Consider the following 60,948-nt stretch of genomic DNA (forward strand, 5'->3'; position numbering starts at 1 on the left):
TGGCACTAGGTCTTGAGAACCTGAGGACAAGTTAAGTGACACGGGAACCAAGGCAGGGTAAGTAGGAAACATCCAGGGACATGCAAGAGGGGCTATCAGGGTTCTGTAGGATATGTACAAAATCAGGTTAGGGTGGGCGGCAATCAGGAAAAAATTCCATCCCTGAAATTTGATGGTGGAGGGAACATAACATTCTGACCCTGATGTTCAGGTGGCTGAAGGACAATCTAACTGAGGCACTTGGAAAGCACAAGAGAATTACAAACCTCAGTCATGCAAACATGAAGGAATGTTCACCTGACACTCAACCTTTTTTCCCTCAATCACCGGGCAAAAAATTATAAATATGCTTGAAAGTTTTGGCGCATCTAGCATAAACATCTTTTTGACAGTGGTTTAAAAGGTTATCATCTGCCCTTTGTTCTACCAGGATGATGTAATCCAGAGGAAAGGAGAAAATAACAAAATTTTTAAAAACATAATATTTGCATTGCAGAGTATCTAATGTTCCATTGCTATTGTTAATAAGTAGGAAACTCTAGAAGAATTTAAGAAGGAATCCAATGAGAGCAACAAACCGAGATTGCTGCTTTCAGCTGCAGTGGCATCTGGCATAAGAAACATTCAAGCTGGCTACGAAATAGAGAAGATTTCCGAGTATGTACAAACTACTGATGTTGCATTACTTTGTTCCCTGATGATTTTAACTATATTCCTAACAGTAATAACTGAGATATCGAATAACACTTCACTGCAGTAACAAACGCAATGTTTCAAACATTAAGGATAGGAGACAAGTGTCAGTAAAAACTTCTGCATCCAGGGGGAAATGCAGTATATTAAATTAATCAACAATGTCATTTAAGCAGGAGCATAATTCAGCATAAGGGACAATTGGATTAATTTTTAGAGAAGGAAGGCATTGAAAGATATAGCCAGAAGTCTAGGTTAGATTTCTGGTAAAAGTCCCGCTATGATGGATATACTGATCCTTTCTTAGTCCTTAAAATTTTCATCATTATATAAATTATAAAGGTTGGCAAATACGTTCTGGAGCAGGAAAGAAGATAACTTTTGCTATTCCTCAGTGTTCACATGCACTTAGGTCATTGTAGTAGATATTTCCTTCCATACAATCCTGAACACCTTATTTTCGCTTTCTACAGGCACTTGGACTTTATCGGCGTGATGACTTATGAATTCCATGGTCCATGGGATCCCAAAACTGGACCAAATAGCCCTCTGTACAAAAGTTCCACAGACTATAATGATGACAAATATTTTAATGTAGTATGTATTAAAAAATTATTTTTTTTCAACTTTCCATGTGAATTTTTCCTCGATGTCTCTTGAATTACTAATGCAAATTTATAAAATGAATTCAAATAAAATGTCTTCCTTGTAGGAGTTTGCTACACAGTACTGGAAAGAAAACGGTGTCCCTGCAGAAAAGCTGTTGGTTGGATTTCCAACTTATGGCCGTACATTTACACTCTGTTCGTCCGATAACAAACCTGGTGCTGCAGCATGTGGTCCCGCACCACCAGGAAATTGTACCAAAGCAGCTGGAATTTTAGCATACTACGAGGTATGGTTTAATACTTCACGCAATTCACTACAGCAACACCTTGCATTACTGCAGTTATGAAAAGGAACTGCAGCACATATCAATATTACACATTACAGTAACCCTCACTATTTACCAGTCGAAGGAGACGACTTATACCAGAGCCTCTTCAAACCAAGAGAGTTCTTGTGCCCCAACTCCTCAAGAGCTTGCAGATGAAGAATCGGCCTTTTCAGCCAGCAAAGGTCATGCCAACTACCACAATGTCAAGCCTTCCAATGATCTTTGCTGGATATGAATCTGCCAACATCAATTACCCATCAATCCCTAACACAAATGTTAAATATATAATTGCATCTACGTTCTTTTCTTTCATGAAAAAAGGTAACCCACATTCTATTAGAAACCATAAATCACACTAATGCCTAGACTTAAATACTTAATCTGCGTAGGAACCCACATTCCTATCCCCATTCCCAAACCGATTACATTACTAATTATACAACATTCCTGATTTGAAAGCAAGTTGTTCAAACAAGATCCCTGTGTACATAAACAAAGGATTTACTCCTCCAGTCTCTCCTCTATTCCTCTTGCCTGCCCAAGGTACTCTCTGAACCTCCATTATTCCAAAGCAGAATGCAGATGTTCCTTCTCCATCAGACTCCACAGTGAGACAAATCAACAGAGCTTTACCTTGAAGCAAATTTGTCCCATCATCTACAATCATCCAAGAGAAACAATTAACTGCACTAAATCTGTAATCAGTTACTGAAAATGACCATTTGTACTCTAATTAGTAGGCTGTGACTCATGGAGTTCCATAGGGACTTTTGTTGAAACCTTAGCTATCTAGCATATTTATTAATGACTTAGATGATGTGAAAGAAAACCACGTTTCTAAATTGCCGGTGATACAAAGATAGGCAGCGTTGTAAGCTATTTAGATGGAGGTGTAACATTACAGAGAGATTTTGATAGGTGAATGAGAATTTTTTAAATTTTAAATTTCCTATTTGAATTTTTCCTCGATGTCTCTTGAATTACTAATGCAAATTTATAAAATGAATTCAAATAAAATGTCTTTCTTGTAGGAGTTTGCTACACAGTACTGGAAATTTTAATTTTTTTTTAAAATGAGAGGTGACCTGATAGAAGTGCATAAGATGTTGAGAGGTATAGATCGGGTGGATTCTCAGATGCTTTTTCCAAGGGCTGGGATGGTTGCTACAAGAGGACACAAGTTTAAGGTGCTGGGGCATAGGTACAGAGGAGATCTCAGGGATAAGTTTTTCACTCAGAGGTGGGTGAGTGGAATCAGCTGCCGTTGGTGGTGGTGGAGGCAAATTCGATAGGGCCTTTCAAGAGACTTCTGAATGAGTACATGGAACGTAATAGAATTGAGGGTTATAGGTAAGCCTAGTAGGTATGGATATCATCAGTGCAACTTGTAGGCCGAAGGGCCTGTTTGTGCTGTAGTTTTTCTATGTTCTATGAATGGACAAAACTATGGCTTTCAATATTGGCAAATGTGAGGTCATTCAATTTATACACAAAAGAGACAGAACAGAGCTGGGTATTTCTCATGGTGAAAAGCTACAAAGAGTGGAGGGCCAAAGAGACTTGGCGATCCAAGTCATGAAACTTTTTGAATCCTCATAACATTTTGGACATCTTGGTCAATCACAATCTTCCATATTCAAGTGAATATAACATTCCACAACTACAGGAAGTGGAGGGATGGGTAAGTAAGTTTGCTGATGACACGAAGGTCAGTGGTGTTGTGGATGGTCTGGAAGGATGTCAAAAGTTGCAGCAGGACATAAATAGGATGCAGGACTGGGCGGAGAAGTGGCAGATGGACTTCAACACAAATAAATGTGTAGTCGTCCATTTTGGCAGAACCAATGGGATGAACGAGTACACTATCAAGGGCAGGAGTCTTAGTAGTGTTGAAGAGCAGAAGGATCTTGGGGTCCGGGTCCACAGGACTCTTAAATCGGCCTCGCAGGTGGAGGATGTGGTCAAGAAGGCGTATGGTGTACTGGCCTTCATTAATCGAGGGATTGAGTTTAGGAATCGGGAGGTAATGCTGCAACTTTATAAGACCCTTGTCAGGCCTCATTTGGAGTACTGTGCGCAGTTCTGATCACCTCACTATAGGAAGGATGTAGAAGCTATTGAAAGGGTACAGAGGAGATTTACAAGGATGTTGCCTGGACTGGGAGGCATGCCTTATGAAGTTAGGTTGAGGGAGCTGGGACTCTTTTCCCTGGAGAGACGAAGGTTGAGAGGCGACCTGATAGAAGTTTATAAAATGTTGAGTGGAATGGATAGGGTGGATTCTCGGAGGCTATTTCCCCGGGTTGAAATGGTCGCTACGAGAGGACACAGATTGAAGGTGCGGGGAGGCAAGTACAGAAGTGATGTCAGGGGTAAGTTTTTCACTCAGAGGGTGGTGAGTGAATGGAATCGGCTGCCATCAGTGGTGGTGGAGGCGAACTCGCTGGGGTCTTTTAAAAGACTTCTGGATGAGTATATGGAATTTAATGGGATTGGGGGTTATAGATAGGTCTATTGATTGGTAGGTGTTGATGTGATCGGCGCAACTCGTGGGCCGAAGGGCCTGTTTGTGCTATAGTGTTCTATGTTCTACAGGATGGCATCAAGTTCTTTACAGCCAACAAAATCTGCAGCTTTATTTGGATAGCATTTTGTTGGATTCCAAAGGTATTTATGACCAGAATTCCTTTTTAACACGTAATAAAGTACTAAAATGTGCACATTTTTATGAACAGATATGTGACTTTTTGAAAGATGCCAAGAAAGAGTGGATGGAGGAGCAGGAGGTTCCATACGCATACAAAGATGATGAGTGGGTTACTTATGACAATTTGAAAAGTTACGAGAAGAAAGTATGTATTTTGTTATCTTCAGTGTTACATAACTTATCATTCATACCACATCCACCTTAACTCTACAGTGTATAAGGTTGGCTTAGATATAGCTTTTATTAAATAGCTAGGATGACAACAAATCCATTTTTATTAGTTTCAAAAGGCTTATATGACAAGATTCCCCTTTTAGTTATATTTACATTTTCTGTAAAATTGGCCTGAAAGCCTTTGTCTGCAATGATAGTAAACAATTTGCTTTTTGGAAACTCTGACCAAGTGACTGTACATTATGAGTAAGTCATGACAGCAGGTACTGAAGCAGTCTGTGCCAAAATTCAGCAAGACCTGCTCAACATACAGGCTTGAGTTGAAGTGCCAGACAATGAGCATTCTAACAAGAGAGAATCTAACTATCTCCTTTGACATTCAAATCGCTGAATTCCCTAGAACCAGCATCCTGGGGGTTATCATTGTTGAGAAACTAAACTGGACTAGCCATATAAATACTGTGCCAACCAGGCAGCTCAGAAGTTGGGAATGCTGAGATACTCCAAAGCCTGTCATAAAATCCCTACAGTTCAGGAGACCATTTGACCCATCGAGTCTGCACTGACCCTCTGACAGAGCATCTTATCCTACTCTCCTTGTTCCCATAATCCCATGCATTTACCCTGGAGGGAACCCAGGCAGACATGGGGAGAATGTACAAACTCCAAACAGGCAAACTCCACACATTCACCCCAGGCTGGAATCGAACCTGGGTCCCTGGTACTGAGCCAGCAGTGTTAAACAATCTGCTGTCCACCATCTGCCACTTCTGCTTTGTCCACAATCGACAAGGTGGAAATCAGGAGTGAGGGAATGCTGCTCTCATTGCCTGGATGAGTGCAATCCAACATCACTCAAGATTTCTGGCACCATTCAGGACAAAGCAAAACACTTCACTTACCTCATTCCACCACCTTTAACAATTACTCCCTGCAGAACCAATGCACAGTGGCAGCGGTATGTAACATTTACAATACGCACTGCAGAAACTCATCAATGCTCTTTCAACATCAGTTTCCAAACCCACAACCTCTGCCACATAGAAGGACAGCTCCTTCATCAAGTGAGTGAAGAACTGGGTTCACAAAAAGGGCATATATAGGCACAGACTCAATTTACAAGATAATGGTTGGATCAGTATCTTGTCTGCTTTCTTGCATCTTTGTAGAAACTTGATGTCTGTGTGGATATACATGATCTTCTTGGAGATCCTCTCCACTTTGAGCCGGCAGTTTGCAGTGTCAGTGATAGCCATGATGTGGAGATGTTGGCATTGGACTGGAGTAGGCACAGTAAAAAGTCTCATAACATCAGGTTAAAATTCAACTGGTTTATTTGGTAGCACAAGCTTTCAGAGTGCTGCTCCTTCATCAGGTGAGTGAAGAGTTGGGTTCACAAAAGGGCATATATAGGCACAGACTCCAAAAGCTAGCACAAGCTTTCGGAGCGCAGCTCCTTCATCAGGTGAGTGAAAAAATGGATTCACAAACAGGGCATATTTAGGCACAACTCTGAAAGCTTGTGCTACGTAGTCAGGAACAATAAACATGCATCACCAAACTGCTGCCTGGTTGGATGCTTGAACCATTTTGGTTTATATGGCTTGGCTCCTTGATAGGGAATGCATTTATTCACTGTGGGATCATAGCAGCAACTCACTATATATTTTTAATCACAATGTAGCTAAAATGAAGGCTAGCAGTTTAATTATGTACAAAGGTAGTGTGCAGCAAAAATAGCCTACCGGTCCATAATTCAGATGACCATCAAGGATAAAAGAATGTTTCAAATTATTTTCATGTAGGTAGAATGGTTGAAAAATAATAGCTTTGGTGGTGCAATGGTTTGGACAATCGACATGGATGACTCCAAAGGTACTTTCTGTAACCAAGGAAAAACACCCCTTATTCAGAAGCTGAAGAAAATGCTTTCTTCAAATTCTAAAGCGGAAGACGATTCATCAGGTAATCACATTTAAAACAACTATTCACAAATAGATAAATATTTATTAATTTGGAATATAAAAAAGTGGGGGCCAATTCCTTCCTTTATTCAATGATCATGATTATTTTCATGATCTCCACTATGGGCAGATTTTAAAAATACTGCATTTTTCATTAAAAGTATTTACATGGGCTGATCATATCCTAGAGGAAAATCAACAGCAGAACAAATCTGAAGTATACAAATTCTGAACAGCCACCATTACTTATAAATACAAACTAGGTTCACAATGTAAATACCTCGAATACTTTTGTTTCTTCCCCTACACGACTCCCCCACCCAGGCACCAACACTTGCAATTAGGAACCATTTTATCTATAGATTGTCCTTTTTGCTGAACTTTTTATTTTTAATTGAATCTATGCTGCACTTTGCTAGTAATTAATAAAGTTAATGTTCCTTTGTCTTTCAAGGCCATCACTAGTATTCCACAGACTACTTTCAAGCTATTTTGGTTTTATTTGGACAGATTTTCCTTGTTTTACTTGATCCTACTTCTCTACTTGCTTTGTTTGTCCTGATCTTTCTTTTCCACATTTAGCTTAAACATACCATTTTAAACACCCACATTCTAACCTGCCTAGAATTACTTATTTCTATTTTAGTTATGATCTCTTAAACTAATTATTACAATAAAGTCTTATGTAGAGGAATGTGCAAATATATAAATCATAATTTATTTATTAGTGTCACAAATAGGCTTCTTAATCATTATCATTCTTAACACTGCAATGAAGTTACTGTGAAAATCCCCTAGTTGCCATACTCCAGCACCTGTTCAGGTACACAGAGGGAGAATTCAGCATGGACAATGCACCTAACCAGCACATCTTTCAGACTGTGGGAGGAAACCCACACAGACACAGGGAGAACATACTGAATCCACACACACAGAAGCTGGAAATTGAACCCGGTTCCCTGGCATTGTGAGGCAGCAGTGCTAACCGCTGTGTCATCTGTACTAAATCTCTTGGGATCACCATCATAACTAGAATGCTCGTTTACAAATTATTGCAAAAAAATTAAACATTTCAGCCTAGAGTTTGCTCTGTCCACAAATATTTGATAATAACCAATTTGGCCGTACAAATGTATATATAATCACAAAAGGCTAGTATTCAAGTACAGCAGTTAATAGGAAAGCTAATAGAATGTTATCATTAATTAATAGAGAAATTGATTACCAAAGTGGGAAGATTATGCTTCAGTTATACAGGGCATTTCTGAGAACACATCTGAAGTATTGTGTACAGTATTGGTCTCCTTATTTGAGGAAAGATGTAAATATGTTAACAGTTCAGAATAGGTGCACTAGACCAGTATCAGGAATGGGCTGGTTAATCTATAAGGAAAAATTGGAGTGGTTAGCTTTGCATCCACTACAGTTTAAAAGAGCGAGAGGCAACTTGATCAAAACCTTTAAATCCTAAGTGGTATTAACAGAGCGGATATGGAGAGGATATTGTCTCACGTGAGAATCTAGAACTCGGGATCAAAAAAGGCTGTTCATTTCAGACAAAGATGAGAAATTTTTTTCCTCTCAGAGGGTGGTGATGAATCTTTGGAACGCTCTTCCTCAAAAGGCAGTGGAAGCAGAATCTCTGACTAATTTTAAGGCAGAGCTAGGTAGATTCTTGATAAGCAAGGGGGTGAAAGGTTATTAGGGGAGGGGGAGGGGGTGTAGGTCATTGAAGTTACAATCAGATTAGCCATCAAGTTATTGAATAGTGAAGCAGGTACAAGGGGCCAAGTGGCCTACTCCTCTTTCTATGATTAAGAAGAGGGGGTGAAAGATTATCCGGAGTAGGTAGGTTGAAGTTACAATCAGATCAGCCATGATCTTACTGAATAGCGATACAGGCTCGAGGGGCTGAGTCGCCTACTCCTGTTGCTAAATTTGCATGTATATACATATAATGTTAACAGGTGAGTAGTGAAGAAAGGACTTGCATTAAACAGCGCTTTAACAGACACCCCAAAGCATTAACCAACCAATGGATTAGTTTTGAAGTGGGGTCACTGTTCTTACATATGAAAACTAAAAATGCCAAGCAAACAGTAGCACTGGGCTGTATTTCTAGACTGAGCCCTTGAACATGTCCCATTAATACACCTTTTGGCCTTGCAACATGAAACCTTTGCCACTTTTTTTTTCCTTCCCTTCCTTTTATACATCTTTCAGCCCTCCTTTCATTTGTTCAAAACCTAGTCAGTTTTAACTCCCCCTGATTCTGAAGAAAGGCCGTAGACCTGAAACATTAATCATGTTTCTCTCTTTGCGGCTGTTGCTTGATTGGTTAGATATTTCCCACATTTTTTGTTTGTATTTCAGATTTCCAACATTTGCGGCATTTACTTTTGGGTTGTTATTGAAATGCAAAGGCCCAGATTAATTCTTTAGAAACTACAGTGCTGACAAAAGACTAGAAATTAAGATGGAGCCCAGACTGACCAGGTCTGCTGAAACTCCTAAATGAAATGATTGTGGAGAATCTCAATCCAGCTTCTAGCAGATGTGGGATCACAGCACAAAACTGCTTCTAATCTGGTACTGATTTGGTAACTATACTTGCAGGCCAATGAGAATAGAAAAATGTTACACAGATAAAGTAAAATGCTTCTGAGTTTAAGGTGAAGCAGAATGGTTTGAGAAAATATGTAAGCACATAGAAATAAAGAAACAAGACTCTCTCGAGTCACCCCTTAACACTGCCCTCAGAACTTTTGGCTGAATCTTGTTATGCAACTCAGTTCACTCTCCTATGAAGCTTTTTGGGATGCTTTACTATTGAAAAGGACGCTCAATAATTTAAGCTGCTGTTATTCACAGCAAAACGCACGGAATCAATACAACACAGTGTTAACATAGAAACACAGGAGATAGGAGCAGCAGGAGGCCATTTGGCCCTTATATACCACCCCATCATTCATTATGATCATGGCTCCAAATCAATAGTCCAATCCTGCTTTTCCCCATAACTTTGGTCCCATTCGCCCCAAGTGCTATTTCCAGCAGCCTCTTGAATACATTCAATGTTTTGGCATCAACTACTTCCTGTGGTAATGAATTCCACCGGCTCACCACACTTTGGGTGAAGAAGTGTCTCATCTCTGTCCTAAATGGTCGACCCTGAACCGTCAGACTGTGACCCCTGTTTCTGAATTCCCTCACCATCGGGAATATCCTCCCCGTATCTACCCTGTCTAGTCCTGTTAGGATTTTATAAGTCTATGAGATCCCCCTTCATTCATATGAATTCCAGCAGAAACAATCCTTACCTAGTCAATCTCTCCTCATGCATCCAACACGCCATCCCCGGAATCAGTCTGATAAACCTTCACTGCATTCCCTCAAGAGCAAGAACATCCTCCCTCAGAAAAGGAGACAAAACTGCACACAATACGTTAGGTATGGCTTCACCAAGGTCCTGTATAATTGCAACACATCCCTGTTCCTGCATTTGAAACCTCTTGCAATGAAGGCCAACATACCATTTGCCTTCTTTACCAACTGCTGCAAATGCTTACCTTCAGCAACTGGTGCACAAGGACACGCAGGTCCTGCTGCACACTCCCCTCTCCCAATTTACAGCCATTCAGGTAATAATCTGCCTTCTTGTTTCTGCTTCCACAGTGAATAACCTCACACTTATCCAGATTATACTGCATCTGCCATTGATTTGCCCACTCACCCAACCTGTCCAGATCATCCTTCAGGATCTCTGCATCCTCACAGTTCACCCTCCCACTCATCGGCAAAGTTTGAGATATTATATTTTGTTCCCTCATCCAAATCATTAATACATATTGTGAATAGCTGGGGTCCCAGCATCAATCCCTGTGGCACGCCACTAGTTACTGCCTGCCAATTTGAAACATAAGAACATAAGAAATAGGAGCAGGAGTAGGCCAGCTAGCCCTTCGAGCCTGCCCCGCCATTCAACAAGATCATGGCTGATCTGCAGTGGATCAGTTCCAATTTCCTGCTTTCTCCCCATAACCCTTAATTGCCTTGTCTATCAGAAACCTATCTACCCGTGTCTTAAATATATTAAGCGAGGTAGCCTCCATCACTTCAATGGGCAGAGAATTCCAGAGACTCACCACCCTTTGAGTGAAGAAGTTCCTTCTCAACTCTGATCTAAACTGCACCCCCCCCCTTATTTTGAGGCTGTGCCCTCTAGTTCTGCTATCCTTTCTAAGCAGGAAGAATCTCTCTACCTCTACCCTATCTAGCCCCTTCATTATCTTATATGTCTCTATAAGATCCCCCCTCAGCCTTCTAAACTCTAATGAGTACAGACCCAGTCTACTCAATCTCTCTTCACAGGCTAACCCCCTCATCTCCGGTATCACCCTAGTGAACCCTCTCTGTACTCATCCATTAATTCTTACTCTTTGTTTCCTCTCTGCCAACCATTTTCTATCCATCTCAATACACTTCCTCTAATCCCACGTACTTTAATCTTGCATGATAATCTCGTGTGCGGGACTTTGTCAAGTGCTTTCTGAAAGTCGCAATATACCACATTGACTGGTTTCCCCTTATCGGCTCTACTAGTTACATCTTCAAAGAACTTCAACAGATTTCCCAAGCTTGATTTCTCCTTCATTAATCCATGCTGACTCAGTCTGATCCTGCCACTGCATACTCCAACATTTCTGGCATTTGATTTGTGTCCTCTTTTGTGATGACAGAACCAAAGTATGTATTCAGTGTTTACACATCATAAACAATTCCTACTTTGTCAACTTAACCAAACTGTTTCTTCTTTCAGACACAACTCCATTACCAAGCTCTACTGCAGACAGTTCATCATCAAACTCAGAATCTTCTACCACATGTCCCAGTCTGGAATTCTGCCTTGAAAAAAGTGATGGTAACTATCCAGTTCCATGTGCTGTGGACAGCTTTTATCACTGCACCAACAAAAGCACTGACATAGAAAATTGTCCCAGGGGTACTTCCTATAACATGATTAAACGCAAATGCGTCTGGCCGCCCAGATTATTTCCAGCAATCAATTTAGCAGCCAACCATTTTTGCAATGACAAACCTGATGGTAACTATGCGATTCCAGTTCCCATCTATTATAAATGCACTGCCGGCAAAACACAGATAAAGCAGTGTCCCGCAGATCTACTCTACAATGCAATCACCAGAAGCTGCAACGGTGCAAATATTTTTGCTGACTTTGATGTGAACTTTTGCAGTAATCATCTTGATGGTACCTACCCAATTCTAGGCAGACCAAACAAATTTTATCACTGCTCTAATAAGGATACTAACATAGGGCGATGCCCTAAGGGAAGTGTCTATAATAATTTATGTAAATGTTAGACACATTATGCAGAACAAGTCCACATTGAATTTCAATAAAAAGAACTTACGAACTGCAACGTTAAACTGATTTTACTGGAGATCATTTATAACACAAAGCATATTGACTATCTTCTTTGGACTATTATACCACATTATTCAAATTTACAATTTCCAAAAGTTACCCATCCCCATCTTAGCCTACCGTAAAACTGATTGTGATGTTCCTGGTGACGAACGTTCGATCTGCTACACAAAGCTGTTAAATTTAACATTCTATCTTAAAATTTATCCATGTTTCCTCTCCACCCTAACAATGATGTTTTCGTTCTGTTGGGCCCACTCAGTTCCTGATTCCATTACAGCTTTGGTTCAAAATGGACAAAAAAAGAGCTGAATTCAAGATGACATGGGAGTGATCACCCTTGACATCAGGACAAAATTTGACCGGTATGGCATCAAGGAGCCCTCACAAAATTGAAGTCAATGGGAATCAGGGTGAAACTTGCCACTGATTGCAACTACATCTAGCACAAAAGAAAATGGTTGTGGTTGTTCATGGTCAATCATCGCAGCTCCACGGCATCACTGAAGGAAATACTCAGGGTAGTGTCCTACACCCGACCATTTTCAGCCGCTTCATCCATGACCTCGCTGCTTTATAAAGTCCAAAGTCTGAATTTTTGTTTATAGTTACAGAGTTCAATACTATTAATGATTCCTGAGATACTGACACATTCTGTGCCCATATGCAGCAAAAGCTGGACAATTTTCAGTCTTGGGCTGAAAAACAGCAACAAACCAGACAAATACAAAACAATAATATTCTAACCACAAGGTAATAATCTCTTCCCTTGACACTCAGTGGTATTACCATCTCCTAGTTCCCTACAATTAAGTATCCATGGGGTTACTATTGATCAGAAACGGAACTGTTTCAGCCGAACAAATACTGTGGCTACGTGGGTTTGGAAATTTGGCAATAAGAAACTCACATCCCAACTCCCAAAGTCTACCCAGATCTATAAGACACAAGATAGGAAGGTGATGGACTACTCTTCACTTGCAAAAGCAATACTCAAGAAGTTCAAAATTACCTAGGATAAAGCAACCTGCTTGATGTATACATGATCCACCGCCATAAACATTCATTTCCTTCACAGCCAGTACAGTGAAGGCAGTGTGTACCACCTACAAGATATGCAGCAACTCACCAAGTCTCTCAAAAGCACCTTCCAAACTTAAGCCTCTACTGAGGACAACAGCAGGAGACCCATGGAACACCATGAAGGTTCCCCTGAGACCCACATACAGAAGAACATAAGATCATAAGAAGTAGGAGCAGGAGTAGGCCATCTAGCCCTTTGAGCCTGCCCCGCCATTCAATAATATCATGGCTGATCTGAAGTGGCTCAGTTCCACTTTCCCGCTTTCTCCTCATAACCCTTAATCCCCTTGCCTACCAAAAACCAATCTACCTGCGTCTTAAATATATTTAGCGAGGTAGCCTCCACCACTTCAACGGGCAGAGAATTCCAGAGATTCACCACCCTTTGAGTGAAGAAGTTCCTCCTCAACTCTGTTTTAAACCGTTCCCCCCCCCCTTATCTTGAGGCTGTGCCCTCTCGTCCTGCTGTCCTTTCTGAGCAGGAAGAACCTCTCCACCTCTACCCTATCCATCCCTTTCATCATCTTATACGTCTCAATAAGATCCCCCCTCATCCTTCTAAACTCTAACGAGTACAAGCCCAGTCTATTCAGCCTCTCTTCATAGCTCAACCCCCTTAACTCTGGTATCAACCTAGTGAACCTCCTCTGCACTCCCTCCAAGGCCAAAACATCCTTGCGCAAGTGCGGCGACCAAAACTGCACACAGTACTCCAGCTGCGGCCTCACCAGTGCCCTGTACAGTTGCAGCAAGACCTCCCTACTTTTATATTCAATCCCTCTCGCTATGAAGGCCAGCATCCCATTTGCCTTCCTGACCACCTGCTGCACCTGTAGGCTGGGTTTTTGCGACTCATGCACAAGGACCCCCAGGTCCCTCTGCACCGTACCATCTGGACTTGGAACCATATCACCATTCCTATACTGTCAGTGGGCCAAAAACCTGTAGTTCTCTTCCTATCAACACTGTGGAAGTACCTCCCTCAGATGGACAGCAGTAGGTCAAGGAAGCAGCTCATCATCTTCTTCTCAAGGGCATAGGGATGGACAACAAATGCTAGCCTTGACAGCAACACACATCCCATGAAAGATTTTTAAAAATCTTCTTTCTGCTGTCAGATCACTGACATCGACATGTCACCCCATCCCTTTACTACCTCAGTTTTACCTTCTGTAATTTTCAAAAGCCTCTCGGCCTCTGAAAGGATTTTTTCTCTCTTAAAACCAATCTTTTCTACAGTTATGGTTTTATTCTCTCTCTTTTCAATGTTCTGACATCAGTTCCTATCTAATTTCCAGCTATTACATGTTTTTTGAAACAGCAAGAGTTCTATGCAAATTGTGGAAGATTTTAATACACTGGTTAAAAAGAAAAATCATGATTAAATTCCAGTTTGCTTCTCTTTCACCTCAGGAGACTTAATTTCTATAAAATAAATAGATAATGCTCATGATTAAAAATTTAAAAGAGTAGAAGCTTGATTATAAATGACTGACACAAATAACTGTGGCAGGTAGCCAAAAATAATTAAACAAAGAAATAATTTTGAAATTCAAGTTTTTTTTAAGTTGAATATTTGCATTTGCACAAGAAATATTTTTACTATAACCATTGAAACTGTGATAACAAATAACTTACGTAGTCACATAAAATGGAAAAGTTGCAGATCAGTTCAGAAATCTAGCTCAGAAATTCTGAGAGAGTGAGGTTTAATGGGACCAATCTGCAGATCAAATCTTGTTCATTCCAAACATGGCAACAGTTTTATTACTAAACTTCTTGATAATAACAAACTACCGTACAAGTCATAATGCAATACCTAGTTTCTACAACTGGATCTGACTGTATAATAAATGTGACATCTTCAGCCTTCATGTACGGGTTGCACGTCTTGCACTGTCACAAAAAGTTTGATGCAGTTTTCTAACACACAAATAAACTTACATTTTCACATCGTCAGGACATCCAAAGCCAATGAATGACTTGAATTACAATCAGTTGTTTTGTGGGTAAACACAATAACCGATATATCGAAGTTCTACAAACATGAAACAAATGGATGGTCAGATAAGAAATTTCTGGTGATGCGGCTCAAGAGACTGCTGGTTAGAAACATTGGAAAAACACTTTGAACACTGCTATCAAAATTTTGACGTTCCCCCAATACGTAGAGAATCTTGGTTTGTCTTGTCCAAATGACAGCCCTCAAAGCAGAACTTCCTCAATAGTTAAAGTTTACTTATTAGTCACAAGCTTACATTCACACTGCAATGAAGTTCACAAGCTTACATTCACACCGCAATGAAGTTACTGTGAAAATCCCCTAGTTGCCACACTCCGGCGCCTGTTCAGGTACACCAAGGGAGAATTTAGAACGGCCAATCCACCTAAACTGCACATTTTTGGACTGTGGGAGGAAACTGGAGCACCTGGAGAATGCAGACACAGGGAGAAGGATCAGCAAAGGTCAGTCTGACAGATGCACTCATATCCTGGGACATGACCTTCTGACTCAGGATTCTGGCATCACAGAACCAATGTAAGATCACATTTTGTTTTCTTGTTCAGAACAGAAGAACTTATTTTCACAAACCACTAATTTCAGTGCAGGCACTCGCTTCCATGGAGACAGTGGTATCATAATGTTTTCAAAAGATCGTTTATGCGCTAGAATGTTATAAGAATGCTTTATATAAGCAGCCACTGGATCCAAAATTGAGTAAAAGAATTAACATGAGATCATAGATTTAAAATTAAAAAGCTTAGCTACAAAAAAAAACAAACTCTTCCATCTTCACAGTTCAAAACAATGGAAAAGTAAAACAGATTCAGAAGAAATCTGCTAAGGTTTCATTAACTTCTTTTAAAAGGGAGCTAGTCAAATGTTTGATTGGGAATGAGAGCAAATTTTCAGCTACAGCAAGCTACATATCACATATCTTGGTTAGTACTGCTGCCTAACAGCACCTGGGACCTGGATTTGATTCCCAGCTTGGGTCACTGTCTGTGCGGAATCTGCACATTCTCCCCATGTCTGTGTGGTTTTCCTCTGGGTGCTCCAGTTTCCTCCCTCATCCAAAAGACATGCTGGTTAGGTGCACTGGCCATGCTAAATTCTCCTTTAGTGCACCCAAACAGGCACCAGAGTGTGGCGACTGGGGGATTTCCACAGTAACTTCATTGCAGTGTTAATGTAAGCCTATTTATGACACTAATAAATTTTAAACTTTATCTACATGGAGATAAATTAGATATAGCACATAATACAATGGATTCTGCCCTACTGCAGGATGGAATATTGTGCTCAAAGAGCAGCCAGCCAGGATTGGAGAGAGACATGTACATGAATTTTTAGAATCTTGCTCAATATTATTTGAGGCTCAGGTAGCATTTATGCAGACTATTCCATTAGGATATCAGTGTGGAAACCAACATGGACAATATGTCAACTGTTCCTGGTGCCAGCTTGCAAAGAAAATTACCAAATATACCAAAAAGAATCAGCATAGCTTTTACCAATTACTTAAACATGTCAGTATAATTCTTAACAGCTGGCTATCTCTGTTGTTCCAATTTAAAGTAATTCCCCATAGACACATACCCTTCTTCAGAACTAATTAGCACTAAAACAATTAAGCTCGCAGGATATTAGCTTTCCAGCTGTTTTGAGAGGATATATCCTCAAGGTAGCAAAACACAGGTAAACCTAGTCTTTAGCAACTTGCAGTCTTCAGACTCAGAAAAAACAATATCTCTCCCTCTGTAGCTTCCAAAACAACAACACTCAGACTGCAGAATCTCAAACAAGGTGAAAAAAGTGGCACTGCTCTCTCTCTCAACTCCAAACAGTATCTGTAACAGCAACTAAGCCAGAATTCTCTGCAAAAGCCTAACTGTCCCCAGTCATTTGACCTGATCTGTCAATCATCCTAATCATGTTCTACTCTGCAATCCCAAGGGAACCCTAAAACAACAGAACACTGCATTAGTTCAGATTAAAGCAAGCATGGTATCAATTATAGTGCTTCAGTAACAATAGAGGATACCAGTTGTAGACAAGATGATGCCAATAAAATGCCAGGGACTGCAAGAAACATCCTGCAGAGAAACATAATTAAAATAAATTTCCTGAAGGCAGAGTATTGACACACCATTCAGCAAGAACTTCAAGGTCTTTACAAAAGGAGCACAAAGGTCTGAAGAGCCCTATGAAACTCAGCAATGTTAAGCAACATCCAACAAGAAATAAAATTTAAAACAGCAATTTAGAGAGGCACTCAGCTGCAGTTGTAACTCTTAGAAATCTTCCTAAAATTGATTTTATTTTAAAATAATTCAAGACTAATGAGACTATAATGTTTCACTTATCAAGATTTCCTTCATCGGTTATATCAGGGACAATTGGAAAATTTCGACCACAGGAGTTACTCTTAACAGTCACCTGTGGAAGAAGAGGACAACCTGTGGTAACTTAACAACCATAAGGCGGCACTGCGCATAGGTATCCTTATTAAGACTTGTAGACCCAGAGTTAACCACTCAGAAAAATAGAGTCAGGAAACTGAGTTCCGACTGCTTGTTTTGGTACTAATGTAGCCCAATTGCAACTAGCTGCGGCAACAATAAAGGTAACCAAGACCCTAATTTCATCTATTCTGTTTTGTGTTCCAGAGTTCAGGTAGGGACATGTCTCATCAGGCCATTAATCCACAGCACATCCAAGATTTAAATGATTATGGTCACATTTTTGCAAAGGCCAAATAGTTGCATCAGATTCCCCATGGACATCTATATTCAACAGGGTGCAGTTTTTGCTGCCGCTCCAGTGCTCCAACTACAGGCAGCCATTGATCGCATGCCACACCCTTAACATGCAGCTTGCAACATGTACAGAGAATTATGCAGAAACATGTCCAGTTCTCTGGCAACCAGCATGATGCACCTACACTTTAGCCGTTCACCACCTACCCGATTGCTGAATGTGAGGTTACAGGCTAATTACTAGAGGCAACGGACACCCTCCATACAAATGACTAACGCCAATTCTGCAGAACTCTGGCAGAACAGATGTAATGGTTGCAACAGACATGGCATTTAAGCAACAATTTTGATGCTTTCTGATGATGATACATTGAGTAAACTATTCAGAGTAAACTAGGGTGCTAATGCCACAAGACAAAATGCTGCACAAGCTGCAAAGTAACTCTTTCATGGTCTCAGACATGCTATGCTTCTCCAACTTGGTCGCAGACCATCCAATATCAAAACTCTTGATGCACATTAGTGCAGCTTCCTTTTGTGGTCTTGAGATCTGGTGAGCATTCCAACTTCCAACAAAAAATTTACCAGGATGTTGCCTGACACACAAAGAGAGGTTGGAGAAACTTGGTTTGTTCTCACTGGAACAACAAATGTTGAGGGGCGACCTGATAGAAATCTACAGAATTATGAGGGGCGTGGACAGAGTGAATAGTCAGAAGCCTTTTTTTCAGGCTGAAAGAGTCAATTATTAGGGGGCATGGGTTTAAAGTGTGAAGGGCAAGGCTTAAAGGAGATGGATGAGGCAAGTTTTTTTTTACACAGAGGGTGGTGGGTGCCTGGAACTCACTGCCAGGAAGGTAGTGGAAGCAGATTTGATAGTGACTTTTAAGGAGCGTCTTGACAAATATATGAATAGGATGGGAATAGAGGGATATGATCCCCGGAACAGTGGAGGGTTTTAATTCAGTCAAGCAGCATGGTTGGTGTAGGCTTGTAGGGCCAAAGGGCCTATTTCTCTGTCATAATTTCCTTTGTTCTTTGTTATATTCTCAGCAAAGCTAGAATCTGGCTACGTTTTTGAGACCTTTCGCCTGAGCTACTTTTTCCCACTGGCCCGGGATCCTTTTTACTTGAGCTCTGAGAATCAGCATGTATCACATTAAGTATCCCTGCTGCTTTCTCCATGGCAACACTTCAGCCAGAGATGATTCGTCATCCAATCACATCTTCTCTTTTACCCCTGTAGCACAAGTTGATGGATTTGGCATTCTTGCATTTGTCCTGATGAGTGAAAGACAAAGCTGCAGTAACATCTCGAGTCAGTCAATGTCTTTACCATGTCCTTGAGACAATGGTTTAGGTTTTTTTCACTCCAGGCTTGGTGTTGTGCTTAGGAACATTAGTTACCCAAGAGAATGAGGACCTGTCTGCCTATCCTCACCTATTACACTTAAACCACTTCTCCTGTGGGGCTGTACTAGAGACTCTTGCTTTTGAAATTGTGCGCCTGATGCAGGAATTAAGTGAAATTATACCTTTTTAAGTGATGAGTTCATCATTTAGATATTTCCCCCAGCAGAAATCACACCCCTCAACAACTGGGTAAGCTGCAAGTCACAGCTGCAAATAACAAGATAAAAATGAGGCCACAACTTCAAAACTCGTTGGGTCTTCCACCTCTGACTAGGCAGCTGGAGTCATCACTTCACTGACTAATCACAAATCTATCTCATTTACTTTAGCAGAGTTCCCTTGTGCTTTATTTTTAAACCATCTTATGATTAATTTATGTGTACTGAATTTAAAAGGGCACGATGTTCTGCCATTAGATGGCAATGTATCTGATATGATAGGAAGTTGGAATAAAGATGAAAAGTAAAGAATTGAATAAAAAAAAACCAAGTGATTTAGCTGCATGGAGAACTTGTGAGATGGGGATTAATCTAGTAATAGGGCAGAAGAGATTTTTTTTTTACAAGCAAAGTGGAGACAGTTGCAAAATGAGTCCTCTCAAAAAAAAACAAGACTTTTGTGCAGAAGAGAACTGTAAGTCAGACCCCAGACGTTCTGCTTTAAACGAGGAGAAAAGTTCACCAAAAGAAAGCTACAGGCCCTGTAATTATTTGCTGGATTTGGTTCATAGTTAAAACTTCTGGGTTTTTTTGGGGGAAGATGTATTTTCAGAGATAACACAAGTAGATAGATTTGGATTAATCAAGTACACTGTCTGGGCGACCATTATTGTGGTTAATTGCAAATGCTGTTCTGTACTATTGCTCTTGTGCGTTTTAAAGTTTAATAATTGTTTTATCATACGAATATCAACAAGATTTTCCTCACCCAGTTTCATTTCTTCTCACATTATCTAAATTGCAAAAATAAACAATTAAGCAACAGCATTTGAAGTTTCCTTTCTGGAGTTTGGGATGCTCTCACATTGAACATACAGTAGGGTTTATAAAAGATAACACCAATATTAAGATCCACAACCCTCCTCATGCATCACCAGCATCAACCTGATGGACAAGGAAACAAAATTAAAAGGAGGAACTGAAGCTTGCTTAATTTTTTCCAAACTTTTGTGATTACTGCCTTGAGACAGGGTAACCAAAATTATCAACTGCTAATTATGTGGGATATGATGGCTTGCAATGCTATCAGTGGCCAAATATAAACATGCATATTCCCACACCACAACTTGAAATTATAGCAAGTCAAAAAAGATTTTAATGATTGCAGCCACAGTAGCTGTGGGGAAAGGCAGGAAAACAAGTTCACTTGTTTCACTTACCCTTTAACCACCTCTTCCTCCACTGCTCCCCACACCTAGAGACAACTCAAATGAGACTTGTCCAGCAAGCCACCAAATGCTCACACCAGAAACAAGTGTCAAAACTTATGCAGAATTCAGCTAAAATTTTATAGTTAGAAAAGTTACTATCTTCATCCAATAAATATGCAGCTAAGTTCATTTTGTGGAGGATCTTGCTTGGTTCATACAAATCAACTCTAATTTTAGTTTGCCTTCAATGGTCACCAAAATGTCAGATATATCAACTTAGTTTGAGTATTTTACTAAACGCTTGACAGCAAGTAACTGACAACTGAACACCAAAGTTAAAAACAATTGTCCATAGCCATTGTATTTCTTGGTGCTTAATACTTTAAAACATTAAAATTTATACTTACTGAATCTTTTACTCAAGTTACAGACATATTTTCCATACATCATAAAGCTGATTCAGTCACTAAGATGTAATAAAAAAGTATAGCAAATAAAACAAAAAAAATTACACAAACGAGAATTCAACAATGAAGCACAGATGTTCTGCTAACAAAAATATAGCAAATTTACAGAAATAGGACTACCCAATGATGTAAATTGCATAAAGCATTGGATAGATTGTTTCATTTAATAATGTGAGAACATTACAAAGTGGAAACGATTGTGAACAGTATAGTACCAGTAGAATGCAGGTTGCAGGCAGCAGTCAAACCCCTAAAAAAGGTCAATATTTTAAACATACATCAATCCGGAGAGGAAAATTGCTACATCAGAGGTAACCTTAATAGCAAATACTATTACTGTACTAAATTATTTCTTCAAGTCTATCCAGCACTTTCCCTGAAGCCACCATGTCCTTTCAAAGTATGATTTAACTGAAATGAAGTCTTCATATTTTTCATTACCTTGTATTCTTTTCAGAGCCACATTAGAGTTCCTAGTTATTGCAATTTGTTTAAAAATCAAACCTGCTGGACATAAATGACATTGTGTAGGGACAGTTACACAATCAATGAATGATGACACATACTCCAGCAAATCACTGTTAGTAATGATTATTTACAATACAGTGACGCATGGCTTTCAATTAGAAGGATCGAGAGGCCAGCACTATCTTTTACGTATCCATCAGGTTACAACTTCCAACGTGCAATAAAACAAAATAGGCAAATTATTAATCAGGATACACAAAAATGTAGTGTCTGCAGACATTATGAGAGCCTTTAACAAAAGTGTCATATAGATTTTTTTTAGGAGAGCATGGGAAACAGAATTGAACATTGATTAGGAGGAAGAACCAGAAAAGTTATGTTCTGATACCTCACAGAGTTGAGTTCAGTGTACACTTCTGTTCACAGCGTATTCATACCAGTGATTTGGATACAGACCTATCGGGAGCGGTGTGACAATTTGAAAATAATCAAATCAATTCTTTAGAATACCAGTGAAAAGCTGCAAGGAATGCTGGCCAGATAGGGAGCCAGATACAATTTGTGCTGATATAACACACGAATTACATTCTAAATGAGTGGCTTGCTGCTGTTGAAAAACAGAGCAGATTTGGAGGGCACAAATTCAAGGACATTTAAGGCTTTCCTACAATTGATCAAGGTATGAAGAGTTAGTGACACTCTTGTATCAGGAAAGGTACAGAACATGAAAGCCAAGAAATAAGGATAAACCTATACAAAACCTGAATAAAATTTCAGTTAAATGTTGCATATTATTGTCCACACAATTGCAAGTATGATGGTGCTTTAGTGAGGATACGAAACACATTCACTAGGATGCTGTTTGGTATGAACAAATGCAACACAAGAAACACTGGGAAGTTTAAGTTTCTTCAGCAAAGAAACATAGGATTTCAGGAGCATATATACTTATGATAGGATGGAGTAGAATGGGATAGTAGAAGTATACTCGTTCTAATAGTAGGGGCCCCAAAAACAAGGAACCAAAGAACAAAATTAAATACAATATTGAGCAGTGAAAGCTTTTTAAGAGGCTCGAGGCTGCGGAATTCACTGCCAGAATAAATAGTTAGGGCGCTAACTATACCAACATTTATGACTAGAATTGATAGGTGGATTAAAGGAAGTAGGATACAGGAACAGGGCCAGCAAATGTGATCAGGACCTTTTTGCATGGGGGGTAAATGCTTAGATAGATTGGTTGAGGCAGATAGCCCATTTCTATGCTGTAACTTCCATATATTCTACCAACTAACTTTCTCCCACTATTTATTCTGAGAGCAAACAAGATGGCATTGCCATTACTTTCAGCTGTCCCAGGAATCATTTCCCATTTTTCTCTCCTTTCAAAACAACAGCAGACTGAATATTTTACAATACGAGTGGCATCATTGGACAAAACATAAACGTGGAATTTTAGTAACCATGTCATTTATTTAATGCAATCCCCATATGAACTCAGAGATACGAATTAAGTTACCATTAAGTCATCAGCCTCTTGCTGAAGAGCAGCGATGGCATACGGAGGCCCTAACAAAAAGGAGAGAAAAATTGAAAATGTGATGGCTAACAACTAATTAACAGGAGACAACCCATCTTATAAACACCAACATTATTTGTTTTGGCTACATGCCTATACAGACTATTTAAAAGTAGATTTGTTGGAATCCTGTGGGGAAGTGTTCACTTCCAACACTGCGGATTAATGTACAAGATATTCGCTGTTTTACTATATACAAGTCTGAAGTCCAAGAAAATACAACAAAATCAAAACACATACCATTAAAAATGGTACTCCCTGTCCTTTCTGTGTTTCATTCTATAATATTTTTCTTCACTGTAACTGTGTCCTTTCCCACTCTTTTCAGAATAAGTATGCCGAGGATCACTATTACTAGAGCGATACCTCCTGGATTCATAAGGTCTTTCTCGGTCAAAATTATCTCCTTTGCGGCTTCTGTCTGTATAATGATCTATCCGAGGAGAATTTTCATAATGACTTCTTTGATAACTTTGCTGCCTCCTTTGATCATAATCCATTTTTTTCTTTTGATAATAACTATCACAGGAACTTGGACTTCTAGAACGCTCTCGACTCCTGGAGCGATCCCAGCTCCTGGAGCGACCCCAACTCCTGGAGCGATCCCGGCTTCTTGAACGATCTCGCAGAGATCCGCTTCTTTCTCTAAATCTCCGATTTTTCCTTTCTCTGGAATATTCATGCTCCCTTGTTAAAGGAAATAAGAGGAAAATTCATTACTGTAAGCCATTCAATGGGTTAATAACACAAAAATGTTCTATTTTGATGTGTGTAATTACAAACAAACTGTTGTACTGCAAGCTTGTGGAAACCAAAATTCTATGCTTCGAAAACAAAAACAATCTTAATGTAGTCAATGCATTTTACCTGTTGGCTGAATTGTTAAGCAAGCTGGATATTTTTTTTAAATTACCATATTCCTGAGTGTTCAGCCTCTCCCCTGTGACTCTGATCCGGAGAACAGTTAGAATCACTGAAATTATCTTGTGCAATTGCTTTAGACTTTTTAACAAAAGAAACAAGCCGAAGTAAAGTCCCATAATCTTCTGAATCGTCATCTGAAACAGACAACAAAGTTATCCAGAAATGTGTCCTGCTTTTCTTTATTAGTTACGCAAATTTAGGTTTGCTCCTACTTTTAAAAAAGCTTAATAGTATTACTTGAAATTTATTTTTAAAACATTTTAACAACAGATGGTTTACGAAACTAGCAATTTAACACCTATTGCTAATGAGGTCAGAGTCTTAAATGATTGCAGTCGAAGTAACAAGCAAGTCCACTCTAAAGTGACTGCTGTGACAGCCAAGTAAATAAAAGCTACCAAACAAGTATCATCTTTAATGCACCTTTCTGTAATTCCTCTCCTTTCCTAAGTGCCAGCTGAGGCTCAGTTGCCTCTGAATCATTATATTCTGGGTTCAAGTCCTATTGAAAGGCTTGAGTGCAAAGGTTAAGGCTAACACCGCAGTCAGTACCAAGGAAGCACTGTACGTTTGTAGATGTCATCTTTCAGATAAGCTGATAACCATCTGCCTGCTTGAGTAGATCTAAATGGTGCTACTTTAAAAGAAAGCAGGGAACATCACAAAAAAGTTGTTTATTCAATCATTAGCACATTACTGTTTGTGCGAGTTTACTGCACATCCTTCATTGCAACAGTGACTACATTTCATAAGAACATAAGAAATAGGAGCAGGAGTAGGCCATCTAGCCCTTCGAGCCTGCCCCACCATTCAATAAGATCATGGCTGATCTGTCGTGGCTCAGTTCCACATTCCCGCCCTCTCCCCATAACCCTTAATCCCCTCGCTTATCAAAAACCCATCAACCCGCTTCTTAAAAATATTTAGCGAGGCAGCCTCCACCACTTCAACGGGCAGAGAATTCCAGAGATTCACCACCCTTTGAGTGAAGAAGTTCCTCCTCAACTCCGTTCTAAACTGCCTCCCCTTTATCTTGAGGCTGTGCCCCCTAGTCCTACTGTCCTTTCTGAGCGGGAAGAGTCTCTCCACCTCTATCCTATCCATCCCATTCATCCTTTAATACGTCTCAATGAGATCTCCCCTCATTCTTCTAAACTCTAACGAGTACAAGCCTAGTTTATTCAGCCTCTCCTCATAGCTCAACCCCCTCAACTCCGGTATCAGCCTAGTAAACCTCCTCTGCACTCCCTCCCAAGCCAAAATATCCTTGCGTAAGTACAGCAACCAAAACTGCACACAGTACCCCAGCTGCGGCCTCACCAATGCCCTATACAGCCGCAGCAAGACCTCCCTACTTTTACATTCAATCCCCCTCGCTATGAAGGCCAGCATCCCATTAGCCTTCCTGACCACCTGCTGTACCTGCAGGCTGGGTTTTTGCAATTCATGCACAAGGACCCCGAGGTCCCTCTGCACCGTCGCCTGCTGCAGTTTTTCGCCACGTAAATAATAGTCCTTCCTGCCATTATTCCTACCAAAGTGGACCACCTCGCACTTACCAACATTAAATTCCATTTGCCATTTCCTGGCCCATTCGCCCAGCCTATCTAGATCCTTCTGCAGACTCTCCACACCGTCCGCGCAATTTGCCGTTCCCCCAATCTTGGTGTCATCAGCAAATTTTGACACCATACACTCGGTTCCCTCCTCCAGATCATCTATATAAATGGTAAATAGCTGAGGCCCCAGCACCGACCCCTGGGGCACTCCACTAGTCACCAACCGCCAATCCGAATAGCACCCATTGACCCCCACTCTCTGCCTCCTATTTGACAACCAATCCTCTATCCACGCTAACACCCTACCCCCAACTCCATGTCCCCTTACCTTCTGCAATAACCTCTTGTGAGGCACCTTGTCAAACACCTTCTGAAAATCAAGAAAGACCACATCCACTGGCTCTCCTCTATCCACCGCCCTAGACACATCCTCATAGAACTCCAATAAATTTGTCAGACACGACTTCCCCTTAACGAAACCGTGCTGCGTCTGCTCTATCAAGCAATTCCCCTCAAGATGCCTCGCTATTTCCTCCTTAATGACGGATTCTAACATTTTACCTACAACAGACGTTAAACTAACCGGCCTATAATTCCCTGCCTTTTGCCTGGCACCCTTCTTAGACAACGGCGTAACATTAGCCGCTTTCCAATCTTCCTGCACTTCCCCAGAATCCAGCGACGTCTGGAAAATAACCACCAAGGCATCCACTATCACCTCCGCCATTTCTTTCAGAACCCTCGGATGCATTCCATCTGGTCCTGGGGACTTGTCCACAATCAGTCCCTCCAGTCTGTCGAGCACCGCCTCTCTAGTAACAATAATGTCATTGAGACCCTCCGGTCCTACCACCTTTCCATCGCTAACACCCGGCAAATTATTCACGTCTTCCTCCGAGAACAACGAAACAAAAAGCTTATTCAAGACCTCAGCCATTTCCCCATCCCCCACCACTAAGTCCCCCCTCTCATCCTCTAAGGGTCCAACGTTCACCCTAGCCAGCCTCTTCCTTTTTATATATTTATAAAAACTCTTGCTATCCTTTTTTACATTAAGCGCTAGCCCAGCTTCATAGTTTCTCCTACCCTTCTTTATCAACTTCTTTGTCAATCTTTGTTGACATTTAAACCTCTCCCAATCCTCTTCTCGCCCACTACTCTTAGCTACTCAAACGCCTCCGCTTTTAATTTAACACTTTCCTTCACCTCCTTCGTTATCCACGGCTTATTACCTCTCCTCCTACGGTCCTTTTTAACCATCGGAATAAATTTCTGCTGAGCACAAGAAAGATCTCCTTAAAGATCCTCCACTGCTCCTCAGCAGACCTACCTTCCAACGCGCTCCCCCAGTCAACATTCGCCAATTCTTCTCTCATCCTACCGTACTCCCCTCTGTTCAAACAAAGGACGCATGTCCGGGAACCCACTTTCTCCTCCTCCATCTGCACCAGAAACTCCACCATACAATGATCACTCTCCGCAAGAGGATCCTTCACCGCAAGGTCCCTAATTCTACCCGCCTCATTACATAACACATTTCAAAAGTACTTAACTGATTCTAAGCACATTGATGATCAGGTGGTCATGAAAATTTAAGCCCTTTTTTCATTTTGATACCTCCTCTGCTTGCCCATTAAACTAGGAGACCCGCCTCCCTCACTCTCAATCTTTTTGCCGCTGAACTGCAAACTCTATCATTTCCCCTCCTAGCCCCCGTGTTAGTTGAAATTATTTACAGGCCTCTTTCCTGGATAAAAACAAAATACTCCGGATCGGGAAATCTGAAATAACAGGAAATGCTGGATCAATTCAGTCGGTCTGGCAGTATCTGTGAAGATAGTAACAGTTTTCTGTTTTAATCTCTTTCTGGATGTCGTCTTTTAAATCTACCATTGTCATCCCCTCTTCATGCGTCTCCAAAGCCCTTGGCCCCACCAATTTAGCAAATTACCCTCCCGTCCTCTCCAAAGCTCTTGAACTTTTGTCATCTCCCAAATTTATGTCCATCTTTTCCAGAATCTGATGTTAGAATTCTTCGAGTTAGCTTTTTCATCCCTACCACAGGACTGAAATGGCCCTGACTAAAAATCACGTGACAATCCTAGGTGACTGTGACAAAGTTAAATTTTCTCTCCTTGTGCTTCTTTACCTGTTTGGCCAACCATACCATCCTTCTCCAATATCTCTCTACTATCAGGGAACCTGCAGATTTAAAATACTTGGATTTCCAAAAAAATAAGGTACTGCACAAATAGCTACTTAGTAAGATAAGTTTTAAAATAGGGAAATCTTGCTAAAACTGCACAAGGCACTGGTTATACCATACCTGAAATATGGGAACAGCCTTGGTTCCCTTATCGAAGGAAAGATACACTGGTGTTAGAGATAGTCCAGAGAAGGCTCACAGGGTTGATCCCAGGTATGGAGGTCAAGTAGCTTGGGCTTGTACTTATTGAAGTTGAGAACTGGTGACCTTATTGAGACATACAAGGTTCTCAGGGGGTTGGTAGGTTGTTTCCCTTTGTGGGAGAATGGAAACTGACCTCATATTCATGCCATTACTAAAAAAAAATGCCTATTTTCACAAAGAACAGTAGTGCACAGGAACAGGTCCTTTGGCCCACCCAGTCTGTGCTGGCACAGGTGCCTCTCTAATGTAATTTTTTTGGCTTCTACGTGGTCCATCTCCCTTTATTCCCTGTCTATTCATGTATCTATCCAGATGCCTCTTGAACGTTGCTGCAGAATCTGCTTCCACCACCTCAGCTGGCAGCGAGTTCCAGGCATTCATGATGTGTGTGTGAAAAATTTCTCTTTTAAACTCCCCCCCTCACTTTCAACCAATGCCCAAATAATTGACCCTTTGAACCTGGAAAAAAGACTCTGACTATCCATTCTATCCAAGTCTGTCATAATCATGTAAACCTCCATCGGATCCTCCCATACCCTCCAACGTGCCAATGAAAATAATCCAAGTTTGTTCAACCTTTCTTCATAATCCATATCCTCCAAACCAGGCAACATCCTGGTAAATTTCTTCTGCACCCTTTCCAAAGCCCCAACATCCTTCCGGTAGTGTGGCGACACAATACTCCAAATGCAGCCTAACCAAAGTCTTAAACAGCTGCAACATGATTTTCCAATTCCCATACTCAACTTCCTGACCAACGAAAGCCAGTATGCCATATACCTTCTTGACCACCTTGTCCACCTGAGTTGCCACCTTCAGGAAACTGTGAATCTATGCGCCTAGATCCCTCTGTATGCTAATATTTCTAAGGGCTCTACCATTTACTGTATACTTTCCTTCTGCAGCAGACCTTCCAAATCGCATCACCTCACATTTGTTTGGATTAAATTCCATCTGCCATCTTTCGGCCCAGGCTTCCAGCTGATATATATCCTGCTGTATCCTCTGACAATCCATCTCACTATCCACTGCTCCCCCAATTTTTGTATTATCTGCAAATTTACTAATCAGACAGAGGCCCCAGCACTGATCCTTGTGGAACACAGCTTGTCAAAGACCTCCAGTTAGAAAAGTACACTTCCACTTTCTGCTACTTTCTATGCCCAAGCGAGTTTTGTGTCCATATTACCAGCTCATCTTGGATCCCATATGACTTCACCTTCTGTATCAGCCTGCCACAAGGAACCTTATCAAAGGCTTTACTAAAGTCCAAATATACAACATCCACCAGCCCTCCCCAGTCAGTTTTTCTTGTCACTTCTTCAAAGAACTCAAGCAAATTTGTGAGACACAACCACTCCTTCACAAAACCATGATGCCTATCGCTAATAAGCTTATTCCCTTCTAGATGTGAGTAAATCCTGTCCCTAAGAATCTTCTCCAATAGTTTCCCCAACACTGATGTAAGGCTCACAGGCCTGTAATTTCCTGGATTGTTTCTTCTGCCCTTCTTAAACAGATGAACAATCATATTTCACCTTTGGGACAATGGCCTAACTTTACCCATCTCAGCTGAAGCCTTGTTCATGCCACTGTTTCCTCTATACTTCACTATTCAAATGCACTACCGGATAGTGGATCACTTTACTCTCCGTGAACTTGAAGTTATTAAAACTCTGCTGCCCATGACTTAAATTGCACTAAGTACTGCTCAACTATAACTCATGTGCTCATTGACCTACATGAAGCTCTCAGTCAACGTTTGATTCCAAAATTCTCATCTGGTTTTAGGCTGCAACTCTCCCTAACCCTCCAGGGTATCCACACTCCTCTAATTCTGGCCTCTTGAACATCCTCCCTACACATCTCTGCCTCTCAGTTTTACTTTGTCTCTTCAGAATTTCTTATAATCTAACTCTTATAACAACCTCACCTAACATGTCCTCCATGTGGCTATGTTATTTTGTTTTATAATGCTCCCATGAAGTGCATTGAGATCTTATATAGCACCTTTAACGTAAAAATAAATTGTAACCCAAAATCTACGATAGTCTAGGATCTCTGCTCTCAGTGTACTTAGGAGGCAATGACTTTTCTTTTTAAACTTTCACTGGCAATAACTACCACAATGTTAGTGTTGCAAACTGCGGAATGTCTAGGTTAACACATGAACATGTGGAAATCTACAGCACAGTCATAATTCACGAAATAAGAACGCCCCCACCCCCACCCCACCAAAACCGAACAATGTTCTGATTAGTAAATTTGAGCTTCAGCTGCTTTTGAAGCTGATTGCAACACTGATTAGGAACTCTGTACTTGCCATTCCTTGGGAGTCTTTCTATCTTTTTTGAATTAAACACTAAAATAAAACCAAAATACTACGAATGTTGAAAATCCGAAATAAGTGGAAAGTTCTGAAGTATCATACGGAAATGTTAACTCTATTCCTCTATCCACAGATGCCACCAGGCTTGCCATGTTTTTCCAGCATTTTCTGTTTGTGTTACTGCTTTTGAATATCCGTCCTGATTTCTTGTTCCATTTCACCCTCATCCCCAACCACAACATAGGCAATTAACAGGCGACCCAATAGCAAAATCAGTTTGGAGAATTAGTGATGAGAAAGTTATAAGTACAGGTTTTTAAAATAAATTTTTTAAATGGAATTGTGTTCAAGAGCGTAACATACCTTGATAATTCTACCTCCTTTTACAATTCACACGTAGAAGTACATTTATTTATAGGAAGGATATCTATTCATATTAATTAAAATATAATAGTTGGGCTAATATTTAGTTATATCACAGAACACTTACCTTTGCTTTGATTAGTGGTTGAAAGAGCTCCTACACTATTAAATTCTCTTGAAGGTTCCATCGTGCTTTGCAGGGTTCCCAGAAAACCTGGTTCCCTTTAAAACAAACAACCTATTAGTTTTAGGATGTAAAAACATCAGTTGAATTTACAATTTATGACTCAATAGATTGAAGATGAAAGGTAAACCTCCATCAAAATGCCAAAAATATTTTGCATTTTTGAAAGATGCACAGCACAGACAAGATCTTTCTGAATACTGGGATTTAATAAATAGACTGGCCTGCAGTTTCCATTATACTGTGCTGTATTTTAAACGCAGAGGTTTCTGTGGCTGCAAACATGCACCCTGGATAGTATAATACCATTCTGGTGCCAGGGTCAAGGATGTCACTGAGCAGCGGCAGAGGACTTCAAGGAGGGAGGATGGACTGTTGGAGGTTGTCTTCCATATTGGTACCAACAATATAGATAGAAAAAGGGATGAGATCCCACGGGCAGATTTTAAGGTGCTGGGAAAGAGACCAGCAAGCGGCATCTTAATACGTAACAATCTTTGGATTATTCACTGGCTGCAGAAGTGGTGCAAGAGGAAGGGCTTTAGATTCCTAAGTCTTTGTAACCACTAGGGGAAAGAAAAATCAGTATAGACCAGATGGGTTGCGCCTCAACAAAGCCAGGACTATTCACCCCTAGGGGCAGTTGGCTATTGCTGTCAGGGAGATTTTAAACTGAAGTGAAAAGGGGATGGAAACCAGGTTGTATTATTAGGAAGGATAAACAGAATGTAAAAAGGATTAGGAGAGAGAGTTGGCACTACAGTATGAAAGTATAACATATTGGATCAGGTCAGACTGAACAGCAAAACTGAACTCAAGTTTACAGTTCATATGTGCCAATGCACCAAGCTAGGTAAATAAGGTTATTGAACTGCAAAAGCAAATACAGGCAGTAACATGTTTTTGTGACAATTAAAGAAATATGGATACATGAATTCTGCATAGTATACTGCCACTCTGGTGCCAAGTTCAAGGATATCACTGAGTAGGTATTAAATAGTCCTATATACAAATTGTGACAGGAAAGGAAAGAAGAGGGATGGTAGTATTCATTTAGAAAAAATATTAATGTTGAGAAGAGGGACTGTCCTGGAACAATCACGAGCAAAATCCATTTGGTTGGTGTTAGGTTACCATCTGTGGCCCTGAGGAGATGCTTGGAGGCCACCTCCTGTGAAGACACGTCCACCTAGCACAAAGACACGGCGATGATGGAAGAAGGCACATGAGATCAGCCATCGTAAAGAACACCAAATTCAAACACAAGACCACTGGAAATGGCAGAGTTCAAAGGAAAAAAGAGTCGGACCCAGCACAGCAGTCTGGCCAAGTTCAACTGTACGGGTTGTATCAGAGTCTCGGACAGACAGTATGATGTTAATAAGTTCTATTTATTTTAAATAGCATTTTGATAAAGTTCTCGGATTGAACAATGAATAAACTCTTGCTTTTTGTCCATCTCACAGCTACTCAGTGACATCCTTGACCTTGGCATCAGAGTGGCAATATACTATGCAGGATGCACGTACCCAGCTAACACATCATATTGCTGGGCATATTCCACCAACAAATGGGAAAGGTACAGAACAGCATATTGCAAGAAAGTTAGAGAGGTGCAAAACCTAGTGTATGACAGTGAAGAACTTACATTATCTTACAATAAACTGGAATAGCAAAAAACAAAAGAACATTCAAAGAATTGATTTGATCAGGTGACAGAGGATCGGAGAGGGTAATGCAGCTGAATCTATATACAGATTTTCAAAAAATGTTGGAAGTGTCACATAAGCTCACCTTTGCTGACAAGCCTATGGAATAAAAAAAATGACAGCATGGATACACACCAGAGAGTTCAATGTCAAATGTGGGGAAATTACTCAAGATCGCTGTCAAGGACAAAATTAATTCTCATTTTGAGGAAGATAGTGGAGTAGTAGTATTATCACTGGACTAGTAATTCAGAGACCCATGTTATAGAGTCATAGAGATTTACAACATGGAAACAGGTCCTTCGGCCCAATTTGTTCATGCTGCACTTTTTTTAAACCCCTAAGCTAATCCCAATTGCCCGCATTTGGCCCAAATCCCTCTATACCCATCTTATTCATGTAACTATCTAAATGCTTTTTAAAAGACAAAATTGTACCTACCTCCACTACTGCTTGTGGCAGCTTGTCCGAGGCACACAAGGATGCCTCTGTCTGAAAAAATTGTCCCCTCTGGATACTTTTGTATCTCTCCTCTCTCACCTTAAACCTATGCCTTCTAGTTTTAGACTCCCCTATCTTTGGGAAAAGGTATTGACAATATAGCTGATCTGTGCCCCTCATTATTTTATAGACCTCTGTAAGAACACCCCTCAGCCTCTACGCTCCAGAGAAAAAAGTCCCATTCTACCCAGCCTCTCCTCATAATTCAAGCCACTAAGTCCCATTAGCATTCTAGTAAATCTTTTCTGCACTCTTTCTAGTTTAATAATATCCTTTCTATAATAGGGTGACCAGAATTGCACACAGTATTCCAAATGTGGCCTTATCAATGTCTTATACAACTTCAACAAGACATTCCAACTCCTGTATTAATGTTCTGAGTAATGAAACCAAGCATGCTGAATGCCTTCTTCACCACTCTGTTCACCAGTGACTCCACTTTCAAGGAACTATGAATCTGATTCATTCTATTGAACCTGGTTCAAACATGGCAGCTAGTGGAATTTAGATTAACTATGGAATCAAAAGCTACTTTACTGGTAACCGTGAAATCATGTTGTTAAAAAACCCATGTGGTTCACTGGTCTGGCCTACATGTGATACCAGAAAGCACACCTAAACTAACGTGGTTGACTACAATTATCCTCTGAAGTGGCTTAACAAGCCACACAGTTATGTCTAATTGTTCAAAGTCTACAAAAATGAAAGAAACCAAACAGATCTTGACCTAGTCACCGGAAGCGACAAAGGCAAACCCAGCCCTGCTAACTCTGCAAAGTACTCCTCACTAACATCTGGGGGTTTAGGCTAAAATTGGGAGATTCGTCCCACAGACTGGTCAAGTGACAGCCTGACTAGGCTCACAACGCCAGAGACCCGGGTTCAATTCCTGGCTTGGGTTGTGTCTGTGCGTTCTCCTCGTGTCTATGTTGGTTTCCTCCCACAATTCAAAAGACATGCTGGTTAGGTGCATTGGCCATGCTAATTTTCCCTCAGTATATTTGAACTGGCGCCAGAGTATGGCGACTTGGGAATTTTCACAGAAATATCACTGCAGTGTTAATGTAAGCCTACTTGTGACTAACATATAAACTTAACTTTAAACTTTACGCTCATTCTACCCCCTCAGTTGATTAATCGGTTCTCCATGTTTACATCATTTGGAAGCAGCAGAGAGGACAGCGAGGACACAAAGTATTCTCCGTGGGGGCTTCAGTCACCAACAGTGGCTTAGTAGCACCACGGCTAACTGAGCCCTAAAAAGACTCAGCTGGAATATATCTTCAGTAAATGGTGAGCGAACCACGAAGAAGGAAAAACCTACTTTGCCTCGTCCTCACCAATCCCCTAGTTTCAGAAGCATCTGTTCTTGGCAGCATTGGTAGGAATGATCGCTTCTCAGTCTCTGTGAAGACAAAGTCCTGCTTTCACATTGAAAGTATTCTCCATCAGGTTGTGTGGCACTAGTACCATGCTAAATGGTATTGATTTCAAATTAATTGAGCAACTCAAAAAAATTGAGCCCCCATGGGGTGCTCTGAAACATCAACAGCAGAATGGTCTACAACCACAATCAGTAACCACATGGCCTGGCATATCTCCCACTCTGTTAGCAAGCTGGGCACCACCCAGTTCAATGGAGAGTGCAGCAGCACTAGACAAAGCTAAAATTAAGATGACAATCTAATGAAACTACACAGGATTATTTGCATGCTAAACAATGGAAGCAGCATGCGACAGAAGTAGAAGATCCCACAACCAACAGATCAGATCAGAATTGTGCAGTCCTGCCACATCTAGTCATGAATGTTGATGGATAATTAAACAACTAGGCACCACAAAGATCCCCATCTTAAATGATGGGTGTGCCCAACACATTCGTGCAAAAACAAGGCTGAAGTATTTGCAATCATCTTCAGCCAGAAGTGCTGAGTGGAAGATCCAGCACAGCTTCCTCCGGAGATCCACAGCATCACAGGTGCCAGTCTTCAGCTAATTCGATTCCCTCCATGTGATATCAAGAAACGCTGAAGGCATTGGATACGCAAAGGCTACAGGCTCTAAACGTTCCAGCAATTGTATTGAAGACATGTGCTCCAGAACTAGTCTGCCTTGAGCCAAACTGTTCCAGTATAGCTACAACATCAGCATTTATGCAATAATGTGAATAATTGTCCAGGTATGCCCTCCTCATAAAAAGGACAGAAATCAAACCCAGCCAATTACTGCCTCATCAGTCTACTCTCAATCAAAGTGACAGTGCTATCAAGCAGCCCTCGCTCAGCAACAATCTGTTCAATGATGCTCAGTTTGGGCTCTGTCAGATTTCTGACCTCATTACAGCCTTGTTAACCTTGAGTCAAACACAGACAAAAGAGCTTAACTCCCGAGGTAAGATGAGAGTGACTGCCCTTAACATCAAGGCAGCATTTGACCAAGTATGGCATCAAGGAGCCCTAGTAAAAGTAAGTGTCTAACTTCACCGGTTCGAGTTCTTTAATGAAGGCAGTGCAATAGGTGTTGCATACAATGATTTACAAAAGACACTTGATAACGTGACAGAGTTAGGTGAAAAATAGAAGTATATGGGATATTACCATATAATTGGTGAAGGGTTATCAGGCAGAAAGTAGTGGTAAATAATTTTAAAAAAAAACTGGAAGTATATGGGCAGTGGCCAATATGAAACCTGCTTGACAAATTACAAATAAAATGACCTGGAAATCAGGAGCAAGGTAGTAAACAGTGAGTAGGAGAGTAGCAGATTTCAGAGGGACGTGTGAAATTGGCAAATAAATGGAAGTGTGAAGTAATGTTTGTTGCAATAAAAACAAATATTTTGATGGTCATGCAAATGCAAGGCACAAGGGAGTGCATATTATAAACCATTAAAGGTCTTGTACGGCAAGTTCACACATGGGATACTTACCTTTGAATATAGGCACTACGTGAAAAATGTCACAACAAATCTCTTGCAATGCCTTTTTTTCACCTCCTCCACTCTCACATCCAACAATAACCGCAAGGGGCTCATAGACCTGACACCTAGATCAAGACCATCTGATCAGATGCCTCTCCCATGTTTCTATGTTCCATTAGCCCACTAAGCTTCTTACTGCCCTCGACTTGGAACTTCAATCTCTTTTCATGCCCTCTCCAAGCTCATCCTACCCACTGGACCCATCTTCTTAATCAATATTCCCACTAAAGATCTAACCATATAATTCCCCTTATTGTCCTCACATGAACCAATATAGTTTATGATTCTCTCTTACTTTAGTTGCTGTCCCACTTTAAAATTTGCTGACTTATTCCTGCTCCTTAGGAAACACAACCATTGACCACACCCTGCAAACCTTCTCCAACCTCCCATTCCTCAACAAAATCCTTTTTCCATTTCCATTTTCCAAATCTGTGCCTATCTTTTCTGGCCTCCATGTTTGAACTATTCCAGTCCAGTTTCCATGACATTGAAACAGCATGTTATTTTTGGCTTTGATAGCTACGTGACAATAACAAATCTATCCCTCCTTTTGTTTTGCAATCTGTCTTCTGTCTTTGACACAGCCAGCAACACCATCATCCTCTTTGCCTCTTTATCGCCAAGCTAGATGGGACCATTCTCATCCGTTTCCATTCTTACCTATTTAATCACCATTACAGTATTACATGCAATGGCTTCTCTTCCCTCTCCTGTATCATCACTTCAAGTGGCCCAAGGATCTATCCTTGGGCCCCTCCTATTTATTATCTATATGCTGTCCTTCCGGTAGCAGAGTGTTAATTTTCACATATGCATAGTTAACACCTAGCTCATCCTCACAACCATCAAGCTGAACTCCTCCATTGTTACTAATTTAAATTATTAAAGAGCAGAAGTTTCCTCCAACTAAACACTGATTGGGTGGACTGAAGTCATTTCCCTCAATCTTTTATTCCCTAGCTACTGACTCCTACTCTGTCCCTGGGAATAGTCCAAGAGTACTGGAAGCAAAAACAATTAAGGATTTCAAAGGGAAATTGGACAGACACTAAAGGTAATAAATTCTTAGCGGTACAGGGATTGAGCAGGTATTAGGGCTGACAAGACTGTTCCACAGGAAGCTGAAATGGACTTGATGGACTAAATGCCCTCCTCCTGCACCAAACATGACTATTTGACAAGATGAGCTTCTGACCAGACTGTCATTAACAGACTGCTTATTTCCACTTACGTTACATTGCCTAGCTTTGCCCTATCTCTAAGGCCTGGATAGAGTGGACATGGGGAAGATGTTTCATTAACAGGAGAGACTAGGATCCAAGCGTATAGCCTCAGAATAAGAACTGAGATAAGGAGGAATTTATTTAGCCACAAGACGGCAAATCTGTGGCCACAGATTCCACATTGCCACAGAAGGCTGTGGAGGCCAAGTCATTGAATGTATTTAAAAGTTAGAAAGACTTTTGATTGTTAAAGGGATCAGAAGTTATAAGGAAAGGGGGAGAATGAGATTGAGAAACTTATCAGCTGTGATTGAATGGCAGAGCAGACTCAATGAGCCAAATGGCCTAATTCTGCTCCTATATCCTACGGTGTCAGTTCATCTGCTGCTGAAAACCCTCATTCATGGCTTTGTTACTTCTAAACTTCATTATTCCAAGACACTCCTGGCTGGTCTTCCACATTTTACCCTCAGTAAACTTGAGATCATTCAAAACTCTGTTGTCCAAGTCTTGACTTGCACGATTCACCTCTCATCTTGGGCTCCCTGACCTACAATGTCTCCAAGAAAGAACTGTGTTCATTTTAAAATTCTCATCCTCATTTTCAAGTTCCTCCCTTGGCCTCACGCCTCCCAACATGTGTAATCATTGCCAGCTTCACAATCCCTCCTTGATACCTGCATTCATTTCATTGTGAATTCTTGAACATCAGACTTGAATTGCTCCATCATGGATGGTCTTCAGCTGACTTGGCCTTCAGGTTCCTGAATATCCTTCATACACCTTTACCTCATTTTTTTTCTTTATGATACACCTTAAAACCTATCTCCTTGACAAAGCTTTTGGTTATCTCGCCCAACATTTCATCATACCACTGTCATGCATTTTTTAATCCTCCTGTGAAGCACCTTGTAACATTTCATTACTTTAACACACAATACAAATTGCTCAGTTAACATATTCCCAGTGAAATGAAGAGCTGGAGGATTGTCTACAAATTTTGGATATCATCACTTTAGGAGGTCAAGGTTTTTAAAATGGTACAATGGCGGCTTACTAGATGACAGCATGGATACGAGATTTCAGTCATGGGGAGAGATTGGAGACGCTTTCTTCACAGCAGGGACAATTAGGGGGAAAACTAATACTGATATCTAAAATGAGAAATTTATTAGAGCAAGTCAGGAGACAGATTATTCTGATAATGGGTCAGTATCCAGTCACAAATTTTAAATAATTGGTAAAAGAGGAAAAAGGAGAAAAAAGACAACAATTTGCCACAGAGGATTGTTAAGATTGGTAATGAATAACCTGAAAGAACGGTAGAAGCAGATTCCATAGCTTTCACAAGGTAATTGAACATTTACTGGAAGATAGCTCATTTGCAAGGTTATGGGGAAAAATTGGGTTTGGGATTAAATTGCACAGTTCTTTCCGAAAAAAAGGCTGGTAAGGACATTACGGCTTCCTCCAGTGTTGCAAGATTCTAGGATTCGCCATCAAGAACACATTGCAATGGGCTTGAGGAAATAGAACTAGTTCAAATCTGCTCTCAAGTTTTTCTTCAAATTCAAATCATTTTAGCACATTCAAACAAGCCAATCTTCTCAGTATTTTGAAGAGCATGTTTTGCATTCCTTCTTGTTACACAAACTGATGAAAACTTAGTTTAGCAACCACTTATCAAGCATTAGCCTCACTATTATAAAACTGTTCTGGACCCCTTACAGGTCCCATAACGCATTTTAACAAAACTGAAATGCAGGCAGAAATCATGCCATGTTAAGTTATGGTTCTAAGACTAAAAACCTACGTTTGTGCATATATTTGTCAAGAATGATGAGTGGACAGGAAATGATTCTACAATTGTGTAAGAGTGATATTTGAAAGCAACAGCTACTTCAATGTTTACAAACCTAATTCAATTCTGTAAAATATATTAAATGATAAACAAATTATACACAAATTAGCATCCAAATTCTCACCTTGCTGGTAAGCTGCAATCCATAGAGCATGTATTGTACATAGGAAGACTTGGGCATGGCGTTATGAATCTCACAGCAGCTTGTGACAACTGACTTTGTCCTTGTCCACTAAGACCTGGAGCTGGAATGTTCCTTGGTGGTACTGACAATGAAGTAAAGCTTTGTAAGGAAAAATTGGGAAATGCACTGAGAGCCGGACTTGGGATGTTTGGAGGTGGTACTACCAATGGAGTTAAATATTGAAAGAAAAAATTGGGAAATGCACGAAGAACTGCTTCTGGGATGTTTGTAAGCGGTACTGCCATTGAAGTCAAGTCTTGTAACAAAGAATTGGGAGAAAATGGTGTAGAACTACGGTTGATGTTAGTTTCAGCAGCTGAAGTGAGTTGCCTAAGTGATGGTGGTGGAGATGGAAAAATTGGTGGTGGTGGAAAGGTTTCATCTTTTGTCAGCGAACGAAGATTTATATGTGGTGAAAACTTCTGCTGGATTGGACATGCTTTTCAAAAGAAAAAGAAAAAAGTCATTGTAGCATTTTAATGGAAATTTGACCAAATATTACCTTAACTATATAATTGTTCCTGCTAAAACATTATTCCAACAATTTAATGTAAATAATTCTCAGCTAAATACAGAAGTCTGAGCTCTTATTGATCCCAGGGCATAACGATTCAAAGAAATAAATTTCTTAGTTCATCAATAACTTACCCTGATTTACTTTCATTACTACCTGACAATTTAAACACAGTGAATGTAAAACACTCAATGATTTGATATATAAAATAAATACTTCCACAAACAGAGGTCACGAGCTAGATATATGATATCAGTGGCAGTTTGGAGATACCCCACACTGCAAAGATCACTGTCACCTGACATCACATTGAGGTTATAGTATTAAATGTTTGAAAGTTAATTTGCTTCAGTTCCATCACAATTTGATTTTACTCACATTAACCCAGTATACCCAGGTACTAGCGATATTGCTCCCAAGGGATTGAGAAACGGAAAATGAACTACTGCTTTCGTGCAGCATGCCAAGTGAATTTTCCAAGATAGCCATTTCTGCAGTCTACACAGTCATGTTACTTCGTGATGGGAAAATAATTCCTACTTTTAAACAGCTCTTAAATACAGCTCATTTATTTAAAAAACATGGGCACCAATGTACCCACAAATTTAATGAAAAACTTCTATAAATCCTAGAAATTCAGTCATTGGACTTATGCAAAGGTTGCATTTATACTGACTTTAACCATTCGAGCATGCAAACTGTGAATGCACAAATACCATTGCGAAATGTTTTGGTTCATAATATTAACTGTATATAGGACCATTTATTAATAGTTTGGCAGTTTTTTTGTTCAGGAATAGAAATACACAGCAAGACAGATTGTACGTATTCACAGAATCCCTACATGCGGAAGGAGGCCATTCGGCTCTTGAGTCTGCACCAACAACAATCCCATTCAGGTCCTATCCCTATATCCCATGCATTTACCTTTCTAATCCCCCTAACACAAAGGGGCAATTGAGCATGACCAATGAACCTAACCTGCACATCTTTGGAGTGTGGGAGGAAACCGCAGCACCCAGAGGAAACCCATGCAGACATGGAGAGAATGTACAAACTCCACACAGACAATGACTCACGGCCAGAATTGAACCTGGGTCCCTGGTGCTGTGGGGCAGCAGTGATAACCATTGTGCCACAAGGCCAACTTCACTTCAGGAAATTTGGTTATTAGGTTCATTTGTTCAATATGTTTTTCTTATTTTGTGCTACCTGTGTTCTAAATTACTTATTTTAATCTTCTCAATAATCACAATCAAATATATTACTGTTAGGCAATTAAACATAATTGCAATCTTCCATTTTCTTCTGAGACATAGGTGTTGATCCAGATTTGACCACACAAAGCACTATTCCCAGTATTCAGTAATAGCAGATGGCCACGGAATTGAGTAACCCAAATGGGTACAAAGGAGCAACTTCACCCAGAAAGTAACTGCACAACATCAGGAAATACCAGTCATTCCCTACTTCACACTCAGTTTATTGATCTTAGTCAGAGAAAATGTGCTCTGGTACATTTGATCTCAGCATCTGATCAAGGAAAAACAAAATTAGCTAACGTTTCAATTCTAATCATCAATATCCTACAACATGAATTATGGCAACATGGGGCAGGATTCTGCTTGGCTGCAATACTCCCAGTACTAAATAGCCTTTGAACATCAGTAGTCAATGCTCACCCAGAAATACCATTTGGGCAACTCAATGATAATAAGCCATTTCTATGGAATCAAGTTCATCAAGTTGCCAATGCCTACAGGGAGAACAATTAGTGAGTGGATATAAACTTGGGGGATGTACACACAAGCAAAACAATAACACGAGAATATTCAAATGGGTCAAACATACCTGGAGAGCCTTCTTCCAATGGAACACGTGTAACATCAGGATCAAATGCATCATACTTGGCAGAATTCAATTTTGATTGTATCATTGCTGTAAAGACAGAATACTGTATTGATCAAACAGTAGCTTTAACAGTCAGGGAAGTACAACCAACAATCCATAACTATTTCCACTTCCCTACTCTTCCCCTATACGGCTGCCTCAGCTTCAGATATACCAACTTGCCCCTCAAGATGGTAGAAAAGAATGTGTGCTTCATCAAAATCTCAATTCTGAGCAAATCTATCAGATCTTGATCTCTTTTCTAGGAAAACCAGTTTAAGTTTCTCTGATCTTTTTTAATATCCAAAAACTCACATTCTTGGAATCACTTAAATGAATCTATACTGCACATTTTCCAAGCTAGTCCTCCTTCCTCAAGCAAAATAACCGAAGTCAAAATTCTAAACGTATCAGCTTTGGCTAACTCGTGGCGTTTTTGTCTTTGGATCAGCAGGCCATGGTCCTACTCTAGAGACTTAAGCACATAACCTGGGCTGACAATTGAATGCAGCATCCCCAATTGGAGTACTCAGGGAATACTGTCTTTAGGTGTTGTATGACATTCAAACTAAAGCGCCTTCTGCAATCTCAGGTGGACGTAAAAAAAAACAGACTGCACCATTTGAAAAGGAGCAAAGTAGGTAGATATCCCTGGTGTCCTTCCCATTGTATATCCTTTAACATCATTAAAAATAGATTACCTGGAGATGGCCTGTCTATAGGACAAACTTATGGAATAGAAATAGTTTAAAAAGTGGAATAAACTCTACTAGATGAAAGGAAAAGATTTGAAACATAGGGAACTATTTTTAAGAGAGGTATGAGGTAACAAGTTGCAAAGTTTTCTCCCTTCATCAATTTTCCACTGTTTAGTGCCGTAATTTTTGACAATCAATCATTTCCATTCAATTGAATTCTGTCTCAATTCAAACTTCTAGGTCACTCTTACATTCTACCATTATGATATCACACATTCTATGTTAAAAACTGGTCATTCCGTCATATTCAATATTCCTAGTTGTTAATATTGATCAATTTTTCAATCTATCAAAACCTGAGATGGAACTTTATGGTCACAATATCACATTTCTCCATACTCATTAATGTTCTCAACTCTTCAATTTGTCAATTCACAAAAATATTCAATGCTAACTCCAATCATTTAATTTGATATCCTTTGCCCCTTCCATATTGAACTTCAATCTTTTTCAGTTCCTTTCTTATCCATTAATGTCTTCTCAGTATTTATTTCAATTAAGCCTTTTGCTTCTACAGCAACCATTAAATTAACTGCAGTCTTTCTCCCCAAACATGCAATTCAATTTCTCCTGAACCACCTCTGTTGGCACAGCTCAGGGTCTCATCTTGCTAATTTTAGCCTGACCAGCAAATGGCATGGGAAGCAAACCAAAGATTACCTGCAAGTCTAGTATCCAACTCCCTTTACGGCCTGAAGAAATGAGATTAATCCCTGCAATTCTTCTCTTCAAGTTAACTTAAACAGTCACTCCCTCCACCATCAACACACCATGGCTGTAGCATGTACACCTACAAGATGCACCATAAAAGCTCATTAATGCTTCTTCAACAACACCTCCCAAACTTGCAACCTTCAACATGTGGAAACATAAAAGGTACCAGCTACAAGGAACCACAAACAAGTTCTCCTCCCAAGTCATATAGCATCCTGAATCAGAGCTGCATACAACTCAACTCCTCATCACTGCTTGACAAAAAACTGGAATTTTCTACCTAACAGCACCATGGCTCCACTTTCATTACGTGGACTTCAAGAAATTGAATCTTCAAGGGCAAATAATGATAGGGAATAAATATTGGTTTTGCCAGTGATGCCCATATCCCATGAATGAATAGGAGTGTGGCATACTCGACCACAAGTCGGGTAATATCTAATCTTGCATTAAAATCACTGTCAAAACTAAGTAACTTTCAGGGTTTAACTGGTACAAATAACAACTTGCAATCCAAACTATTAGTTCAGGAATTTAGAACTCAGCCTCCAATAAGTAATTTCACAATGATTGGACTTTGCAACAGGTAAAAGTACAATTCCAAGCCAGTATTAAGCCACAATTAAGACGACATACTTCAGGAAAACATTGTAGTGCTTTGTCACTCTCAACGTCTCACAACATATACAATTATTTTGGAATGTAGCATCTTACATCAGCAAACTGAAAAAACATTTCAAACCTCCTTCCAAAAGCAGTGAAATGATACCGGTTGAGAAAGGGATTAGTCAAGATATCAGATACTCCAATCTTTTACAAATTGTGCCTTATTTCAATGCCCTCCTGAACAAACCGGCTTGGTTTAATAAATATGTGCAGAGCAGCTGACAATGCAGCACTCCTCAAGTTGAAGTGCCAATTTACAATCTACTCAAGTTAGAATCATAGAATACCTAGTGCAGAAAGAGGCCATTCGGCTCATTGAGCCTGCACCGACAACAATCCCACCCAGGCTATATCAACATAACCCCACATATTTACCCTGCTAGTCCCCTTGACACTAAGGGGCAATTTAAAATGGCCAATCAACCTAATCTGCACATCTTTGGAGTGTGGGAGGAAACCGGAGCATCTGCAGGAAACCCACACAGACACAGGGAGAACATGCAAACTCTACACAATGATCCAAGGCCACAATTGAACCCGGGTCCCTGGTGCTGTGAGGCCGATAGTAGTCATGATGTGGATATGCCAGCATTGGACTGGGGTAAACACAGTAAAAAGTCTGACAACACCAGGTTTAAGTCCAACCGATTTATTTGATAGTAAACTCACAAGCTTTCGAGGTTAAGCTCTTCTTCAGGTGAATGGAGAGTTCTGGCCTCAGACAGAGCATATAAAGCACAGACAGTTTACAGATTACTGATTAGAATGCGAATCTTTACACCTAACCTGCTGTTCAACCTAATCTTTACACCTAACCTGCTGAACAGCAGGTTAGGTGTAAAGATTCGCATTCTAATCAGTAATCTGTAAACTGTCTGTGCTTTATATGCTCTGTCTGAGGCCAGAACTCTCCATTCACCTGAAGAAGAGCTTAACCTCGAAAGCTTGTGAGTTTACTATCAAATAAATCGGTTGGACTTAAAACTGGTGCTGTCAGACTTTTTGCTGTGAGGCAACAGTGCTGACCATTGTACCACCATATACAAGGTCTCTTATTGATTTCAAAATAATAAGCACTGTATGTTTTACTAACTTAAGCTGAACACTGAGAATGTGTCAAAAATAAATTAGAAATGAGGAATAGCAATTCTGTCTGTTGCAATTATATACTTTAAAATTTAAAAAACAATTCTGGATGGGCTACAGCCTTATCACTATGGAAAAAGTAAAGTTCCAGGATGTAGGAGTTTCACAAAACAACAATAACTAAAAAATTAAAACAGTTCAGTCCAACATTATTCTACATTTCTATCAGCCTGGTTATCAGCCAGACTCCTGAAATGGTTAGAATTTAAAATGTTCCGAAAACTCACCATTTTGGAATTGTGTTTCAAAATAATGGTAATTTGCAAGGGTAAAGTGCCGAACATCCAGATTCCTTCCATGAAGTACTTTATTTGGAAGAAGCTTGATTAGTCTTTCTACATCACAATCCGAAAGTACTTTCACACGAACAAACCTATAAATCACAAGATGATTTTTTTTTAAAACCCAAATAAGAAATTCAATGACAATATGTATCACTTTTGCTTTCTAAGTGCATGAGACAGACAGCAACATTTCATGTACGATGTATGAATGCAGCTGAGTTTCCAGCACTCAATCTCGCTTTTCCATTCCTCCAATTCTGGACTTTTCTGAACTTCTCTCTCCCTTGGCTTCATCATTCGAAGATGCGACTTCAGCATCCTAGACCTCAATAGTCTGGAAAGCCCTGTATAACTCAAATCATTTCTGAAAAAAACCAATCACTTTGATCACCTTGCCTTACGTTACAGACTCTGCATGAATGAAAAGTTGTTCAAGAGGTAGTTAACAAAAAGAGTTTGTTGTCACAAGTGTGAGGTTAATAACACTCACCACTGTTCAAGCACAAAAGATACAAAACTTCAGGTGAGGGCAAAGTATGTGGTTAAATATAAAAATATAGCTGGTCTGATTAGTAAGTTCACTGATGGCATAAAAATGGCAGAGTTGCAGATAGAAATGAGGACCATCAAAAGATGCAGACAAGATTGCAGACTTGGGCAGAGAATTGGCAGATGGAGTTTAATCCAGACAAATGCAAGGTGATGCATTTTGGATGATCAAATTCTAGTGTGAATTATACAGTAAATCACAAAACCCTTAGGAACATTAACATAGAGTGAAATCTGGATGTACAGGTCCACAGATCCATGCAAGTGGCAACTCAGGTGGATAAGGTGGTCAAGGTGGTCAAGAAGGCATACAGTATGCTTGCCTTCATCAGTTGAGGCATCAAAAATAAAAGTTGGCAAGTTATGTTACTGCTGTATAAAACTTCAGTTAATATTGCATGCGGTTCTGGTCACCACCCTATCAGAAGGACATGGATTCTTTGGAGAAAATGCAAAGAAGCTTTACCAGGATGTTGCCTAGTCTGGGGAGCTTTAGATATGAGAAGTTGGATAAAGTTGGATTATTTTCAGTGGAATGACGGAGGCTGAGGGGTGGCCTGATAGAAGTCTACAAAATTGAGAGGCATACATAGGGTGGGTAGTCAGACGGTTTTGCCCAGGATGGAAGGGCACAGGTTAAAGCGAGAAGTGGTAAGTTTAGCGGAGCAGACAGAGGATGGTGGATGCCTGGAACGCACTGGCTGAAGCAAGCACATAAGCAACTTTCAAGGTATACCTTGATAAGACACATAAATGGGAGGTGAACAGAGGAATAGAAACTGCTTGGTAAGCCGAAAGGCCTGTTTCTGTATTGTTCTTTGTTCTGTTTTAAACATTGCTAGCCAAGCTGCACAACGCCATTGCTGCCTTGATGCAAAATAGCAACTACACTGCCTCAATCAAAACATCATAAAGTTGCTGTATTTCAATGAATTTAAGAAGAAACAAGATGGTTTTTTTGGAAAAACAGTTAGATCAGAGGACAAAAGGTAATAAGAAAGAATTCATATTATATCTTGTGAACTCTACGATTAGCTGGTGGACAGACACTTCTTGTCCCTAACATGCCTAATTTTTGATCTTAGCTTTGTGATCGAAGTGTGCAAGTGATTTACAAATAAGTGTTTTTTTTTAATGTTTCAAGAGAATATTTAATACTAGTTTGTTCTGCAGGCAATTTGAAGGGGAGGCGATGGCCTCATGGTATTATTAATACCACTATTACTAGCCACTATTATAATAATAGTGGTATTATTAATACCACTATTACCACTATTACTAGAGAAACTCAGCTAATGCTCTGGGGATCCAGGTTCAAATCCTGCCACGGCAGATGGTGGAATCTGAATTCAATAAAAAAATCTGTAATCAAGAATCTACTGATAATCATGCAACCATTATCAATTATCAGAAACACCCACCTGCTTCACTAATGCCCTTTGGGGATGGAAATCTGTTATCCAACATGATTCCAGAGCCACAGCAACGTGGTTGACTCTCAACTGCTCTCCAAGGGCAACTATGGATGGACATTAAATGCTGGCCTGCCAGTGACGCCCATGTCCCACAAATGAATAATATGTTTTTAAAAAATCAGTATGCCTGGAAGAAACGCAGCTCAGATGTTGAGAGAGCAATCATTTCAGCCTTGCAAGTGTTTATTTTAAGTCGAGTTAATGTACTTTTGTTCAAGTTCCTTTGGAATTTCTGAATAGAGTGATTGACAGGGTCATGTGATAATGTGGTTCGTGCACAGAGCTAGATCTGTCGCAGAAAAAAAAACTAAGCAGTTGCAGGCGGAGATTTGCTAAAGTCAGAGGATTGTGCAGCTTGTACCTGAGTTCTCACTCTCTGTCTCCACAGAATTTCCATAAAAGCTTCAAAACTGTTAATACAATTTACAGCAAGTATGCCTGGCTTTGCTAACTGTATTTATTCAAAAGTGGCTTTGATCTATGCATGAATGGGGCTATTTGGAACTGGAACAGTCATAAGCTAAAAAGTACTCTCTTTCATTTTTAAATAGTGTTCAACCGTTAATGGTTAAGCCGAGTCATTTGTTAGCGTTATATTTAAATTGATATTAAATAAAGTTTGTTCTACTATTAAACATCCATATTTGTCATCATCCTCACATTTATGCCAGAAGAAGAAAAATATTTTGGGGTCTAGTCTGGCTTCCTAATGTGACCTGAGGTTCCAATTGAGAACCTGAACGACTATCAAATTTATGATGTTCTACATAATGAAATGAAACCAGATGCTCTGCAAAAAGCAAAAATCATAGGTAACGTACCCTTGTTAGGATAAGGAGAAATAGGTGCTCTATTTTGGAATAAGTATAGACAATATTTGCATTTTGGAGAAAAATGAATTGAGAGAGGTTGGAACATTTGGCTGCATTGTTAAAACCAAGCTTTAGTGAATTTGAGAACTTTTAACTGTTTGGAGTTGTCATCAGTTAATACTACTAAATTACAACAAGTTTAGAAATAATTCGTCATGGATGACTTCAGCCACCAAAATTTGTCAACTCTATGTTTGCAAGGGATAGCATTTCCTTCCGTACTTAGACTTTTAGCATTCCTCCTCTTCTTTCAGGTATCATCTGGGCGGCACGGTAGTACAGCGGTTAGCACTGCTGCTTCACAGCTCCAGAGACCTGGGTTCAATTCCCGGCTGGGGTCACTGTCTGTGTGGAGTTTGCACATTCTCCTTGTGTCTGCATGGGTTTCCTCCGGGTGCTCCAGTTTCCTCCCACAGTCCAAAAGGTGTGCTGGTTAGGTTGATTGGCCATGCTAAAATTGCCCTTAGTGTCCTGAGATACGTAGGTTAGAGGCATTAGCGAGTAAATGTGTAGGGATATGGCAGTGGAGCCTGGGCGGGATTGTAGTCAGTGCAGACTTGATGGGCCAGATGGCCTCTTTCTGCACTGCAGGGTTTCTATGATTCTATGATGATCACTCTTCAAAAGGGTGTTAATGACCATGGACTTCAACTGGATTGGTCCATTATCATGCTTGGCAAAGTACCACAGTGGTTTGTCGTTATTTTCTGCAATATGATAGACCAGGAAGCTCTCCTGCTCTTGTGGCTTGTCATATTGAAAAGATTTACAGGCTGATAATCAACCTGCTTGGCCACTTTATGAACATACCTTCCATGGCACCGGAGCTTCTGACAATGGGTAGGGATACTACTGCTGCGCTACAAGACCTCCCCTTGACGTTACAAAATACTTCTTACATTTTAGCAGCACAACTTGCAGCAAACATGGAATTCACCTTCCACACTTAAATATAAACAATCCAATTTTTAATGTTGATCAATAACTCTTCTGTTCCTTTTAAGCAAACTGAATGGACTATTAATGGATATATGACATAGAAACAAGCCTTCAGCCCAATTAGTCCATGCTGTTGTTAACACTCCAAAAATCTAATTGTTGTAATCATCTATTCCATTCTCCAGCTTCCTAGCTTCTCGTTAAAGGAATTGTGACTATCTCCTTCAGACATTCCATGTGGTAGAGAGTTATGCAATTTCACCACTCTTTGGGAAAGAAGTTTTTCCTGATGTCCTAATTGCATTTCTTGGTGACTTTTCTAAAGAAAACAACCTACTTTTCATATTTCTCTATTAGGTCATCTTTCAGCCTTTGCCACTCCTCCCCAACCCACAAGAGAAAGAGAGACCCAGCTTGTCAATCCTTTCCAGGGGAGGTGCCCTTTCCTGAAGTCACATTAAAGGTTGGATGATAGTGAATTTTAAACTGATTCCCCACTACTTTGGTTAGGCCTCTCTAACAATCTCTCATATATTAGCACACAAAATGATTATTGTATTTCATAACCTTCATAAAATTAATATATCCAATATATACTCCCAGACTTTATTGGGGCTATACAAATACTAAAAAGTGAACACCATTCCTGGAAAGGAGAATACCAAACAATAAACAGAGAAGTCCTAATGGCCAATAGATCCTTTGAGCAAGAGATGCCCAAATATGCTGCCACTGCTCATGCATACCCATTAGGGTTAATTCCATAAACTTAATATTGTGTGGGCAAATCTGACCCAAGCCCCACCAAGTCCAAAATTAGCCTTGTCTCGTGACAACAGTTTTCTATAGGTCTGCAGAAGACCATTTCGTACAGAGGGATATTCATGGTAGAGACCTAATCATTTACAGTCAACAAAGAGGAATTCAGTAGGAGTCATCTACTAACAAAGATAATAACAGATTTAGTAGCTTTTGAGAGTAGCAATGTCAAAAAGTCTAAAGGCAGTGTTTTAAATTCAAGAGATTCAATTTACCTTGGTATCGCTACTTTAAAAGAATCAGCATATGCAGACCAATACAAAAATGTTTCAGAAGTGATATTACATACATCAATCTTCATGTGGAGGAGATGTGGGTTAGCATGATTGTGTTAAGGTACAATTAAAAAAGCACAATTAACTCAATGTGCTTAGCAGTCTGAGGCCAGACTCTCCATTCACCTGACGAAGAGGGTAACCCCTCGAAAGCTTGTGAGAATATTATCAAATAAATAGGTTGGACTAAAACCTGGTGTTGTCAGACTTTTTACTTAGCAGAACAAACAGGAGTCAATAGCAAAATGCAACACCCACAGATATTTTGCTCTACCTTGTGATGTCTCCTACCACTGATCCCTTGCAAGAATGTAGCAAAAAACACAAATGCTAGTTAAAATAAAAATATTGCAACTGCTTGAAATCTGAAATGAAAAAACAGAATGGGCTTTAGGCCGAGACCTATAGCCACTATATTTTGCAATTTTGTACTTTCGCATTTTATTTCTGTTTTGCATTTAAGGTTACAGTGTGATTGGGCTTTAAGTCAAATCATTACTGAACAACAATCAGTAGCGACATTAGCTGCTTTTTCACAGATCTTGTTTTTCCCCATACGGGCCGCGCACAGCTGGTATCTGCATCTTTGTTTTCCCTTTGTAAATTAGATTACTCAAGAGTTGGTTTTTTTGCTTGCCAGAAGTTCTTTTTCTTACTGTGTTTTGTGATCCTTGAACTACAAGCCAGGAAAACAAATAGCCGTACACAAGGGGCAGTCAACTATGGTGTGGAATCAGCAGATGGAGTTTGACTGATGGACATACAACTTGTTTGATGGCAGATGGGATACACCAAAAGATGTGTAAACAGTTTGAATATTGTGAAATCTGCAAAGCCTTGCAGTGTCCGTGATCAGGATTTGTGTTTACCAGACAACTTTTAAGAATGTTTGAATAAGGCTTCAAATGACTAGAATGAGGTCAGAAATTTGATATAAATGGATGCTGCTTCTAAGATCCACAGCAGCAGCTAGATGGAATGGTCAACCACTGAAGAACACAGGAGGAAGGGTGGGGAACGAAGTGACTGACCAAAGCGTCCACCTGTGTAAGGTTATTCGGAAACTTGGTAAACAAGGAGACTTTTACAAAACTAAGTTCTTGTCGTAGAACAAATTTGGGGTTATCCATTTTGGGAAGCTGTTGTGAAGAGATAAATTTGCAACCTGTAATATAGTATACAAGTAAAGTTGCCTTTTTCTCCTTCTTTGAAGTGTGTTCCCCTTTCAACAAAGGTATCTTGCTTTTTACTTCTTTATTATAATTATCACCAACATTCAACAAAATTGTCATTTTAGCAAATTACTTGGCATTGTCACTCATGCCTGTCACATCAAGTGTATGGCTTTAAACCCAAATGAGACTCCAAAAGGGAGTGTCTCACATTACATTCCCAAAAGATCATGCAGCAGGTATAAATTGATGTCAACATCTCAGGTTGATAACCTTAGGTCAGAGCCAAGGGAAAATCATCATACCAAAGTGTCAACTCAATTGTTGAATGCTAGTGTCCAATAAGCAGTACTCCATTAAGGTAAAAAATAGAAAAGAAGTTGAGGAATAAGAAATACTAAGGAAAATGAATTGCATTCTAAAATCTCCTTTTCAGTTCCTCTGGATAATGCAAAATGTTTACAAACATATCGATTACTTTTTAACTAGCCACTATTGAATCATATTATCCTGTGAAGATGATTAATTGTGATTAAAATTGGATTATTATGCTCCCAGGATATAAAGATTTCAACCATAAATGTGTATGGGAAGAAAAGTGCGTAAATTCAGACAGTATAAGTAGATTTTTCAGGCATTTGTTTTGCTACAACTACAATAGCTAAAAACTTGTCCATAATGTTCAGTGTAGAAAATCAAAATGTATTTTGCATATTTTCAAAATATATCCAAAAAATGTAATTTAACTAAAATAGATGTACGATGACAAGGACTCCACATCCATCATGTTTCACACGATTCCAAAAGCCTTTCCTGATTTACATATACAAGAAAGCACCTTTTCAAGAATGTAGATATAAATGAAACAGCAAAAGATGACAAAAGCTGGGATTTTACAACCAAAGCAAATGGGAAGACACAGCAGGTTGAAAGCACACGCAAGTCATTGGGGGTGATTTTCAGCCCACGATCATCCTATTTCCCAATTTCCTCACTTCTCACTGGCGATGTCATGAGGGTCACACTCACAAATGGCAGGAACCTCATTTAAGTAGATTTTAATGAATTTAAATTTAACAGACCCCCAACATATGTCCTCCATCACTAAATACTCACACCTCACCAACATGACATCATATTGGTGAGGTTTACAACAGGTTTGGCCAAATGAGAAACAGTTGAGGGGAGTCCACAGGGGACGCAGAAGTAAGTATAGTACCCAAAGGGAGAGGAACTTGTGAACTTGTCCCCAAAACAGGTTGGCACCACCAAGTCAGCAGTGCCAACTTGTGGCTGGGGCAGGGGTCATTTATTCATTGGGGGGGGGGGGGGGGGGGGGGGGGGTTGCACACAGGTGATGGGCTGGGAGATTCCAGCAGCGACTGTTTGTTTGGGGATGGCGTCTTTTTGTGTTCCAATTGGGATGCCCTTTAAAGATGGCAGCCTGTTTGCCGAAGAGTCCGTCTTGCCGGCTCTATTGGGCCCCGCCAGGAAGCTACAGAAATTTGGAAGCAACTGTGAACTGTTTCTTACAAGGGCTGTAACTTAGTGGAGAGTGCAACATGATAGAATAATGTGATGCTGTCCCTCAAGTTTCTAAAATAGAGATGAGAGAGTGGGATGGTGCATTGAAGCTCTTTACAAGTTATTTTAATTAGTTATTTTACTTTATCTGAGGGTAAAAGGCCTGTATTTGTGTTGATGATTTTATGTAAATTAATATCTTCTAATTCTGGTCAAAGACCAAGACCCGAAATATTACTTTTGTCACTGGTCTCCACAAACGTGGAGATAGTACCTTCCAAACTGATGCCAACAACCATCAAGGAAGACAAGGGCAGCAGATACATGGAAACACCACCACCTAAAGATTCTCCTCCAAGTCACTCAGCATCTTGACTTGGAAATATATTGCCATTCTTTCACTGTTGCTGGGTCAAAATCCTGAAACTCCTTCACTAACAGCATTCAGATTTTGCTACACCACACAGACTTCAGCAGTTCAAACAGGCAGCTCACCACCAACTTTGAGACAGATTAGTGATGGGCAATAAATACTGACCTGGTCAGCAATGACAACATTGCATGAATTAATAAACAAACCCCATGGATGAATTAAAAAGTATTGCTTCCTGTTATTTTGTTTTTGTTAGATTTCCAGCAGGTGCAATGTTGCATTTTGTTTTTTGCTTACAGGATTTAGCTCATACAGATTTTGTTTCTCCATTGTCTTTTATCCTACTTTTCATTGGATGGTTTAGAATCCATCCAGAATCAAAATCTAGTTCTTCAGCAGATTACAAATTCTTACATCAGCCCTTTAATTTAAAAAATCTTTCCATTTCTTTAGTTCTGATGAAGGTTTTTACACCCAAAGTATCAACTTGGCCTCATCGCTCCACACAGCTGAATGGCTTGTCATTTCATGTTCTCTGCTTTGATATAATTTTGTACTCACCCTCTAGATTGTCCACCCTTTGCAACTGTATAAAATTTGATTTCATCAACAACAGATATTCCAGTAGAATTAACAGCAGCTTGTAAGTCATCAACAGTTGTCCACTGTAAGAAAATGCACAGTAATTAGAATATAATAGTTCAGCATTTCCACTGTTTTGCAGACTTGTCGCTCTAGTCTCCAACTTGTATTCACAGCTTTCTTTAACTTGGTTTTCTCTTAGTATTAAACATCATCATAAAATTTAATTCTCAAAAAAAAACTAACAGACCAAAACAAACACAAAAAAAAGATAGTCAAACCTGTCTGAAAAGAACGAAATGCACAGCAGCCCTCTGTACAACTCTTCTTCCAATGTACATCAAGCTACCATCCTGCATCAGCAGTACCATTCCCCTCTCATGGCCTTTCTACACACCACACTTATTTGGGCCATAGAATCTCTACTGTGCAGAAAGAGGCCATTCAGTCCATCAAGCCTGCACTGACAATAAGCGACCGAGGTTCTAGCCCCATAAACCCACATACTTACCTGCTGACAAAGGGACAATTTAGCAGGACCAATCCACCTAACCTGCACATCTTTGGATTGTGGGAGGAAACCGGAGCACCCAGAAGAAGCCAATGCAGACACGTGGAGAATGTGCAAATTCCACAGTCAACCGAAGTCAGATATCAAACCCGGTCCCTGGTGCTGTGAGGCAGCAATGCTAATTGCTGTCCCATGTTTCAACACTTGCCAAGCCTCACTTATCACACATTAGGCCCAATTCTCCCATCCCAATGCGCACATTTTTTGGCTGGGCTGGGATATTTTCAGGATGGGAAATGCGAATGTCGGCCATTTTGCAGGATTGGCACATGCGTTTCCAAATCATGCACATCTCCCACAGCCGGAGAGCAGGGCAGTCAGGACAGTCAGGAATGTGCTGGAAGCTGGCAGAAAGAGAGGTAAGTCATTTAAACCTGTTTTGAATGTATTTTAAATATTATCGGGCCCGGCGCAGAATTCTCTGGGCCCACCAGCAGTATTTCACTCCAGCAGGGTTTAGAGTAGCAGGTAGCTAGCAGGACGCCACATAGGAGTGAACGGGGGTGCAAATGGGGTCCCCCAGGGGCTCGGGCGGCAGGGGGTGAGGCCCTGTGGTATGAGCACCCTGGCAATGCCAGTATATGCTCCCTGGCACTGCCCAAGGGGAAAGTGCCCATGCACAGAAGCACCTTGCCACTGTCCAGCAGGCACAGCCGGGGCCAAGGGCTATGGGCGATCGGTGGGGGTCCCACTATCACTTTGCAGATAGGATCGGTCAGGGTTGAGGGAGATCAGCAATCAGGGCGGCAGCAGGGGCAGAGGAGCGGGAGGCATCAGGGCTGGCCTGGGATTGGTTGTGCAGGCCACGATCGGGCCATGGGGGAGCTAGAGGGGCAGCAGTGTGGGGAGCCCTGGGCTGGCCAGCAATCGAGCTGACCAGCAAACTGCAGTCTGACAGTTCAGGGCTACTGCACACGTGCAAAGGCCCGGAACTGTCAGACTCTGGGGTGAATAGGCCCCACCACCCCAAGCTTTTAATGATATTCACGACTGACCTCTGCATTGCACGGACTGTGGGAGATTCGAGTTTAAATTCCCACTGAAAAAAACAATTGTGCTTTACACCCTTTTTCCCCCGAATTCACTGCTTAGAATATTTTGTGGGAGAATCGGGCCCATTATTGCCAATTTCATCATTGTTGAACAAATTATCCTTCACATTTCCTACATCTGCATACTCGCAAATAAGACTGGTCTTTAACTTGAAGTAAAGTTTATTTATTAGTCACATGTAAGGCTTATATTAACACTAAAATGAAGTTACTGTGAAATTTCCCTATTTGCCACATTCCAGCACCTGCTCGGGTCAATGCACCTAACCAGCACGTCTTTCAGACTGTGGGAGGAAACCGGAGCACCAGGAGGAAACCCAAGCAGACACAGGGAGAATGTGCAAACTCCATGCAGACAGTGATCCAAACTGGAAACCGAAACCAGGTCCCTGGCACTATGATGCAGCAGTGCTAACCACTGTGGCACCCCCTTATGGGTGTTTTCTCCCCTTACTCCTTTGGTATGTTATTCTCTCTGTACATCTCATTTTCCACCTCTCATTTCTCTTTTTTATTTAATTCTTGCTGACTGTTTACCAAGCATCATCTGAAATCACCCCTTCTTTTTCCTTTCAGCCTTTGTGCTCAGCAACTTCTCATCCTTAGTGACTTTAACCTTTACCTTAGCACCTTTTGCTTTCTGAAGTTACTGACTTCCCTCCATTGAAACACTCTTATCCATACTCACAGCCATCTCCTTGACATCCATTGCTTCTCAATTCCTGTGATCGCCATCACAGACAAGACCAGCTCTAATCACTGAATACATATCTTTCCTCCACCCTCCAACCATTTCCAAACAACTCCTCATTACCCATCTTTTCCTCACACCTCCGAAGCTCTTCCTTCCAAGCCCACTTTCTTCTGTATCTGCCACCGAAGAAAAATATCTTCCCTTCCCCTGCCTCCCCAGCCAAAAAAAACACAAGTACTTTCTCCCAATTGCATATCCACAGGCCTGCCATCTCCACAAACTATTTCTACTTTAGATTTGAGTAGTGACTGCACCACTGACCACAAAATCCAGGCTCATCTGTTTAGTTGCCCCTTCCCATCCACTCACAGGCCAACCCATGCCAACATTTCTTTTGCATAATGCAGTGATCTCATGGATGGAATAATTTTAACAGAATACAAGGGTAGATATGGGAAAAGGTACAAAATATCTTTTTCCAATATTTGTCTTGTAGCCTCTTAAGCTTATCCCATCTACGAGATCCACTTTGTTCATTCTCAACCCCAATCCTATTAAACTGGAGTGATACAAGTTGATAAGGGTTCTTTGTCCTCAGATGCATCCTTGCAAAATTCCCAATGCCTCCCCACCCTTTAAAAACTTATCATTTCCTTGTTAATTAAGAATCTATCCAGCTCTGCTTTAAAAACATTCAAAGATTCTTCCTTCAAATAAAGTGTTTTCCAAAGGCTCAAGACTCAGGGAAAATGGTTTATGAAGAGAGGTTGAGTCTATACTCTAAGTTTAGAAGAGTGAGGGGGGGATCTAATTGAAATATGCAAGATGCTAAAGGGGATTGACCAGTGGCACAATGGCTGGCACTGCTGCTTCACAGCACCAGGGACCTGGGCTCAATTCCCAGCTTGGGTCACTGTCTGTGTGGAGTTTTGCACATTTTCCCTGTGCATAGTATGCATGGTTTTCCTCCAAGTTCCGGTTTCCTCCCACATTCTGAAAGATGTGCTGGTTAGGGGCATTGACCTGAACAGGTACCAGACCGTAGCGATTAAGGGAATTTCAAGGTAACTTCATTGCAGTATTAATATAAGCCTTACTTGTGACTAATAAATTAACTTTACTTTAGATATAAAGAGGATGTTATCTCCTGTGGGGCAATCTAGAATGACAGGTCATAGTTTTAGGATAAGGGGTGGCAGATTTAAAACAGATGAAGATAAATTACTTACTGACTTACTTCTCTCAAAGGGTCATGAATCTGTGGAATTCACTTCATGGATTCCAGGATGGTTGAGTAAATTTGGAGATATAGGCAAATTTTGAATTCATAATGGATTGAAGGTTTATGCGGAATTGGTAGGAATGTGGAGTTGAGGCTGAGCCAAGATCAGTCTTCAACATTGAATATTGGAGCAGACTCAACGGCTGAATTGCTTATTCCTGCTCTTGGTCCTTAAATAAGTGACCTCTTACTTTTAAAAAGTGACCGTTAAATCTAAGTTCCCCAACAAGACGAAACAGCCACTACTGGCACCGATAGCTCAAAGAAAATGTTAATGAGCTCTGACTTTGATGCCCAACTACTATGTTGGTCAACAACACAAGAGGAATGCTGATATGCCCAGATAGGCACCCTCTATATTGCCAAAGCAATCCTTGAGCAGATACTGCCAAACATAAGTTTCTCTTTTTGTTCCCAATTTACCCTTCAGTTTCCATCTGCTCAGAAAAGCTATTCTTAAAATATACCATACCCAACAATAAAAGCAATATTCTCTTTACTTTAGAACGAGATCTCAGTATGTAGCATACTGCAGCAAGTACCGACATGTCAAAACATTTTAAATATTCACAATAAGCTCTCTCACAGGAATAGTTGGCCAATGAATGGCCTGATATATACACAGCTTTAAATGTACATTTAATCTGATACTATGTACCACCGCATATGCCGTTAGATCATAGGGTTAAAAAGTAATGCTCACCCATGTCAGGTTTCCAACCAATACAGCTTTCTTTTTATGAATTGGCATTTTAACCTCATCCGGAAGATATTTAGAAGAGTCAACTTTATTTGGAACATCAGTAGTTGGAACAGTTGCTTTCTTTGAAGAGTACACTGGACTGTCCTTTTCAGGTTTTATCCCATTGTTTACCCCTATTATGTCATCAATCAAATCGTCATATAAATCCATTTGGACCAAATTTTCATTTTCCGGCTGCTAGAGAAAGAAAAGAGAATAATGGTAAGCACTTCTCATTAAATGCCTCGATTCACAGGACAGTACTGTGTAACATGACTGCATTTAGAGTGTTCTATAATAAAAGGACCCCTACTGTTTCACCATTGCTACTAAAAAGCATTGGTCTTCACTAGTGCTTCAAATAATTTATTGACATTAGCAGCATGGAACACATAACAAGCATTGCCTTCAAATTGTGTCAATTATCATGCCCACATCCCTTTGTACATTTCATCATTGTTACAAGGTATCCTAGGAGATTGATGATAATTAATAATGCAAGTAAATTCCCTTATCAAAATGCATTAAACACAAATCAAAACATAAGCGTACAAATTAAAATTACTTTCTACAAGTTGTTATACCATTATTATACAACAAGGATTGCACTCCGGCATCAGTAAAATTAGCAGGCCTCTTTGGAATACAGCGCTTCGGGGAAGCAGTGGCGTAGTGGTATTGTCACTGAACTAGCAAGTCAGAGAATCAGGGTAATGCACTGGGGAGCCACGTTCAAATTCCACCATAGCAGATGGTGAAATCTGAATTCAATAATGATGACTATGAAATAATTATTCTAGGGAAGGAACTCTGCCGTCCTTACCCAGTCTGGCCTATATGTGACTCCAAACCCACAGCAATGTGGTTGACCTTTAAATGCCCACAGGGATAGGCAATAAATGCTGGCCCAGTCAGCAACTCCCACTTTGCATGAAAGCATTAAAAAATACATTTAAAAAAGTGAAAAGAATTGTTGCTGCATTTGCCAACTCTACTTCTGCTTTTTTTTGGTTTGCTCTATACACATAATTGTATTTGCAATACTGACCACTAAAAATGACACAACCCAATTCATTCAAGTGAAACAATGAGCATGAATGAGAATTAGCATGCTTCGCACATGGATGTAATGAAGATGCATAAAAAATCTTTAATTTAACACATTTCAAACTATTTCAGAACTACTATATTTACTAAGTAAATTAATTTTATTTCATGGGATGGTTGGATTAAAACAAATTCTTGGCAGTTGTATTCTACAATTACCTCCACATCCACAGCCTTGATTGATTCAAAATATTTTGATCACAGAATTTAAAGTATTATACACATCTAATACACATAACTTAAACCATCAAGTGACATGAAGGTTATCAGCATCATTTAACTGTAAATTTGCAGGCTTACTGGTTTTAAACTATTGAATAAATATTTATAAGTAAACTTGATTCTTTTTAATATCTAGGTAAAAATTGTGCTTCAGAGCCAATTTGATTTATCACATAATTTCACAATAACTTCACTGCAGTGTCAACATAAGCTTACTTGTGACTAATAAATAATTAAATCATGTACTGGGATAACAAAAAGTAAAAGTATTGCTCACTGCACACAAAGTTAAATTTAAATTATGTGGATCACTTAGATATTTTTCAATGTTGCATTCTAACATTACTAAATTATATATAATAGCAAAATCATTTGGCCACCACTGGGACTGATTAGCGCAAACAAATTATTTTAGCAATAGGTTGAAAACCTAGTCATACTTTTGCATCGTTGTGAAATGATGTGTTTCTAACTTGCATTAAATTGTCAACATGGCAATGGTAGTGTGTGTACTACAAAAATATGCTTGGATCAGGGTCATGGAATGCTGGAGTGAGTTACTTGTGTGCATTCTAATGCACACTTTACAACTCACTTTATTTGACTTGAACACAAATTTATAGGTGCAATTGAGGCGAGGTGCAGTGAAGCAAGTAATTTATAATTATTTCTCCGTCTTGATTGCCAAAGAGAAAAATAAAACAGTCACTATTTAGGTAAAGGCACTGGGAATTCCGGGTCTCAGTGAGTTAGCTCTGCGGCCTTGCACTTGTATCACCCCTCCAAGTGCTCATCATGCTGGAAACGTATTAACACCCGATGAATCCGAAGTAAACATCACTCCGGCCGAAACCTCTCAAATCGCTTTCCGCCCATTGTGGCTGCGGCCCTGGTTTGAACCCGAGCCTGGGCTCACCGGAGGATAAGAAAGAGAGGGACGGGGCTGGAGGCCAGGAGGAATCCCCCGGTTTCTCTGCTGGGTTGGGTTAGGCCACCCTCCTGCCCCCAGCGGTACCTGCTTCGAACTGTTGCCCTCGTCAGTAGCCGCCATGGCCAGCAACCCGGAGACCGACTGCTCGGTGCTGTTCGAGTGCACCGCCATTTTAGAATTGCCCATCATGCCAGGCGCCGGTCGCTCGCGCAGTCGCAGTCGCGCTCTTTGGGCACTTAGCTTCTCAATGTCCACCCACTGACCTCAACCTTCCTCCCACTGGCAGCAAAGCTGCAGACTGCTGTGACAAGTGCTGCCTCCTCCCTGATTTCAATTCAAAACTATTTCCCAGCAGGAAAATCAAATCAGAGAAAAATAATATAAAGGGAAACGACAAATGCAGCAAACACGACGTGAAAGTCACCTCTCAGCTTCCCTCTTATGAAATGGACAAGTTCTATTATTCGAATGGATAGATACCAAGGGTGGCATGCCTCACAGCGC

General features: G+C 40.3%; 2 protein-coding genes across 2 annotated transcripts in view; one reads left to right on the top strand and one right to left on the bottom strand.

Annotated features, from left to right (window-relative positions):
- The window catches only part of LOC145356793 (acidic mammalian chitinase-like), a 20,662-nt gene extending 8,805 nt beyond the window's left edge, over positions 1–11,857 (top strand). Inside the window, exons 6-11 of the mRNA XM_080209663.1 lie at positions 533–657; positions 1,167–1,290; positions 1,406–1,588; positions 4,366–4,482; positions 6,317–6,476; positions 11,295–11,857. Coding sequence (XP_080065789.1) covers positions 533–657; positions 1,167–1,290; positions 1,406–1,588; positions 4,366–4,482; positions 6,317–6,476; positions 11,295–11,857 — 1,272 coding nt within the window. The remainder of the gene's footprint in view (positions 1–532; positions 658–1,166; positions 1,291–1,405; positions 1,589–4,365; positions 4,483–6,316; positions 6,477–11,294) is intronic.
- Positions 11,858–20,901: 9,044 nt separating this feature from the next.
- On the bottom strand, positions 20,902–60,621 carry LOC145356983 (uncharacterized). Its single transcript, XM_080210009.1, has 9 exons — positions 60,529–60,621; positions 58,146–58,382; positions 53,823–53,926; positions 45,207–45,352; positions 41,657–41,743; positions 39,232–39,730; positions 30,774–30,868; positions 23,975–24,119; positions 20,902–23,748 (listed from the first exon to the last, which is right to left on the bottom strand). Exons 1-9 carry the CDS (start codon positions 60,613–60,615, stop codon positions 23,304–23,306), a joined length of 1,845 nt encoding a protein of 614 aa, XP_080066135.1. The 5' UTR covers positions 60,616–60,621; the 3' UTR covers positions 20,902–23,303.
- Positions 60,622–60,948: the final 327 nt, after the last annotated feature.

Source organism: Carcharhinus amblyrhynchos, chromosome 22 (genome assembly GCF_965287045.1).
Source record: "Carcharhinus amblyrhynchos chromosome 22, sCarAmb.v2.hapA, whole genome shotgun sequence".
In the NCBI taxonomy this organism is placed as follows: domain Eukaryota; kingdom Metazoa; phylum Chordata; class Chondrichthyes; order Carcharhiniformes; family Carcharhinidae; genus Carcharhinus; species Carcharhinus amblyrhynchos.

Coding starts and splice junctions, on each gene's coding strand:
- LOC145356983 (XM_080210009.1), bottom strand. CDS start 60,615: ATGGCGGTGCACTCGAACAGCACCGAGCAGTCGGTCTCCGGGTTGCTG. Junction 53,927..58,145: donor TGGTTGGAAACCTGACATGG/GTGAGCATTACT, acceptor ATTTTCTTACAG/TGGACAACTGTTGATGACTT. Junction 24,120..30,773: donor AACCACTAATCAAAGCAAAG/GTAAGTGTTCTG, acceptor TGTCTGTTTCAG/ATGACGATTCAGAAGATTAT.